The sequence below is a fragment of the Gavia stellata genome, chromosome 7, assembly GCF_030936135.1.
Source record: "Gavia stellata isolate bGavSte3 chromosome 7, bGavSte3.hap2, whole genome shotgun sequence".
Lineage (NCBI taxonomy): Eukaryota > Metazoa > Chordata > Aves > Gaviiformes > Gaviidae > Gavia > Gavia stellata.
In genome coordinates, this window is record NC_082600.1 from 49,349,870 (window position 1) to 49,421,958 (window position 72,089).

A 72,089-nucleotide genomic window follows, 5' to 3' on the forward strand; every position below is an offset into this window, starting at 1 on the left:
AACCTGTGGACGTGGCACTGCGGGACATGGTTTAGTGGGCATGGTGGGGTTGGGTTGATGGTAGGACTTGATGATCTTACAGGTCTTTTCCAACCTTAGTGATTCTGTGATTCTGTGATTCAGAGCACAGACAATATTTGGCTGCTCAGCCAACCTCTCAACCCCCTAGCTCCCTTCTTCCTGCTCGCGGCAGAAAGATATCCACTGGGCAGTTATTTTTTGTACAGTTTGCTTTATTAATGTTCATGAACGGCAAATAAATCTGTGGAATTCAGGAAGTGTTTCGCAACCCGAAACAAAGAGCCTTAAATGGATCACAATTTTGTTGCGGGAAATGCTATTCAGCGAGCTGTCAGTGGTTTTGACAGTCTGGAGCTTGAAATATGTTAGGTAACAGAATCCTTGGTGGGTAGAGGAGCCGAAGTGTAAGCAGCTGACTTAAACAAATGCAATTTGGAATTAAATTTTTATTCAGTAAGCAGGCTGACCAGTATATGTATTTTTCTGATTGTTTGTTTTTGAAAGCTTTGCAAATGCTAAGCTTGTGCATGAAATGCTAACGGTGCTTTGATGTTTCCTGGCCCCGACACCAGCCTTCCATCTTTTTTACTTTAAAATTGTATCCAGCAGGAAAGTAGCTCATCGGATTAATGTAGTGTCTTGTCAAGATTAGGAAAGCTAGTTGCAAATCTGACATAGGAAAGACAAAAACAAAAATAAGGAAAAGAGGATGAAAAAATGCATTTCAACATTTCTCTCTCAAAGAACAAATGTGCAATCTGCAGCAAATGTAAATGGCAGAGTCAACACGTCCAAGTAATCGGTAGAATTTGTCCTCAAGCTAAGTTATTCTGAGGAGCACAAGCAACATGATAAATGACACTTGCCTTTTTCTACGAATTATGCATATCATATTGAGTAGTACAAGGTTTTATAGATACGGACAGAAAAGCAGATGGATTCAAGAAAACTTATTAAATTTAAGGCTTACTTGCTACAAGAACACACCTGCACTCGAGAAACAGTGCCACCAGAGTCCTCAACCACAACGGCCACAAAAGAACAAACTCTGTTGTAAGATATGCTAGAATGAGGCTAAAGCTTTAATTTATGGTGTTAGCACTGCCACAAAAGACACTGAAGAATCCCACACAATTTTTAATGTCATTTTAATGGCTCAAGAGATAACTGCGCTGTAAATCCACATGAATTACAAAATGATTACACTAATTTTTCAGTTGGGCATTCAAAGGTTCTCAAGAATTGTATCAAGTCAACACAGTATTTTAGTATGGTTCGCTCTCCAGAAAAATAGCATTTTCCATTTAATTCTTCTATCTTTAGAGTTCTGTTATAGAATACCATTATATTCCTATGGAGCGCAGTTATTCCCATTGTTACATTCCATAGGTTCTTTTTATATAGGCAGGTCCCTGGATGCTTTTTTTTTTTTTTTTTGTAGTCCAGACGGGTACTAAGAGGTTGTTTAAGATATGTTTAGTTAGAAATTTCTAGAATATCTACTTCCCCAAAGTTTGGGAATATTCAGATCAAAGAAGGCTTTGAATATATAGAGTTTCTACACCCTGAAATGTAGCTTGAAGTTAGATTTAGGGGTTTTGTTCAGATCTATCTTTGCTTCTTATTTTGAAATGTTTATGCGGATAGATGTACTGAACAAGACACCACAGAGCACATAAAATTATAGATAGTTAATCAGGGGAATTTTATTATCTGTCCTTTTTGGAAGTGCTGTAAATGAGACAAATATTTCTGCATTTTCATACGGCATTAAAATTGATTTCCATTTTAACTGTGGGGCACTGCAACTGCAAATAAAGTAGCCTGTCTATAAAAATGACAGTACCTTTTAACACTTGCTTTTCTTCTTGCAAACTTGTCATAAACAAGCACTAAAACTATCGCCAGTCTAACTCTGTGGCATTTCACAGCTTACACACCTGCAACGTTGGCTTACAGCACCTTGCCAGCAAAACGCAAGGTGTCACCTCCAACAGCCAACAATCACAAATCCACCAAACTCATCATCTTTTCAGAGGTTCTACAACTTAATACCATTTCCGAGAACACTGCCTGTCTTGTTTTCCCAAGGGATGGGCAGATATTTAGCACCTGGGACAACTGCTTGTGCCCAAGACCGGCAAAGGCAGCCGCCTTTCAGTGAGAGGGCATCCCTCCAAGAGGAGCCCAGGACACATGTGTCACCTCACACCCACCTGTGCCAACTGACACCTCGCCACAAGAAAGCATACAGCGGTGGGAATGCCCTTCGCTATCAGAAGCGCTCGGCTCTGCGGCGAAGGGAGCTCACCTCCCGCGGCCAGCGAGAGCCCTCGGCACGGGTTTCCTCACTTCACGGGGTGGCTTGAACCCGCCGAGGCTGAACCGCAGCCTGCGAAGGAGGGCAGTAAGCCACCTGTTCAGCACGGCCCCAGTGAGTGAACAAGGTCTGGTGGCACCTCGAATGCTGTGTTCAGTTTTGGGCCCCTCACTCCAAGAAGGACATTGAGGTGCTGGAGCGTGTCCAGAGAAGGGCGACGGAGCTGGTGAGGGGTCTGGAGCACAAGTCTGATGAGGAGCGGCTGAGGGAGCTGGGGTTGTTCAGTCTGGAGAAGAGGAGGCTGAGGGGAGACCTCATCGCTCTCTACAACTACCTGAAAGGGGGTTGTGGTGAGGTGGGTGTTGGTCTCTTCTCCCGTGTAACTAGCAACAGGACAAGAGGAGACGGCCTCAAGTTGCGCCAGGGGAGGTTCAGGCTGGATAGTAGGAACAATGTCTTTCCTGAGAGAGTGGTGAAGGCATTGGAAGAGGCTGCCCAGAGAGGTGGTGGAGTCACCATCACTGGAGGGGTTCAAGGAACGTGTGGACGTGGCACTTTGGGACATGGTTTAGTGGGCATGGTGGGGTTGGGTTGATGGTTGGACTTGATGATCTTACAGGTCTTTTCCAACCTTAGTGATTCTGTGAATCTCTGCCCCGACCTTTGTCAGTCATCACTTTTCCATTGCACGTCTTCAGGAGCATCACATTCATGACGGCTGTAACACAAATCCCTGCTGAACAGAGGTGAATAGCCACACTCAGCTAAATTATTCAACAGATCAGAGCGTGCATGGAGCCCCAGTACAAGACAGCTGGTTCAGCTTCTTTGGCCAGCATAACTGAATTGTCTTGCAATCTCTTTGCAGGGCTGTAAGAATTCATACCCAGGTAGGACCAAGCTACCACTTAGACTCCTGAGTAAAACTGAAGGTAGAGGACAAGTGGATACAAAGCAGCCTGCTAACCAAGTAGACACTCTGATACCAAGTGGCTGTTTAGCCACACCATGACATACATGAAGTTGCTGAATAATAAGGAATTTGGTCCCATTTTTATTTCTGCATTTAGTATTGCATCACTGAGAGAGTTCACCTTTATGAGAAAGTGTATGTTTTTACAAAGAATGTCAGATCTTTCTCCAAGATAAAGCAAAGTCCATTTCCAATCCTTGCCACGATGCAGAGGGAAAAAAAAAACATTAAAGGAGGTGGGAACCTTTAGTAGTTAAGTATGTAATCAACTTTCGTGATTTGAACAGGACTTGAAAATATATGTGATATTTTTGTTAAAGCAAAAAGCAATGTTCTAAGCACACACCACTACAGAAACTCCATAATGACCTGTGTAAAATTAGTAACTGAACAGTTAAAGATATGTTTTTTACATTTCATTTGCATTGGCTCTGCATTTAAATATCTTCCCATAATGATAATGGGTCATATACGTAGCTTTATATTCAGTAAAGTTAAATCAGGAATTGATTTGGCTCTGTATTCTTTCAGCTAAGACTGTAAATACCAGGGTCCTGTCTGCTCTGTATGAATATAAATTGCCTCAGTGGAATTCTGCCAGTTTATAGCGGCAGAAAATCAAGGCCAGAGGATCAAAGGGTCTTTTTCCATAAGAGCAGGGATTTGTTTCCATGCCATCTTCTTCAAAAGATTCTGAATTATCTGGTGAGTACTCTCCATACTAAAATTATTTTCTTTCAGTGGCACTGTGTATACAAGTGTATATAATGATACCTTTGTGCATTAATAGAAATATATTCAGAACCATAATAATGTCTGAGTCAGACAGATTTGTCTGCATCTCTTTTCATTTCTTCCATTTTTATCTTATTCTTTCATAACCATTACCTCAGCAAATAATTACTCTTCCTTTTACACCCACAAGGAGTAACTCTAAGCATTAATAATAACTGAGCTTGCATCACAGCCGGCCAAGGAAACAACCCTTCAGATTCCTGCCCCAGTGGAAAGACTACTATGCTTCCCATAAAACTCAAGGAGTTCCTCCCCATAACTCCAGAACCACCAAGACTGTGGAAAGAAACAGCCAGTATCCTTCTGGTAACACCCAAGTAAGCAACAAGTTTAATACTGGTAAGCTCGCTGACTGCTATGGATGCGTATCTCTGTTGCACTGCAGATGTCAATGAAGTCATGAATACAAAGGGATTAGAGAGATGCATCACACAGCCTTCACTTCCAATGGGTTCACCCAACATCAGAGATTTTGCAGTTCAAAATCCTTGTCAGTGTGGTAGAGAGAAAATCCTGTTCCCTGCTGCAGCAGCCCCTAAGTCGATTCCAAGTAGCATGTGAAGCTTCCTGTTCCATGCGTGAGTTTTGCCTTTAATTCTTTTGGAAAACAGGAAAAATGTTTAGAAAAGACCATAAATAGAAAAGGAGAATGTCCTTCACCAACCCCTGCTGAAAATACTAAATATTAAAGAGAATACAAGCCACAAGGGGAAAATATATATGTTATTCAGACTCCGAACCACCTCGCAAACACTAAAACAATTCCAGGTAACTAAGTCCATGTACATGTATAAAATTTAACATGCACATAAAGCATGTTCTTAAAAATGACAACCTGGTAATGGAGAAGAGGAAAATATGCCTCCTCTGTGAAGGATAATCAAATGAAAGGTGCAAGCCAAAAACAACCACAGAGGCAAGCCAATAAAATGTCATGTTCAGAAAATGTAGCCTACATTGCCTAATCTCCACTGTGATATTAATCTCTGTTAACAAAGAGCAAAAATCTAACTCATGAGTGGTGTAAGTGTGAGTGAATTATCCCCATATCTCTGCATAAGATGGATGTCACTAAAGAGTTCCAATTTTGTTGGGTATTCTGCAGCAAAGTGTTTCTTTATATCAAACGGAACCATATAATGACTATACTGAATGACACTTACGGACCATAATAGGTACTCTGAACATTTGGTAAGAGAATCATCTGCCTATGAGAGAAGGAACTGAACGGCTGGATGTATCCCTAATGTACAAGGAAAAATTGATAATGAAATGAACAGAAAATGCACTTAAGAGATTCCAGAGCTGATTTGGCCTGAGGATCATTATGAAATCCTGGACAAGTTTTCTCGTTGACTCTACTGGCAATAGGATTCCAACAGGACTGATCTAGAGTTTGTGTGTTTCATACCTTTCTAAAAAAGCACACAAAAAAGTGCCAAATTCATCATTCCACAAACCCACAGAAATCCACCTTTCTTTACAGTTGACTCTTTGTCTGCAGGACAGCAAACTCTGTACACAGAGGTCTCTTAGACTGAAGGTTCCTTACTTTATCTTTGCTATACATACCTATGTTAATGAGGTTGTCTCCCTTACTTATCTGTTGAGGCTTTTAAAGGCTAACCTTGCTATCTTTGTACAGAAGTTCTCAATTTCTTCCTCCCAGATTTGCTCGTGGAGCTCTTCCAGAACTTACTTCTTATCCCTCCCATTTGCACACATTATCTGTGTCTTCCAGAAGATGAATTAATAAATAGATCTGCCTAGGAATTTTTAGCTGAATGTTTCGCTGGAAAATTCCAGTTGGATCTGAAGCACTTAATTAAAAATATCTTGGGTTCAACAAAACACTTCATTGAATTAAAATTAATTCACATTTAAAAAAAAAAAAAGTTTACCAAAAACTAGCAGAATCTGCTATACAGGCAATTGCATCAAAAACTGTTTTAACTACAGCACAGGCATCCTTTTGAGTATAGATGTTAAAAATAAATTTCTCATTACCTTCTACGAGCAAGGTCCCATACAGACCAGTTTTTCTATACAACGTACTTGTAGTTTTATATCACTCTCCTTAAACCTCTTGTCTGAGACCACTTTCTTCTCTGTTTTTTGTTAACCTCACTCTTCAGTTATATCCCCCTAATCCAGGTAAATACCATTCCTCAAAACAAACGCTATTCAGATTTCAATGGTGTGTGATTATGGTCTACAAAATTACTGATCCAGAAAATTTCCTTTGGATCATCAAAGCACCTTTCTTTGCTTTTATAAATTGCTGACAACAGAGCAGCTAACCAGCCGCAGGAATTTCATCCAGAGCCTTTAAACAACTTGTGGTTTGGTCTCTCGTCTGTCTGCTCAGGCACCCTTCCCATATTCATCATGTTAATCACCCACTCCAGAAATAATGGAGATAGGCCAAGGACAAAATGCTGGTCAATAAACTTTAGCTAATGCAATTATACCAGAAAAAGACCAGTAATACAATTCAGTGTTGTGATGTTAAACCAAGCCTCAACAGCAAAGCTTCTACAGTAAGCTAAAAAAAATGAATTCTAAACACCTCATAGCAAGAGTACATACATACTACCTTGTTTCAGAGATGCACACTCTTCTCTCCCACCCATACTACCTGACCTTTACTCAACTCCAGAGTCTGCTGTATTTCAGTGATGCTGAGTATAAGCCATAAGCTGGTATTTGGAATCATCTCCTGTAAAAAAAAGTAAAATCTGACAGCCTTTCAATGCCAGTTCCTTTAATGGATGAGATCACTATTTTTATCTGTGTGCGGAAGGCTTTTTGTAGCAGTTCACTTCTTAATTGTTAGGAGTTGCACCACATTCATTTTGATCAACTCAGAAAGTTTATTGGAAACAGGAATATTTATTTCTCTGCAGAACTGAAGTAACTCAAAAGACAGAGAAAAAAACCCAACATTCCCAGATTTATTCACTCATATAACTCTGTGTATTTAAGTCTTATAATGATAGGGAAAGAGTTGATTAGACTGATTTGTCAGCTGGAAAAAGCTCCTATTTGCATTACTGAAAGACCTAGGTAAAAGGCAGCTTTAGGACTAGCTTTGCGCTAGTCAGGAACTGAGTCAGGACCAAATATTAAGCCAGAGTAGCCATAGTGCTTGTTTCGGTCCTATGGAGCAATTACTCCAGCACACCTAGCCTGAGCCAATACAGGATCCACTCCACTCAAGGATTTTTCTACAAAAGGGAATTTATGGCTCTCATTTGAGACATTCTTCCAACTGCCTTCTACCACCTGGAAAACAACAAAGCAGCTGAGCACTGGGGCCTAAAAACATTAAAGGTCACTGATCTATACAAAAATCCTGTTGGGTTTAGGGAGAAATACAGACCTCTTTAGCCAACCTGAATGTCTAAGCAAATCAGTGTATGGAAATACTTCCTCTCTGGCTGAAGGGGTACTAATACACAAGCAACTCTGGGCAAGCACCATCTTCCTAGTCTGTGTTTTCATTAGGATTAGGAGGAGGTACAGGGAAAGGCAACCTCAGGCTCCAAGGCACCTTGGTAGAACAAACAAAAAAATCTCGAGGATGTCATTTACTGGCCACGTAGATAGAAACACTAGATAAGGGTACAATGAAGAGCTAGATTTACCCCCTAAAAATGTTATTTCAACAGCACTGCACAGGATGGCTTTGATTCAGTCTTCAGCTCATGCTGACTTGACATCTGTCCCCATTCTCTTCTCTTCAGACAATTCTATAACGGCCTTCAGCTCAGCTTCAGAGTACTTAGGGGTCAGTGCCACATTGTCATAATCAAATTCTTCATCAAGTGAGAATGGTTGAACATCATCCCCTAGTACCTGTAATGAGGAAAAACAGATACATAAATAACATTGTTGCAAGCGATGATAAGGAAGCTCAAAACATAAACTTCTAATTAATATTTAATTAAACTATTTTTTCTGACTCTAGCATTCTCAGCTGATTAAGCTCTTTTTAAGTAAAAGAATAAATTCAATTATTCAGTTTGACCTAATTTAAACCATTTAATGTGCCCCATTTGGACTGTATCTGAATTAATATTATTAGCTAATTTTGCTCAAGGCAAGGAATCTAAAAACCTCCCTCACACACATCTATTACATTCCTGCCACTTGTAGTGGCATGGCTGTGGGGATATGGACAAGTTATGTACAGCTATGTTAAATTTCAAAGACAGATTCCATATCCTTAAAATTTGGGCTAGTATCACATAAAGCTTCAGCATACATGCACCTGATACTAACGTAACATGCTTCCCAGAACACAGTTTCAGCAAAGGAAATGCCTGGAACGAACAAAATGACACATAATCGATTTTCAGACTCTAATAATTTCTTTTCACCATCTCAGGGATATGCAATTGGCTGGTTTGGATTTCTTGCATGATGAACACAGAGTCTCACTGCATTTGCCAATATTTGCTTTGTTGACATAGTGTATAGCATTTCTGTATTGCTTCTCGTTGAACTATCTTAGAATAAACGCTCTGCCTATAAAATGAAATAATGAAAACAAGTAACTATGGCAGGCTGCATGCTGATAAGGAACTGCAGGGGGCCATGACACAAAAGGTTTATGGTAAGCAGTTACATAAAATTAATTCCAGAGCTACACAGGAGACACATCCTCGCTGCCCAAACTGTACAGGAATGCTCCCTGTCCTTTAAGAAGTTAATATAAAATGTCTAGAAATTTCAACCATGACAAATAGCACAACTCCTCAAGGGCTCTGTGTTTCAGAGATTTAAGTACTTCAGTACCAAATCAGCAAAACATTTAAACACATGCTTATTTTTTCAAATTTCTGATGAATCCTCAATGAAGCCAATGACTGCTGACGTATTTTAAGTTAAGAATACACTTATTTGTTTTGCTGAAAGGGAGGAAGAACATTCAGCATCTCACGGTCACTGCTCAGTTTAGAAGGCACTGTATCCCACACAATTTCTGGTTACGTTTTGTAAGAAGCTGTATTGACACAGTTAATGCCATCTAATAAGTTAGAGAAGTGGTAGCTGGATTCCTCTCCGGTGGCCAGGCACCTGACAGACATGGCAGCGAGTATCTTGCAAGTATCTACATCCTTTATTAACACACTGTAATATTGCCTGATTGATCAGGAAATATTTTTTCTGGTTTTGTATAATTTTATTAATCATCTGTGTCGCTTGATGTTCTAGGGACCTGGCGTACATTGGCTTCAATAGAAGCTGGAGCATATAAATCATCCTAGATGCAGACCTGTAGGCCGTGGGCATTTATAAATGAGACAAACAAACTTTGTAGATAGAGTTGGTCTAGAAAACGGTATTCATTCTGCATGCAAAGATTATCTTGCTTATGTCCATAGACTATCCCAGGTAAACCACCATTAACTTTTATAAATAGCACATCCAAGAAATGAGACAAAGCCTGCACACAAGCTCTCTTTCCCATTAAGGCTAAGGTCAACTCCTTAGACCTTCTCACCATATTCACGTCCACTGTCATCTTTTCCACAGGCAAAGCCTCCTAAAATTCCATGCTAGTAAGGGTACCAGCAACTGGGTAACAACTGGTACCAGCATCGGGGTTCATTACTACCTGTCTTTCCTTTGCAGAAATACAAAACACTCTTCTAAAATATGATACAAGCTGCAAATATTTTTCAGTTAGTTTGATTGTATCAATATTTGTTACCACATCTAAGCTAAGAAGAGTTTAAATTACAGTAAGCCTTCACAGGGATTCTACAAAAACACATCTATTCTTCCTCTGCCAACATAGTTATGGAAAGTATATGCACATTCACTATGCCCTTGTGTTGACCTTCATGATATTCCAGGAACATTTTTATGCATGTCCAGAGAAATATTGGAAAAACTTTTGTTTAAAAAACTCAACCCCAAAATGCTAAGTGACATGAGATGCCCAAGTAGAACATACCCAACTTCACTGTTAACAATTTTTCTGTTACCCACTCATTGCACATTTGAAAAGTTTATTCACATTGCATATTTATCGGTGTGCTTCATCTCTCAAACGAGTACTCAAAGCACTAGGGATTCTTTTTTTGCTTCTTCTCCCAAGAAGCCATTCACTTCAACCTTCCATGCAGACAAGCAATCTAAAATTTTTATACTGCAAACCGCAATTTTGATCTATTTCAAAAGGAAGACATTTTGCAATAGAACACCAAATCCTCTGAGCTGATCAAGTTATTATCTTGTTATTTTTGCCTAAGGAGCTGAGAGAAATATGTGAATTTCAGGTGTCTAATTTAACATCTAATTGAAATCTTTTTGAGAGCTCTCTGGGAATAGAATTCTGCTCTATTAGAAAACTGCCAGTTTGCTTAAGATTGCTCCTGTGATTTACTCTCTGAAGAAAAAATCATTTTCATTTACAGTTCCTGCATGTCCAAATTAAAGGGAAAAAAATGTAATGCTCATATTAATAACTGAAGCATTTTGCTAGAGGCTGTTTTACAAAGTAATGTTGTAAATAAAATACCTTAAAGTTGAGACTTTCAAAAGTCTATTAATAATTGGCAACTCAGTTCTTTTTATTAATCTGTATGGAATTACAGCTAGCTGAACAGCTTGCCTCTGTCCTTCTAAAACCTTTATTTCTGTGTAATTATGGCACTCTATGATTCACTTGTTCAAATTATGCAAAGGATGCGCATACACTCACCAATTATTTCATTGTATACTCAAGGGAAAACTTACTAGTTCAATAATAATAAGTGAAAAAGGCCAGGGGGAAGGCATGTATGCTATTATCTCATATAAGCTTAATATATACTGGGGTACTTGGGAGGAAAAAAACAGTTTGTCTTGAGCTTGGGGCACTGGATTGGGGATCTCGACCAATTTTTCACTTCTGGTTCATCATTCTGGACAAGTCACTCAATCTCTGTGTCTTTACCAGCCTCTGAGAAGATGAAACTCTTCTATCTTCTTTCACGTAGTCAATCCTGTCTAAGTTCTTCCTTGTTCTTGTTGCATTTATGTATAGCACTTAGCAGAAACAAACATCAGTAAAAACCTTAAACCAAAGGAACTCAATGAAAACTGTATCCTAGGTTATAGATGCTGCCATTCCACAGATAAAGCTAAAATGATAGGCATGGTAAATACTTTTTTGAATGCTCAAAGACAAACAATGGAGAACAGAAGGGTAGAATTCACCTTTCCTAACCCCAGCCATATAAACATTAGGCTTCTAGATTAAGGTAGTCAATTAGCCAAAAAAGAGCCAGCCTGAGAGTCAGCCTGTGGATGGAGCTATATTACATCTTAGGACAAATGCCTACAGCAAGAGCGATGAATTACTTTCCGCAGGTGCTTATCTCCCCCTCTTGATGACAGAAGGACTAAATTAGACTAAGTTTAAAGCTGAAGTTAGGTGAGATCAACCCCACTTTGAATGCATGTTTATAGTGAATGGATGAAAAATATGCATTCAACTGCACTCATAAGTATGCAGGGCAGGAAATAAGAACAAATAAAGACCCTAGGAAGCAGACATTAAGACATAATGTTAGTTAAAAAACTATGTTGTCTTTTATGAAAGAAAGTATGAAGTAGAAATAAAGGAGAGAATAAATATCTGGGAAGGTAAATGTTCTATGATAATGTACTTCCACCACGGAGTGAATGCTGTTTCAATTTGCAGCGGCCTGTGGGACATCATGTATGCTGCACTGTCGATATTGAAATCCAGGAATATATTTCTGTCTAAAACCTGGGAAGAAAGACAAAGCAACATTGGTGGACAACACAAATAATTTGCTGTGTCGTTCACTAAGCCTCTTTCCAACAGCTTTTGACAGAAAAACATTTTCAGGGAGACAAGTTGTTCTTTAACAATTAGCCAAGTTGTACACCGGGTCTTAGCAGAGCTTCTTTTTTTAAACTTTCCCTAGCAATACATTCAGAGAAATACACCTTCCCTTAAAGTCCTTCACAAATATGTCCATAGCATAGACATTTGACATCCTACATTGCACTATTAAGCTTCTTTATTTTTCATAGGGAATGGTTTTCCCTATGAAACAAACCAACTAGGCACCCACGTTCTGTTGCCCTTCCCTAACAGACTTGTTTTGATGGACAGAGAGCAGGGATGTCTCCAGGAGAGCTGACTTGGGCCTGTTCAGGAGCCTGGTGGACAGAGTCCCTTGGGAGGCAGTCCTGAAAGGCAAAGGAGTCCGAAGGCTGGACACTCTTCAATAAGGAAGTCTTAAAGGCACAGGAGCAGGCTGTCCCCATGTGCCAAAAGATGAGACCACGGGGAAGAAGACCGCCCTGGCTGAAAAGAGAGCTTTGGATGGAACTCAGGGAAAAAAAGAGAGTTTATGACCTTTGGAAGAAGTGGCAGGCAACTCAGGAGGACTGCAAGGATGTTGTGAGGTTTTGCAGGGAGAAAATTAGAAAGGCCAAAGCCCAACTAGAATTTAACCGGGTGACTGCCATAAAAGACAATAAAAAATGTTTTTCTAAATACATTAACAACAAAATTTTCATCCTTTACTGGATGCAGGGAGAAACACAGTGACAAAGGATGAGGAAAAGGCTGAGGTACTTCATGCCTTCTTTGTCTCCGTCTTTAACAGTAAGACCAGTTCTACTCCGGGTACCCAGCCCCCTGAGCTGGAAGGCAGGGATGGGGAGCAGAATGAAGCCCCCATAATCCAAGGGGAAATGGTTAGCAACCTGCTACACCACTTAGACATATGCAAGTCCATGGGGCCAAGGGTACTGAGGGAGCTGGTGGAAGCACTCACCAAGCCCCTTTCCATCACCTACCAGCAGTCCTGGCTAAGCAGGGAGGTCCCAGCAGACTGCAGGTTAGCAAATGTGACGCCCATCTACAAGAAGGGCCGGAAGGAGGATCCGGGGAACTACAGGCCTGTCAGGCTGACCGTAGTGCCGAGGAAGGTTATGGAGCAGATCATCTTGAGTGCCATCACGCTGCACGTACAGGACAACCAGGTGATCAGGCCCAGTCACCATGGGTTTATGAAAGGCAGGTCATGCCTGACAAACCTCATCTCCTTCTGTGACAAGGTGACCTGCTTAGTGGACAAGAGAAAGGCTGTGGATGTTGTTTCCCCGGAGTTTAGTAAAGCCTTTGACACTGTTTCCCACAGCATTCTGGAGAGACTGGCTGCTCATGGCTTGGAGGGGCATACTCTTCGCTGAGTAAACAACTGGCTGGACGGCTGGGCCCACAGAGTTGTGGTGAATGGAATGGTGACCGGTCACAAGTGGTGCTTGCCACGGCTCAGTTTTGGGGCCAGTTCTGTTTAATATCTTTATTGATGATCTGGATGAGGGGACTGAGTGCACCCTCAGTAAGTTTGCAGACTACACCAAGTTGGGTAGGCATGTTGATCTGCTGGAGGGTTGGAAGGCTCTGCAGAGGGATCTGGACAGGCTGGATCCATGGGTCCAGGCCAATTGTATGAGGTTCAACAAGGCCAAGTGCCGGGTCCTGCACTTGGGTCACAACAACCCCCCCATGCAATGCTACAGGCTTGGGGACGAGTGGCTGGAAAGCTGCCCCGCAGAAAAGGACCTGGGGGTGTTGATCAACAGCCGGCTGAATGTGAGCCAGCAGTGTGCCCAGGTGGCCAAGAAGGCCAACGGCATCCTGGCCTGTATCAGAAACAGTGTGGCCAGCAGGAGTAGGGAGGTGATCGTGCCCCTGTACTCGGCACTGGTGAGGCCGCACCTCGAATGCTGTGTTCAGTTTTGGGCCCCCCACTACAAGAAGGACATTGAGGTGCTGGAGCGTGTCCAGAGAAGGGCGACGGAGCTGGTGAGGGGTCTGGAGCACAAGTCTGATGAGGGGCGGGTGAGGGAGCTGGGGTTGTTCGGTCTGGAGAAGAGGAGGCTGAGGGAAGACCTGAAAGGAGGTTGTAGCAAGGTGGGTGTCCGTCTCTTTTCCCAAGCAACAAGTGATAGGACAAGAGGAAACAGCCTCAAGTTGTGCCAGGGGAGGTTTAGATGGGATGTTAGGAAAAATTTCTTCACTGAAAGGGTTATCAAGCATTCAAACAGGCTGCCCAGGGAGGTGGTTGAGTCACCATCCCTGGAGGTACTTAAAAGACGTGTGGATGAGGTGCTTAGGGACATGGTTTAGTGGTGGACTTGGCAGTGTTAGGTTTACAGTTGGACTCAACAATCTTAAAGGTCTTTTCCAACCAAAATGATTCTATGATTCTATATCAGGGAAAATCTTTTTCTCTTTCTAAACAAGTCCTGCAAGACTTAATTTTCAAGGCAAGGACAATTTGAAGCACTGAGGGAGTTTAAAATGGACCTGTTCGGTCTTGACAGTCCTAAAAATCATGCCACAGCTATATTATCTAAATGAAGGCAAAAATATGTGTATAATTTAGGGGAATGACTGCCTTCATCTTGAGTAGCCTTGCACCAACCAAACAGTTGTGAAAATACTAACTCTTTCTTCTTGAAAAATGAAGCAACCCTTAACCAATGTAATAATACTCAGTTTCTCTTTCATAACCCAACTTTTTCTCAAATGGAAATGAATTTTGCATGCAGTGGGATCTTTCTCTATTTTTCATGAATTATAGTTTAAAGAGTCATATGCAATCCTTTCTGAACACTGCAGACTGCTACAACCCTCCTCCTTCTTTGGTTTTATTCAGAAGTTATCAAATGAGAAAACTATAAAACCTCATTCTAGGGGGATTTTGTGTGCCAGTGGATATTTCTCAAGGCAAAAACCTTGAATTATGTCAATCCATAGGGAAAAGAGTGAGTATTTTTATTCAAAGAATGGTGGGTATTAAAGCTTGAAAGGTCATTTTAGAACATTTACTTTTTCCCAGTGCAGACTTGTTCCTTATAGTAAAGAGTTTATTGCAAAGAACTAAACACAATTGAGCACAGGAAAGGAGGCACCATACGCACTGCTATAACATATATCCTTCACTGGTCACGCGTCATTTATAAACTTGATTTAAGCCTCATGGGACATCAATAGGCATATGAAACTATCAAAACTGGCCCATTTTAGCCAGAAGCTAACTTCAGCTTCTATTACAATGATCAGGCAGGCGAAAAGAGTGGTGAAGAATTCTCTGCAACAGAAACATCCCCGAAAGTTAATGCTCACACTGACTATTTGGATAGGAAGCTTAATGACTTAAAATAAGCCTGTGAGCAATCCACACCTTCTGTTCCAGTTTGAGAAGAACTGAAATTCTGACGGAAAACGGCAATTCTAAATTAAAGCTTGTATTGATTGTGTCTGATTAAAAGACTCAAACTCCATAATGCAAACCCCTCCACACTAGACCTAGACAATGCAGATCCTCAGCAGCATCTTGCTACTACTCATTTATAAGAGGACAAATCCCAATTCTGATCACAATATATTCTAAAACCTTTTTTTCTTTTAAATGTAATGTAAAAGGGATCATTCACTACCTCCTTGTTGCAGAAGATGGTTCCTATATTCAGCCCAATAAGAACTGCAGGATGTTGTAAGATGGTAAGATCACTGGAAAATTAAATAGCCCATCATTCTAAAAAGTCAGGAAGTGCAGAGTTTACTTGAATATTCTGTCAATTACACCAATTAAATATTAAAAAGCCCACGTACAGTATTGAAGTACACATTTTGAAAATGTAGGATTATATAGTAGCAGTGTGCAAGATAAAATAGTACCTTTCTATTAGAGTGTTTATCTCAATTCTTAATGTATTTAAGAATTCATTAATAATTTAAAAATTAATAATGTGGTTTGTTAACTCATAGCAGTTCCACACACTCCATCTACATCCCTCTGTTCTTGTGGAAATAACGTTAGAAGCCAATAGGTTAAAAAACCACCCCAAACCCTCAATGTTTAAATAAATAAATCTGACCTCATACCTCTTGGGCTTTGCTGTCCGATGGCTGTGGAACTGAGAAGGTTCTGAACTTCAGTTGAACAGGCTTATCAAAAAAGGGTGTACAGTAAGTCACTGTCTGTTCCACCTCTCCTGGGAGAACTAATGACCCTGCCGAATAAAAAAAAGTCAACTTTACCCTTCCATTCAATGTATAAATTAGCAAAATCCTGTGTAAAATCCTGTAGTGCTCACACACACGCAGAAGCTCGCTAGTCAAAGTGTGCTGTACTTATTGTTGCATAATATATAATATAGGCAGCTATCTTTAAAACAGATCCGTGCAGTCCTGAGCTAAAATCTAGATAATAAAATCTACTATACTAGGGAAAAATCAAAGTTGGTTGAAATAAAGACAGGTAGCTCTTCTTTCTTGAGGAAACTGGATTAAAAACCTGGATGTAGATGCTCCTAAACTCAGAGAACACCTGGGATTAGATTAATCTCTTTCATAGCAAAGAAGGAAGGTCCTGAGCAGAGATGTCTGCAGTAGGAGTTACAAAATACCAGACTGAATCCTGGCCTTGCCATTGATTAGCTGGGCAGTCCAATTCTCTTTTGCTAGAGTTTCACCACCTGTACATTGGGCATAAAGAATCTTAACATGACGCTCCCAAAACATTAAGTAAAAATACCTGGTAGAAGTACTAATATTCCCCACTCCAGTGCCAGATAACTCTCTTGTCCAAGGACATTTCACGGATGTCTGTTCCTCCCTGAGCTTTTCAAAAAGAGGTACTTGAGCGGACTTCCCTATACCTGGGACACAGGAACATGTAACCTTTCCACATGGGCAGGATTCGGTCCACAGTTCACAAATGCACAGACTTTCTGAATCACTTTTCCTTTACATATTTAAGCAAAACGTTCATACTGGGAACAGTGGGTTTGCTTCCTGTGACAGCTCAGAAGAATATGCCTTAGGTTTAGAAATATCTTTTAACATGAATCAATCTCAGCTCTGGTACAGCACAGATGTGTCCATCTTGTCTCAGTCATGTTTTTATGAAGGAACTTAAGGGGACCATATGTCTTGCAATTTAGTCAAAGGATTATGTAAATCTACCTACTATTTTTTCTAGCTGATACACAAGTTTCTTTACAGCTTCATGACTACATTTTAATAGCTTGAATTCCTCCTGAAATCTCAGAACAAGTTTTCAAAGCGTTGCTTAAATGTTAGTTAATGGAACCAACAAAAGGGTACATAGATCCAGGTTGAAAAGGAAGAAGTGGCGATTTTTGTCTACCTGCACGCTTTTACCACAGTAGTGGAGTTACAGACCTCTCATTCACCTGTAAATCTGAATTTGAAACTCATGATTTCCTAGCTAGGCCTTCATAAAAAAACCATGATAGAATTATTCATTTAGTTTTCTTCTGGTTGTTGTGTACTATTTCAAAGCCAGCAGGGCTTTGGACTTGCAAAGTAGAATGGTCTTTAAAAAAGAGCTGAATTCATTCACTTGGATATCTCATTCCTGGATTTTTGTCTTTTGGTTCATGATTCACGTATAAGTGGTTTCCAGTTTTCACCCCTATTCTCTTGGTTGCTTATATCTATCTCTAGTCATCTATGTGCTTTCAGTACTTGTTCTCAGCATAGTATCTGATCTTATTCTACACCAGTTATATGAGAAAGCTTTCTGAAAAGAACAGTGTAGTCCACAGGTACACACGCCATGTCTTCACATGCTCTGCAACTGCTTTTCTCGATCTTTCATAACCTGGGTCAAAACTATTTGTAGGACAGAAGGAAGATGCGAACGCTCATTTAAAGGCAATGGCATCTTCCGCTAATGTTTAGAACTTGCACCCTAAATATATACCCTCACTGAAGGAAGGAAAGCCTGGCCATCAGGAGGTTTGTACCACCTCCTGATATAAACACTGATTATTTCTGTACTAAGAGCTTCCCCCCAGCCCCCAAGAGACCAATCTGCGGAAAGAAGACGAGGAGGAAGCACTGTTATGCAACAGTCTGGCAATGGTGCAGAAAGACAACTCTTAAAAATTAGGACAACAGAAGGAAATTTATTTTTGCTTTTAGCAAGAAGTGCTTGTCATACTCAGAATGTCAATTCCACTATTTTAAGGCTCGTTAGCAATGCAAACAATGTTTCAAATTCCCTTCAATCACCCCATAAGAATGTGGTAATCAACCTTTGTTTGCCAGTAGACATGCCAGAAACGAGCTTTGTCTCTCTATCCTGGCTGCGTGACAGCACATGAAAGTCTAATCGGTAAATGCTGCTTTCCCTGATAATGTTTAATCAAGAAACTCCTTCAGAGAGAAAAATTAGGGAGTTTTGACAGTCCTCCTCCTCAGTGGGAGCTCCCAAAGGAACTGTAGGCTATTGTAAGTTCTAGCCAGTACCTCACAGCTGGTTTAGGCTGATGCTACAGCACTAGTGGATGATGATCCTAATTAAGCTGCTAATTATGTTCTCTGTGGAGGTGATTAATTAGCAACAGGAAAGCCTTGGATAATGCCAACGGCACCATATATAGAGATAACGGAGCAGGCAGTGATATCGAAAAGCTGAGAAGAGATTTTGAAATGCACTGCTCCTCATATCATGAAGACTCAACTTCCTGGATGATGTAGCAGTGAACTCTGATGACTTTACTCAAGTCCAGCGTACTTTAATGAGGGCGTAGTTGGAAACCGGTTAATTCTCTTCTCTTTAGACCCTATCCGCCACGTGATAGACCCATAGAAAGTGATTACTGAATCTGTGAACTCTGCTGAGTTGGGGGTTTTTGCTCATTGTGTACCGTTGACATTACTTAGAAGTATAGAAAAAAAGCCTATATTGGCACAAACTTAATTTGAACTTTCAAGACCGAAGAAGTTCAAAGTTTTGTCTAAATCTTTAGCTTTCCTGTAGCCAAATGATGCCCAGCTATAGATACACTAGCACAGGTTTTACCACTTTCAGACACTACATTTCAGAAAAATGCTGCTGATGGGGAGCTGAGGAGGGAGGTTGTGAAAACGAAAAAAGCTTAAAAGCTAAATTTTGCTGCCTCCTCTGAGTCTCAGGCTTCAGGCTGTTAGCCCCAAAGAGCTGTCTAGTGTGAATTCATCTCGAGGCAGTGTTAAATGGATTGCAGAGACTTGAGGAGAAAAAAAGAAAGAGAATCACCAGTTGGGGGGCCCCCCATACTTGAAAAAAATCCGCGTAATTTAACTCTGAATCCTCTTCCTCACCGTTACTTTTCTGGACGTAAATATAGGCTCAAAATATAAATGGAAAGGCATAGATTATGGAAAATAACAGATATTGATATAATTTGCCTAAAGAATTATTTAAATAATCAAATAGTTATGCTTGGCCTCAGCTTCAAAGTAACTGAGTCACTTGGGTTCTCCTCAACCTCTGCGGGGTTACGGTGAACTGGGACTTTGAAAAGTCAAGTTTACAGTACCTCAGGGCTCCAAGCGGATTAGGATGCGGCTCTGATGTCCTTGCCTATGCAGCCTCACCCATACATTTAACTAGTCCTATTTTAATTTTCTCTTCTATTTAAAAAATAGCACAGTCAAGGTCTCTAGACATGCTTTTTATATATTTTGTACTTTATACAAATATTACCTATTATTACCTAACCATCCTTCGAGCCCTGCAGCAAGTGATTTGCCACCAGTCCTGGAAGGGAATTCTGTTGCCAATCCATAGGTACTAGGCATTCTCCATCCATCCCTGGAGAAAGCCTGATCACCTCTATTGTTGCCTTAAGCTACTCAGAGTTACAGATTAAATTCAGTGAGAAAGAGCAATTAAACAGTCCACCCTACACATGCTGTCTCTACACGATGCATTAAAGCTATGGTTTAGGGCAGCAATTTTACTTTGCCAATCATGGTTTACTGCGCCAAAGTCTCACAATGCAAAGCATTGCCCTGGTTTCAGGCTTTCAGCCCAGTGCTTTCTAATGAAAACAGCTACAATGAATTTGCATACTGGCCAAATCTATGGGCTGCTTTTTTTTTGTAAGAAGCAGCTGTATTCATTCACACCTTAAAAGACATTGGACTTCAGGAAAATAAGCTGGAAAAAAAAAAAGGAGAGAAAAAACCCCACTAGAATGATTCTTCCAGGACATCTTCCAAAAAGCATTGGCTTAGATGGGATGTTTTAACACCTATTTTCTATCATGCTTTTCACACTGTCACCTTTGAGCCACTTCCCCTTAAGAGTGAATATTTATTGTATTAACATACAGTTGCTGACTCAGCTAACTGATTTGCCCTTTAAAGCTAAATGAAGTACGGAGATGCTGAACTGTTGCCAATAACAAGTAGCGATAAAAGCTTGTTGCAGTTATACTAGCAAGGTACGACATTTTTCACTGGGTGTCCTAGCTTGTTTTGCCAATATGAAGTCTTAAATTTATCATTTGTTCTGACGTACAGGTGGCAGTATTTAAAAAGGCGAGCAACAGAATGTCTTTCAAATGTCTGTCACACTTTGACTCACTTACAAACTAACTGGAATTCTTCAGAATTAATCCTTTATTAAGGTGGTCAATAGGGATATTATATTATATTACTTTATTATTACAAACAATAGACGCGACACCATTTTATATTTTAACTTGCATTTTGTTGCTATGGTTTCTACTGGAGTAAGATTATACCTCTCTTATTACGAAGCCTATCAAGTGGATTTTGACATGTAAGACAACTATCAAACTGCAAGTCCTATTTTCTGCACTTAGGTGTCAAGGGAAAATTTTTCATCTTGACTCAACAACGATCTCCACTGAAGAAGCCCTGGGAAAGACCCAGGCTGTGGGTTTCCTGGATGAATTTAGATGCTGTTCACTTTCCTTACAGAGTTCAGAAGGAATAATTACCTTCTGGATAGGCAGTGTTTCAAAGTTATAAAATACAATCTAAATGCTTAATGTTGTTAGTGAGCACTGTTGATTTCTTTCTGCACTGAGGCAGTCTGTGCATGGAGTTTGTGCAGGGAGTGCTGTCTCATGGGGAGAGCTGAGGAGAGCAGAGATGGAAAGCCAAATCAAATGTCGTGTAAAAAGCGAGTAGTTAGCACACTGATAATCTACAGTAGTGGTGGTATAATGTTATGTTTATTGTTTTTATAATCACCGATAAAAGCACTAACTGAAAGGTTTTCCCAATGTGGCTTGCATAAAGTGCTATTCAGACAGTACAAGCAGATGATCATTTTTGTAATTCTCATCTTATTCAAATGCAGCCTGCTTTACTGGAGCTTTCTAAACGTATGTGATTAACATTTACTCTTGCACGCAAACAAATACACAGAAATGACTGAAAAGCCTGGAAAGAGGCAAGGTCTGGCATGGTCCAGAATGTGGCGAGCTATGCCCAAGCTCTAGCAGAGCTCTTCTTTCCTCACTGCCCTGCTTGGTATTTTAGTGTTGGGCTTATTTCTCATCATCCAGTTTGGGGCCTGTTTTGAACTAGAGATATCTAACAATACTTCCATGAACTAGATATAGACAATTCTCATTTCATTATGACAACAGTGAAATGTGGGTTTAGGCTTCCACCAGTGAGCCCCACGTTTTTTTTGATAGATATTACTAGAATTTAAGACACAAACACAGAACAATGTCCTACAAAGGGAAAAATGGGCACATATGAACACTGCACTCAAAAGAAATCTTTGATGTCTGTACTTGATACAGGAGTGCTATCTCAATCCCTCCTTCCTGGAATGCCCAGGTCGGAGAAAGAATATTTGCTGTGAACCTGACTTATGTTGATTTATTATTTTCTTGTGAGTTACAGCCAAGCTCCAAATATTCATCAACTGGAAGTCTCTAGGCCCTCTGGCTTCATAGGAATTCTGTACATATAGCAAGGAAAGACTAACGAAATCTTTACTGGATCAGACAGACTAATCAAATGGCAATAACCAAGGAACTGAGAACCAAAGTCCTGCTCTGTAACAGCTTCTGTCAGTGACCTTAGGTAAATCCCTTAATCTGTGTGGCTTGGTTTCTTTGTGCAGTCACAGGTATAGATGAGGAAAATATACTTAATCACGAAAAGGTTGTCAATTGTGGTGGTAATAAAGACCACACAAGCACCTATGATAGACAGATAACTATGGACACTAGGTTTCTCTTTACTTTTTAGAGGTGGGAGAGTTAAAATTATTATAGAACAGTTCAACACAACTCAAAATGCTCATAATTGGAATTCTTAAAGAAGTTCACTGTGAAATTCAAAATTAGTCTCATCTATTTTAAGCCCAGGATGAAATAATTTTAATAGGTAGGGACAACATTTTCATTAAATATTTCCACTTTGTAGAACTCTCTTTTAGCACCCACGTTACTTTGTGGAGAAACTTTTGTAATCAAAATAATTTCAATACAAAATAGAAGTGCAGAAAAATTCAGAAACGTTGCTAACAAGAAGTGTTCTGTAATTCTGAAAAATCTTGAAAAAGAATAACTGCTCACCAGGACACAATATAATAAATATTCCTTATAATTTATTATCTCATTACCTCTTAGAGTGAGGAAATGAGTACTTTAATATGGGGAATTTGGTCAATTTGGGGAATTTTCTAGCAATAGAAGAATGGAGGAAGAACATCTTTTTTAGAGGAGAAAAGGTGCTTTAAACAATGTCCATATGCTTGCATCCAAAGACAGAGAATGATAGTGAATATAAAGGGGGGGCAAACCTACCACTGTATGTCTCTTCATCTGTATCTATATCTTCCAAATCTAAGTGCTTGTCCACCTGCCGTAAAAACCCCAAAATGGAGAATAGATTAAAATTTATTAATTCCATTTCTTATAGTACAATCTAGAGCAAAGCAAAAAAGCATTACATTGTCTCCTTCATCTTCTCCATTCTCCCCAGCATTTTTCCAAGAAAGCATATGAATTTTCTTTTAATATACTTTTAAGTATAGGCAAAGAATTGCTGCCAAAATTACTGCATATCAACTACAGTGATGGGAAAGCAGCTCAAGCTGTACAGCAGCTTTTTCAGGAACTTAGTGGGAAGATGGAGCAGTAAAATATTTTCATAGGAAAAAGATACATGAGAAGTTACTCCGCGGTTTTGCAAGCTCACTGCATATGGCACAGAAACAATACATGCTGTAGGCAAAGTAGAGCTTGATCCTTCTGTTTTGATACTAGTGGTGAACTGAATGGGAAATAAAAAAGCTAAGAAGTACTAAATTTTTAGTATTTCATCTGGGACATTGCACTACTGTTTTTTCAGGCTGACGTCCCTTCAAAATGGTGTAAACTATCTAAAACATACCACAAGAAAAGATGTTTCTTATTTCAGGTAGCACTCTGAATAGATGCATAGGGTGAGAGTGAAAGGCCTTTCCCAGCCTATGTACGAATAATTTTAGCATGAAGGATTTACTAAATGCACTGGGTAGTCTTCTGTGTTTCCATGCAGTAATTAGAAATGCTCTTAGATAATTTTGTCCAACCTGATTTGCACCATTCTCATCAACACTTACATAACCTTTACACTTTAAAAGTACATACTCATTAACATTTGTAAAAAATTTTGGATGGTGATGCTGTCATCCTTCTTTTCCACAGATGGGAAAGAAATACATCAACAAATTGCAAGTACTTTGTAAATGAATAAAGCAAAAATCAGTCAGGTTCTACTCATAATCCCCACTTTGAAGAAAATCAAAGGAAACCTCACCTTCACTCTTTCAGACAGGCTGAGATCACTTCCATCAGAGCCACCAGCTTTCCAGCTCTCATTCATCACTGCCTGTAGATAGATAGGCAGAAATACTTATATGCATGAAACAGAACCAAAATCACAGTCAAAGCTCCTACTGATTTACACATACAGATCCTTTAGGGTGTCTTTAAAATTTTTTTAAAACTGAATGCAATGCTCCTGAAAATAGAATGTATGCAGGTAATCCTCTGAAATCCTACACAGGACCAGACTGAATCAATTGGAACAACACTGTAAGCAATCATAACATGCCTAAAAAGCAGCATTTAGAACAGAAGCATTGTTTTCAATAGCGGTTTTTTCCCTCTTTCCTTTCCTCAGGGCAGGCTTAAAGGTTACAGTGGCCAACTCACTGCATTACAGCCTCCTCCTGCTACGACGCTAGCAATTTTTCTGATGCATTCTACTATTACTGTATTTGTTTCTTAAACTGCTAATGTGACAAAAATGTGCAGCCATGCCTGAAACTTTTTTTCTGTAGCAACAAAGACAAGTATTAAGATGTTCCATTAAATAAAGGATAACGGAAATTGCACATTGCTTTATGGGGCAGAAAGCCAATTCAAAGTGGCTGAAGTAAGACACCCAAAGGCAGTCTATCCCAATGAGGCAACCATATTCTTCTTGAGAAAAATGGCAAAAAGATTCTTGTCGTTATTATTATTATACAATCAACTGACAGAATGTTATTGTTTTAAAAGCCTTGCTTGATTCCACCTCAAAGGCATGTGCTAGTAGGGAGGAAAATGACAGCTTGTACTCTTTGACTGAGGCCCGGCAGGCCCATCATTTGAAGGCACTTAAGTGTGTTGCTCTGTGTATTGCACAAAATGACCTGCTACTTCTTTTTTAATAAAAAGGTTAACGAAGGGAATTTTTGAGTACAGGCTAGATCAAAGCTTAGTTACTTGTTATTCAGGCAGGAGGGCAGACATTCTTACCAAGTGGGCTCAGATTTCCATCTCACTCTCTCCAGATGATGTCTGTTGTTTTCCTGTCCCTACACATTAAATCCCTAATGTCATATGTTTCAGAAGATTAAAAATGCCTCTGGCCTGCCTACTGTTTACTTTAGGTAGTTGAAGCAATCTAGCTTCAGTAACGCAGAATTCAGTACTTGCTAATATCCCCACGAAACAAAATAAATCTGTGCATGCTGGCATCCATACTCTCCAGACTTTTTCCTTTTTGCCAACCTCTGCTGTTAACTGCTGTCTCCAGTGAAAGCGTCACAAAGATCCTTGCAGGGCACCTTATTTATTAGTCAGATTATGGCAGCTCTTCGGTAGAGCAAATACCACTGCCAAACATGATCCCTGCAGGTGCCTCTGTAAGCACCACACACTTAGGTAGTATTTTAAATATTTGCCTCAGATGGGATAAATGCCACTAGCCTCTAACATTTGGACAGTATATCTCCCCATATTTTCATCTGTTTGAATGTGGTGCTTGTCCACATGGACAAATGTTAACTCATTACCTCATTCTCATTTGGCATCTGTGGTTGAAGAGACACCCACATTTCTTTGCTTCTTCCAGGTGAGCCATCCTGTTTATTTCTGTTTGATAATTCAGAAGTAGCAAATGTTTTTCTTAGGGAGTCCACTTTACTTCCTTGAATTGTCTTCCCCTCTTCCTCTGCAAGGAGAATCACACCAGATCAGATAACATAATGCACTATCCAAGAAAAAGAAAAACGTGAATTTCATTAGATCTAATATTGACTTATTTTACACGTTCACTTTTCCTCTCATGCTCAGAGCTTCCATGTGTATCATATGCATGTATTTTTCAATCTTTATCATAAAACTGAATACGCAGTTTGAACTTCAAGTGCACAGAGCACCAGCTATTCCTCAATACTGAAGAATTCATTGTCTCAAAAGCTTATGCAATATACAGAAAACTTGATAAAATAACCCGAGAGCTGAAAATACCCAAAAAAGCAAGACAGTAAGTAAGGTTACTCCTTAGTTTTTATTTTAAAACTTTGCTTAAATGTCCTTTGAATGCTGCACAAAATGGCACATAACATTTGTGCCCATGCCTTCATCTGGCACTGCAAACACCAGCACGTACGAAGAAAGTCTCTTCTTTGCGACACCGCTATAAACCCCATAGCAACTGCACGCACTTGGTAGAGCTATTTTAGATGTACATTTTTAGAATTAAAACCAGGAACCTTCCCTCATTCCCCAGCACCAACACACACCCCCAGCACTTACAGGTCTAGTTTTAAAAGTCCAGATTATGTGAGATCTGTGCTCACAAAATCACCTGATATCTTAAGCAGCTCAACTGCACGTATTCTTTCACGTATCTAACCGATGGTGTGCCTTCTTACCAAGCACAGGAAACGACTCCGATTTTGATCATAGTACAGCGATGATCTGGTCCAAAAATGGAGTAGTTGTTGTATTTTCTACCTCAGTAACTTGTATCTCCCTGTTTATACTGACTATCAGCCCAAACGCGTGCCCCGTGTGTGAACCTCACAACCATTAGAGCAAATGCCCATGTTGTCTAGTATAGAAGCGAGCCTTGGCAGTTCTTGCCAGAGCTGATACTAACACTGGCTGTGCGTCTGCTGAGACCCAGCACCCACAGAGCTCTTGGGTGTCCATGGGCACCACTGCCAGAACCTCCACCAGCCCAGGTCCATGCAATGGGATGTACCGACAGGTCCTATAACCTAGCCCCTGTATCTTTAGTTAGTAAAGCACCTCATCTGAGCTGATTTCTTCAGGCCCTGCTGCTTTCAGTGTTTAACAACTACCATATACTCTTGACTTAGCTTATTACCTATTTGATTTCCTCCCTATATTAGCAGTCTGACTGGCTGGGAAAATTCTGCAAGTAAATATTTTTTTATTGGGATCAGACTAACAAAGAGCAGTACGCCAGTGATAGTTAACTGCAAGAAGTTTAGGTCCTGAGATTAAAGATTAAATACAGATGTTCAAGCAGGGTTTGTTACCGTAAGGGATTCCTTTGGTCTTGAAAGACAGACTGGAAAAATGTTTTGCCAGTGCATTGACAGAACATTGGAATAACTTCTCTCATGTTTATTTTATACATCAAGAGTGGCTAATGGGGCCCTCACTGAAAATAGGGAATTATTCAGAAACAGAACTGAGTCTTTCAATGACAGCTTGTGACATCTTTCCGACCTTTAACAACTCCTTGGACAACAAGAGCCAAGTTAAGACAACTATTAGTGCTTCTGACTGTCCTACCAGCCAAGTCCATGGGGCAAGGAGCAGCCAGCAGAATTAGGATACAGCTAGGCGATCATCAGATGAAATCTCAACAGTACAGACCGGATCTAAGAGATTATTAGAGATCAGGACAAGCATGTGCATGGAAGTATGGATTTCTGAACCCATGCTGAATAGGTTTTTTCCTGCAACGTGGCAAAAAATACACTAATCATGGCCAAAATAAAAATGGAGGACTTTTTATTTTAAAAGTCCCATTAATAAATATGGAGCAGCTACAGGACAATCAATTCAATTGAACTTCACACCACATGTTCTTAATGAAAAATAAATGTTCATTTAACAGAGTTTCTTGGGTTTAGTTTGAAAAATCTATTTTGTAACAATAAGAAACACTGCAGTGCATTCCTAAAGCATAATTAAATGTTACAAGCATTGAAGTAATTCTTGTGGAGAGTTTTAATGATGCCCTTGGGGTTACTACATTGAGCCATCCACCAAAGTTATTAATGCCCCAGGACAGCTCTGTGCTACAGTTACTATGACACATAGAAAGGGCTGGCAGTCTGGGCATACCTGAAGTCCACACTCATAAGAGTCAAGGTTCATAGAAAGTAAATTACACCAGACCAGAGCAACCTAGCGAACAGATTTTAATGCTCAGACCACAGATGGATCCTCTAAATAATTCCTAAATCCCAGGTCTCTTGATATGACATCTGGCGTCTCCCTGCTTTTTTAGCAAGTACTTTCCTAAAACAGTATTTGGAAACAGCAGTACATATGGGCAATCTCTTCCTCCTACATACTCTCTTTTTCAAACCATGGAAATGAAGCAGTATTACACAGGAAACCCTCTTTTAAATTCTTGACAGGTAAAATGGTCACCCACTATTTGAAGATATTTTTCCTGTCACCCTACTTTATAGGAAGAACTAGATGACTAGCTCAAAAAGCTTCAATCTTTTGTTATTGTAGTGGTAAAACAGGATGGACTTCCTGTTTTATACTAAGAACTGACAAGTTTTATATTAAAGACTGACAAGCCACAAAAGGATGTTCATGTATTTTAGGGTATGTGTGTATTAGCAAATTATGCAGCCAAACATGTGCAGACCTATGGAGTACCAACAGGGACTGAGGACCCAGCATCCTCCCGGTGCACATCAGGAGCCTTTACGTATGAGAAGTGAGAAGCAGCTTCTGGAAGCCATACACTTTTCTCAGCCAGATCAACAGAGAGACAAAAGGCATCATCAACTGGAATTATCAGCAACATAATTCATACAGCTGAAAGGCTCTGAATAAACATGATATTCCTGCACAAGCCCATGCCTATCTTGGATACCACTGTGGTCATCCTTCTGGGATATAAATCAGATCATCCTTCTCCAAAATATAAGTTCTGAATTCTCCAAATAAAATAATACCACTTTCAGCATCAAAAGACCTATGACACATAATTGGACAGTTATAATTAGGCAGTACACATGAGCTGATAAACTTATTTTATTAGGTTATATTTTTTCTGCACAGCTGAGCTATTGTCACAGTTAAAAAGCTAGATAGATTAAATGAGCTAATAAGAAATCAAGCGCATTCATAGCATTTACATGCCATTTACCAACCCCAGACTACAGCTAGAAGCACTATCCCTTTTCCTAAGAGAGCCATCATAAACTGCTGTCAGAAAATTTTTTCTGGTTAGGACCATTGCAGAGTTATTGGGTTACAGAATATTAAACATTACATTTGATGACACATTCACAACTGCAATGTGATACTAGATTCATGACTGCAAGTGAAGAAAAATACAGAAGGAAAAGAAAATAGTCTAAGCAACCCAAAGCAGTTGTGAACGCATGGTGAGGACAGAATATCAGCTATGCAACCATGGGCATAATGAGACTAAGCCACATAAATTGGAGAGAGGAAGTGACTCAAACATTATGTTGCTTGCCTCAAGCACAGTCCCTCAGGTTCAGTAAGATCCACCTTCAGATGTCCAAATTAACTACCGATACCTATAGTTTCTCAATGTATGCATCATATAACTGGCTCTTTTGAAGCAGTAACAGTCATAACCTTAAAAAAATATTATTAAAAACATCATGCATAAATTGTTCTAAACTTCAAGAAACTACAATCTGCCGAGAAATATCACAGCTGTATTCCTTTGACAGTGTTCTGAATTTCAACCATTTCTGTCCTTATTTTTGAAAGAGAAGGGGAAGGAGGAAGGATCACATTCAAGCCAGCAAGAGGATCCCTCTTCCTTCCCCCTGACCAAGTGATAATTGACTCATTATCCACAGCCACAGTTCTCAACCTGCCAAGACCCAGACATACAACGCTGGCTTTTACAACATGTGACAAAAGTCCAAAATAAGGGATACAAAGACAACAAAAAATAGCAGAAGACGGCGGCTGAAATGATGGAAAGATTCACATATTCACTCTGCAGAGAGTTTTTCAGTCTTACTTTTTAGAAATTCCACTGTCAGTACCTTAACAATGAAATAATAAGCCAGCTTAGGTCTCTAGAAAAGTAAATCTGAGTGAGTCTCTCAAGAGTAGTATCCATCATAATTGCATGTCACTGAAAAGTGTGTTGCAGACTTCAGAAACATATTTCTATCAGAAACTATATCCAGCTTGATAATTTTTTTTCTCTCCCGCTATCTATCCTCTATATTGCTTAAAATTCTCTTTGTCTTTCAATTTGGAAGGGAATCTTTTGAAAATGTCCACTGATCACCCACATATTTCAAAGAATAATGGAGTCACTTATCACAAAGCCAGAGAAGAGAGCTACCAGGATTATCAGGAAAAACTTCCTGTCAGTGAAATCTGTTAGATGAAATAGTAGCCCAAGAAGAATGATAAAAGTCTCGTGGTTTGAAACATTTCAAAGCCAGACCAGACACAGCAATCAATAACATACACTGGATAAAACAATACAAACTACCAGGTATTTCCTGCCTTTTTTCAATGAATTCATTCCAAGAACAAAAATTGGGTGAGAATGAGAAACAGACCCCTTTAACCATAAAAAAAAATACAGCAAAGCTACTATTGCAAGTTCCAATTTACTACTTTGTCCTCAAAATGCTGGACTGAGGGCCAGCAGAAGGCCTGTGAATCCCTTAAATCCCTTCCAAGTTATGCTTTGATGGCAAACCTGGGATTCAAGTAACACAGTGACTTTGTGCAGGACTCCTGAACAAAAAATAATTTTACTTACAGTAGCATGATAACTGTCTTGCACAGAGGTCACAAGTACAAATTTCATGTTCATTCACTATCTCCATTCTTCAAACACATCATCAGCAAACAGCTGCATTTTAAAACAAGGACAAACCCTGTCACTGAAACGTTTCCATAAAATATCACTTTGAAATGTTCAAAAGACCATAACATACTGTAGGAGAAGTACCTGTATTTACCAATTTGCAACTATATAAATTGTCATACGGTGCTGAGTTCATTTACCCTAAATGCCAAGCTGTAAGAGGAAAAAATAAATTTCAAAGCCAAAAAACCAATTTGTTGGGAAGATAATTTTTAAAGCCTTCTATTTCTTTCTGATAATTCAATCAAACCAGCTCCCAGATTTTCTGCAGTAATCCAATCAAAACTTGCAGCCTCCCTCTGCTTGTATATTGTCCAGCTGAGAATAGAACGTAGTGTTTTATTTTACAGTTACTTAGCCTAGAAGACCTGCTCTGATTTACATTCTCGAGCTATCTTCCTGTTTCCACGTATTTAAATGCATAAATCTCTGTAAATCAATGCAGTTTGTCCAACTTTTCATGAAATAAAGCCCAAGTATCCCATACAGTAAGTACCTGGAGGATTTCATTATTAGGGTCCTGTATGCGTGTCCATAAGTAAGAGCAATCCAGGTGCGATTCAGGCACCTAAACTTTGCTATATAGTGCTGTTTTAAAAGCCTTAGGGCATCCTGCCCAGCCTCCTGCTGCCACCCAAAGAGGCAGTGGATGTTCCATAGATACTATATGGTATCTGCCAACCCTCAGCATCTGAATTGTCTATCCCCTAGCTATCTGAATTCCTGAAGTCCCATTCCAATCTTCCTCAACCAAAACCCTCACTAATTTCGATGGCAGTGATCTTGCAGTAGCACTGAGCAAACAGAACTCTTCTGTCAAAGTAACTTGGTCTATACAGCAGAAAAAATAACAACTTACTTGCCTAAGTGTGCAAATTAATATCTGTAACACATCTTGAAAGTCCAGCATGTCAAACATTGTGGTCTTCTGTTTCTACACTTCATCTCCAATTAACAAGGGCATTTTTGCTGCTGAATCCCCTTTCCTTCTCTGCAGTGTTCCCCCAGTGTAACTCATTCATGCCTATGGAATTCTTTCCTGTTTACATCAGAACAGGGAGCCAGCTAGTGCAGCCTTTTCCTCTCATGTCTTTGATCTTATCCTGATTAAATGACAAATGATCAGAAAAAAGTATTGTTTACCTTTTTTCTTTCATAAAAGGTGAACTTTTAGTACAATCAGTAATACGGGCTTGATTCATTTCTCAGTAATGCCAATTTCCTAAGGAAATTTCACTATACCATGTCCTCAGCTAGGATAAGTACATATTCCATGGACTAGGACAAGTATCACAGAATCACAGAATCACTAAGGTTGGAAAAGACCTGTAAGATCATCAAGCCCAACCACCAACCCAACACCACCATGCCCACTAAACCATGTCCCACAATGCCACGTCCACACGTTCCTTGAACCCCTCCAGGGATGGTGACTCCACCACCTCCCTGGGCAGCCTCTTCCAGTGCTTCACCACTCTCTCAGGAAAGACATTGTTCCTCATATCCAGCCTGAACCTCCCCTGGCGCAACTTGAGGCCATCTCCTCTTGTCCTATCACTTGCCACTTGGGAGAAGAGACCAACACCCACCTCTCTGCAACCCCCTTTCAGGTAGTTGTAGAGAGCTATGAGGTCTCCCCTCAGCCCCCTCTTCTCCAGACTGAACAACCCCAGCTCCCTCAGCCGCTCCTCATCAGACTTGGGCTCCAGACCCCTCACCAGCTCCGTTGCCCTTCTCTGGACACACTCCAGCACCTCAATGTCCTTCTTGGAGTGAGGGGCCCAACACTGAACACAGTATTCGAGGTGTGGCCTCACCAGCACCAAGTACAGGGGCACGATCACCTCCCTACTCCTGCTGGCCACACCATTTCTGATACAGGCCAGGATGCCGTTGGCCTTCTTGGCCACCTGGGCACACTGCTGGCTCATATTCAGCCAGCTGTCGATCAACACCCCCAGGTCCTTTTCCGTCGGGCAGCTTTCCAGCCACTCTTCCCCAAGCCTGGAGCGTTGCATGGGGTTGTTGTGACCCAAGTGCAGGACCCGGCACTTGGCCTTGTTGAACCTCATACAATTGGCCTCGGCCCATCGATCCAGCCTGTCCAGATCCCTCTGCAGAGCCTTCCTGCCCTCCAGCAGATCCGAAGTCCCACAGAAGTAACTTCAGGGGGACTATTTCTGACTTAAAAGGGTAAACTCTTAAGTCCCAATTATTACTTTTGACTGCCATTTTTGGATACTTCCCTTACTGTAGAATGTTTAAAAACCAGACAGGAAAGGACTTTTTTTTGTATGTGCTCCTTCAGGGGAAAGATGAATGACTGTCACTGTCAAGTATATTTCAGCCACCCTCACATATCTGCTTTAGCTTCATGTACAGCAATACTTTTTCAAAACTAACTCAGCCCTTAATTTTCAAAAGTTTAACTGTTCTTTTACTGTATCAGTCTCTCTCCCTTTTTCCTTAATGGAACCTATATGTTCTGGTTTTATGTAGCGTTTATCTGTATCAGTATCTATGTCTCTGTTGTGCTTTAGATAGTGTCAGTGTTAGAAAAGGGGCAGTATTTCCTGTTTATACCACACTCACCCCAGCTGATCATTTAAAAATATGTATTATTCTTCTACGGTTCAACAGTGCTGTTGCTGGTTACCTTCTCCATTTGAATATTATAATGCAGTCAGTTAAATAACAAGGCAAATGTGCACTTGACCATTTCAGCAGCCTGCCTGAGCAAAATCCTGCTTCTTCCAAGAGATGATGATGAAAAATAATCTTTAAAAAATTCAGAAAACCATGACAGAAATCTTAGAGCAGATCCTCAGCTGATATTAACCAGCAGAGTCCTATTAAGGGAGCTACGCCTCCTCATATCTACCAGGGATCAAGTGGTATCTATCACTACCAAGCAATGCCAACATACTAGATCAGATTTCTAGTTCTAACAATAAAGAGTGTTTACGTGGTGGGGGGAAAAAAACAGCTTCATAAAGGCACAGGCTGTACAACTGATAGTAATTTGCAATTATAAGTTGACAGTGTATCAGGATATAAAAGCCGGAAGACTTTTTCCCGAAGTTGGTGAAGGTGGGCCTGCTTCCGATGGCTTCAGAACATCTACACTGGCCTTTGCAGAATGCAAATACTGTTAGATTTCAGAGGGATAGTTTAGGAAGAGCTTTAAACTAGACAGTAACTAATTGCACTAGTTCAGTGTACAGGAGGTCCACACTTCTTTCTGAGTCTTGGCTACACTGAGCCATACTTCGAACCGTAGCTAAAAGAAACAGAATGTATTTGAGTTTATTACTTAAATAAGCACTGCGCTTGTTACACTTGCTTTTTTTTTTTTCTTTTTTACAGTCAAAGCAACCACAAATGTGCTTAAATTCATCCTCAGCACAAGGAAACTACATTAAATACATATGTTGGGAGCACTTTAAAAGAACAGGTGAAATACTAATAAATCAGGACAGAATTGATTTTTAAAACCTTCTGCATACTTGCATTCTAGAATTCAGCACTAGCAGGGAAGTAGATAAGCACTGTAGGAAACTAGTGAATTGTATATCATTAAAAGCATCTAACATCTCCAAACAAAGTATTCCTTTCTTAACAAATAATATCATAAAAAGATTGCAGCAGGTGGGAACAAAGTAATGTCAGGGAGCCCTAGAGTTTCAAAAAGTCTCCATTTTGGATATTACAATTAAAACATGAAGGCCTCTTCAAAAAGGCCTGATGCTTTTTTTAAAAGCAAACACCTATTTTCTTGAAATTAGGCATTTCTATGAGATTTTATACTGGACACAGAAAAGCACACAATTCCATAAAGAGTCCAGCATAAAACTGGAAGTGAGGTCACTTCATTTCTGTTTCTGATTGTCCTGTTGAGCCACTATATGGCCCCGATCTCTGACATTATTTGCTTTGTGCCATTTCCACATCTGGAAAAGAGGGCTAACAGTGCTTCCTCACCTCATTGCAATGGCATGAAACTTAGCCAACAGCTGCATTTAGCACACTTCAGTGCCCTTCGAGGCAAGGTGATGAGCTAGAGCAAGAGTTCATTCTGTCTTACTGCTTTTTATAGTACTACAGAATTCAACCATAGCTAATATGCCACTCTAGGATGGAATATGTATCAAAGTATCAACAGAAAATCTAAGTTATGCAACAGAGTGAAAATACATTTTTTTCCATCTGAAACAATCTTCAGAAATTATTTAGTAATAAAGGCATCACAGAAAAGAGCAAAGAATTGCTATTAGGGAAGCACTATCGTTCAAGGGCTGTCAAAGTTTCCGGGAGTCCGAGTGCCTCTGTCCTTATCTGGTGCTGGCAGCGAGCTACTGTGCAAACGAACACTAGTCATTTCCCCTCTTTACGCCTGATTTTTTTGTCTATACAATGGAGATGAAGTACTTTGCATAGCAAATACCACTGAGATCTAAGGACAACAAATATCCATAAAACAGATCAGCTACTATTATTTCAAAAATAATCTATTATGTTTGCATCCCTATGTCTGGTTTTATTCTACATTTAGGGGCTCTGTATGATATTTGATGTTATACTATATTGAATGAAGGTTACACAGAGATAGCTACTGAATTTACGATCAATAGAAAATTGCAAATTTTTTCTCCTAACCAATTCTTTCCAATGATCCAGCACAACACATCAATAAAAAGCTCTGAATTGATGCTCTTTCCCTATTTCGTGCCCTGGTTAAATTCCCTGGGGATGACAGATTAATTTAATTAGTTTTATTGAACTGCCTTGTTGCTTTTATTGGCAAATCCACTCATAGGAAGAAGGCTGCAATTTTCTCTTGGGGTTAGCACTGTCCTACCGGTCCATTTTTAAAATTAAAGTGAATTTACTGTCATTTCTTATATAGTTTTCTGCTGTGCTTTCTGCTGTTAAGACTCACACTTGTAAAGTGCCTCCACTGACACTTCTGTAGGAAGTTTAAAGTTGTTTTTCCTAAACATGGTTAACGAAAAAAGGAAGCAGACAGCTACCGTCAAATGGACTGTGAACTAAACACATCGCTCAGCTTTCACTGGGGAATTAAATTAATCTGATCACAACACAGAACACAGCTCCTGCATGACACCTGGAAGCAGAGAAGTGGTCAGCCACTTTCCAGCTTCCTCCACTTGACAGCTTGCTCAGCATAGAAGCATCAAAACAACAGCACTGAAGCTATGAAGTATATATCCAAGGTTCAGTTTGCTTAGAGATGGGTCTGATCAAAGTCCTCAGACTTCAGTGCACTGCCAGGCAGTGTGAAGTATATGAAATCGAGCAAAATTAACAGCAGGAACGGACTGAATGTAATCCCAGTGGTCTAATGCCCAGGATTACGGAACAAACATGAATCTAAACTTGGGTTTGGATAAGAATTTTATTCATAGCAGCATTTTTCTATGCAACTGACTGATCCAGGATCCCATATTTTAGGAAGTGGGAGAGGAGTAATTTAAAATCTAAATGAAAAATTTGAAGCTTGGACCATCTTTTTTGGTTTTTCTGTATTTTTTTTAGAACGTCAAAGGAGGTATTTTATGCTCCAGTGAATTTCCCAATCTTCCTCCGAGTTTAGAAACATGAGCAGATGCTGCCTTCTAATTTTGGACATCATAGTTCTCTCCACTAGATTTCAAACACTCTTCCTAAGATTTGAAAGAGCCTCTTGCCCTGTGTGGCACTTTTTTTAAAAAGCGGAGATTGGGTCTATTTCCACGAGATTTTGTCCAAAGTTCTTCTAGGAAGGGTTTAGTTCTGAAGAGACCACTCATTGACGACAGCTACAGAAATCTGTGTCATGAATTCCTTTGCAAATCCAACTCTTCTGAGGCTTCATCAACTGCAGTCAAGAAATCACTCTTAAGATTTTATTTTGGACTTAAAAAATATAGTGGAGTTGTACAACCTCAAAGCAAATGCCAGTTAGCTGTTTTATTATCAGATTGTTTTTATGCTCAAAGCTAAAAGAACAAACTAACAAAGCTAAGTATGTAACTTGGCATAAGCATAAGGGGGTTCAGTGATTCTAAGAGCAGCAAAAATGAATGTATTAAAATAAATTACTAATAAAATGATTCTTCTTAACAATATCTTTGCTTTGGATTTGCACAAGAGGTGGTAATTTTTTTCCAGATGCTGAAAACTTCTGCAAGGCTTTACAGCAAGCATGAAAAATTCACCTTTCTGGCCCTGTGCTCTAATTACTAAGTCATATTCCCACGAGTTCACCAGCCCTTTCACCTATCTATTCGTTTTGTTAATATTACGCTTTTGACAAAAACCACACTTTGGATGCTCTACATAGGAAAATGAAGAGACTTACTAGAATCTTAACCTACCCCTCAAGTGTCCATCCATTACAGAATCAATAAAAAGGGTTAAAAAATTTTCCAGTTGTGGAGGGAGCGCTCCCATACTTTTTAAATATTATGCATTTAAGATATATAGATCATGTTCTGTTGGAGTATATATGTTTTAAATGCTGAGCTCAGAGTTTTAAAATGACATTTAAGTATGTTTCTCCGTGTCCCATCAGATCTGGTAGAAGTGAGGTAAAAGCCCTACTATAGGATTTACTTGTCAGTTAGTCTATGAACTCTCATTCTTGTTACAGCACCAAGCACACTTTAAAAAACAGAATCATTGTTTTTTTAGGAATACTAAAATCAGGAAGATTAAATTCCTAGATCAAAGCTATAATTTTATGGTCCAACTGAGTTATAACGTATCTGTGTGCTATTTAAACCATACACATATGAATTACACAGAATTTAGGAGGACCTTCTTTTGACTCCAAATCTTGTTCGACTTGAACTAAGAGAATATCTTTTCAAATAACACAAGGAAGAATAGAAACCCTATTCTTACTCTACAGAGTAGCCAAAGGTAGTATCACACATGCAGACACAAAAAGACAACATCCTAAAAATGTGATTTTCTTGATTAGGAATCCTTAGCAATCCTTAAAAAGTCAATGAAAGTCAGGAATGCAAAAATTCATTAATACTGTTTCCCATATTTACAAGAACAGAACTATTCTGCCAGCAGAAGACCCTGATGGGCTCAGAGGGCTACTGCAGGCTGACCTTTATAGCCTCAAAGGGTTCTTCTTTAGATAGGCCAGAACAGTCAAGGACGCTTGGCTTTTTGTACTCAAGGTATATTGTTTTCAGTTTCACTGTGTGTAAATTTAACTAATGAAGAAAAATTAAACATTTGTTAGGAAATTAGATTCTTATGAGATGCTTTCAGGAACAACGTAGAAACTCGTGGTGAAAATATCCTTGCAATCCCAACTAGAGAGCGAGTACAAATTCATGCACAAGTGAAAATCACCTTATATAAATATGGCACCCTGTGAAATCAGTGCGATCCAATTAGTTATATGTGTATCTTCTGTTTCCAATGTTATGACAGTCAAAAATCTATCCGATGGTGATGTTTTTCACAGAATTTTTTTAAAGAGCTCATATATATTTACACACACAACTGAATGGGCTTAGTTATTTGTGTATACAAATAGCTATCTCCATATCTAATTACGCAGGACTGCAAATTCTGACATTAACGCTCATTGTACAAAGATTTTGTGTGTGGATCAACACCATGATCAGGCCAAATTCGGAAAGGTAATCTGAAAATGGTCAGATTTTACCTGACAGTAACCACAAATATACCCCCACTGTAAATATCTGGATTCACATATAAAAGTGAAAATTTCTGGAGCCTCTTAGCAGATAGTCTTATTAACCTATCACAGTTGCTTCTTTAAAAAAAATTTAAAGCCAAATGGCTATTTTCCAAATGCAAAATTAAGAAACTAAGCACGTGATATTTTATAAAGTATTTTGCACAGTTCTGATGCTAAAATGCCTTGTGCTTTAAGTGGAATTTTTGTAGGTCATTAGTTTATAATGCAAACCAGCACCTTTGGGTATTTTTAAAGGAAAATGAAGGTGGGAGGAAAACAAGCTGAGCTGTTTTGTTTACACCAGCATAGGGAACTGCATTTCTAAGTATGTGATTCAGCTAAAGCTCTATCTTTTATACAGTTTTAGTGGCAGATGCTATAGTGACAATAAAAGTGACTGAAATACACGCTGAGGCTTTTTGCAAGTAGCACCATGATATGCAGCACGCTTCTAAGATAGGAGCTATCCCCAGTGTATCAATCATACATAAAGAAGACCAGAACCTAATTTTCAATCCTCTTATCTCATCCCCCAGTGTCTCCTTTCTCTTCTATTTTTTATTGGGAGGAGACAGAAGGTTACCACAAGATTATTTCTATGGCAGCTTCGACTCCCCCACTGGTTTTCTGCTCAGTGCCTGTGACTGACACTTAGTTCTGCCTGAAGGACAAGGACAGGACAGACTTCTGAGTGCCAATCAATGGAGCATGCCACATGCCGTAATTGAAAAATACAGTGCTTCTGCAATAAGATGAGGACATCATTTTTAGTGGAAAGCTGTGGCAAAGAGAATTGTAAGTGAGTAATATGTAGCTCGCATTTATTTTTATGGCACCTGACTTAACATGGCCAAAAGAAATGAACCTGAGCTGCAGAATTTGGATCCAGATCTGAACTGCCTGTAATTCAGCAATGTTCAGATCAAGGTTAAGCCCCACCTTTTATGCCATCTGCAGAGCATGAGACCTTTTCAGCCTAATCATCCTAATCTGATGTCCTGATGTGCCTTCATCCAAGCAATGTTAGCTTGGCGCGCACAACAGCGTAGCTCAGCAAGCCGGTGTTAGTATATCTGTGAAAGTATCCAAATTGCACACCCCTAATCTTAGGCCATCTCATACTATTAAGCACTCTCCTTAGGCTCTTCTTCTTTTATGGAAACTTCTCCAGCAAAACAATGCAGGACGTACTTAGGAAAAGCCTATCCTTCCAAATAGTGCACGCTCCCCCACCTCCCTCGAGCGAGCAAAACATGGTTAAACACCTGCAGAGACCTACCTTAGCAGTCTGTGAAGCAAGCTAAGGAAAGCTGTCCTGAGACAACTCCTGGTAGGAGAAACAAAAGCATCACAAAGATTTGCCTCAGGTCACAAAGCAAGTAAGCAGCAGAATGACACCAAATACTACTGCTTCTCTTTTTACCTGCCCTTCTGGATGCGATTTCTAATGGGAGATTTGGGAAGCTACATACCTTTCGAAAGATAAGTGAATGTACTCAGAAATTCTTCATATGACTGCTCATGGCTATTAATAAATTGATCAAGGATGCTGTTGTTTAACAGTTGTTCTCCCATGATCCACACCTTGCCAGGCAAACAGGTATATCTGCTTTAGTAGGCTGCTTCTGCAATAGAAAGAAAAGAGCCGTATGGATCTGTAGGCAGAAAACAAACTAACTGAGGAGTCCCTAATTCACATAGATGAGCACCAGAATGTCAAATTTTTCTTCTGTCCTTGTGAAGTTCTGATCTTGTCAGTGGGACTTCACACAACGTTTTCCTGAAAATTCAAGTGGACATAGTAATTTTAAGTGCAAAGGGAGAGACTGTGAACATCTATGCCTGAAATTTATGTCCTCGGGTAATATGGGCCACCGAAGTGCCGGCCTCCCTCAGCGGTGTTCATTTCCCCTCATTTTAAGTTGTTCAGTCTTACAACCCCTGCCTTCTTTGCAGAAACAGTGACACCACTCACTAGCGTGTTGGATTTAACAACAGGGACACCTGTACATTCAAAACTTGGACTGAATCCATCATTCCGCAGGTGCACTGCTCACTGTACCATCAAAGCCACTAAACCCAGATTTTGGAGGGCGTGTTAAATCATGATGAGAAGCACATGTATGCTGAGACAGCACACAGGACGGGGAGGGTATGATGGAACCGGGCAGCCACGTAGGAAGGCGAGGACCACCACTCTCGAAAAGGGAACAAATGCTGAGAGCTGAAGGATCCCCACAGAGGCTTTTCTGGACTTGAAAGCTCCACGCTTTAGTCACACAGCAACAGCTTTCCAGCCCATCTTCATCACTTTACCGGACCCTAAGGGAAGTAATGGCCCTGAAACAGCTCTCAGTGAAGTACGCTGAGGTTAACCTTCCCCCTCACTTATAAAAGCTGTGTAAACGCATTTTAACAGCTGTATGATGCTAAACAGTTAATAATGTCTCTAACTTCTTATACACATAGGGCCGGACTACTAGAAGCAGAAAAACACAGATGAGGATTGTGGACACGCGTAACTCACACATTGTCTCACACGGTGGCAACTTAACTAAAAAATGTAAATGACCATTTTGCATACATAAATGTGATAAAAATGCAAGAATGCATTATACATTAAGTGCTTGATTTTCATGTGTTCCCATGTTTCTTCTCTTGACTTACCACAGTATTAAGAAGTGTCTTTTGGGAATGAAAGCTTAATTCTTCAGCAAAACTTCAAACCAACTACACTAAGGAAAGGCTGCCAATCTGATTTTAAAGTTAAATAAGATCGAACGAGAATTGTTCAGAGCGCAGCAGGAAAACAAAGCATGACTTCTAATGTCAAACTCTAATTTTGTTGGATTGCCAGCTTGTAAAGAAGACTAATGTTCTGAAGATATAAAAACGCACGCACACCCACATGACCTAAAGTTTAAGTTTTCTAATGTTCTACAAAAAACAAACCAGTATTAATCTCTCTGTGGACTGACCAAGCAGAATATAATTTACCAGACTCTCAGAGTGGTTTATGCAAATTACAGTGGTTTCAGAGGGAAGCAATGCCTTCTATTGCTCATTATTGTTCGGTTATTACAGTCATTATTTGAGGTAAATTTCATTATATGAAAGACTGCAGTGATTTGTAAGGCTAGTGTCAAAGAAAAAAAACCCAACTTACATTTAATCAAGAAAATGGTAATAACAATCTTTTGTTTTCCTTTGGCATCTGGCGTCTAGGATCTCCAAGTCCTTTATAAACACTAATGAAATAAACTTCACAATAGTCCCATGAGGAAGAGCAAACAAATATTATTCCAAATAACAGATGAAAAAACTGAGTCACCAAGACTTTAAATGACTTATAAACAAATCAGAGGAGGGCTGGCAATAAAGCTTAGATTCCTCTACTCTAAAATGCTCTAGGAAGCTAGAAAATTGATAGGCAATTTGGGGGAACAGTTGTATCCTTAACCAAGCTGAACGGCAGCTTTCTCAGTGAATGCCACGTCCTACAGCCACCGGGTCATCGGCCTAAGATTAAGCATCCAGACCAGGTGTTAGCAAAATGCTATAGCTCAATTGTTACTCTTGCTGCACAGCCTCTACTTCCTCCGGAACTTGGGAAACTTCACTTCAGATTTTAACATCCTCTCCTGGTTAAGCTGTAGAGGAGCAATAGTGCAACAAGACTTTGGATAAACACCAGGTTTTGACTCATTACAGTCAGCTCAGAAATGCAGTGCTGAATTCAACTTGACAGTTTTAGCCAAACTACGATTGCAAAATCCTAAACATGCAAGCACTGGATGCTGTTAGCATATAATCTAACATTTAATACCTGAAAGCTCCTGATGTATGGAGATTAGGAAGTTATCCCTGAAGGTTTTAAATGTGTATTTCACTATATATTGTCATCCAGCATGCACTTCAATACGTATGCATTGGGAGAAGCATCATCAAAACAGTATTACTTTAAAAAAAATAGCAGAGAAAATTCCCTGGATATTCCAAGCATGGGAAAAGATTACTTTCTTAAGACTAACAGCTTTTTTTACCACAAAACGGGACAAAATTTTTACTCAAGTCAAAGCAGTAATTGCAGAGCAGCTCTCCTATAGCCAATATAGTTATTACAGGCATTAGTATATGAGATCTGCTATCAACTATGTCAAAGGCATTCATCTTGGGTTAAGAAAATAAAATAACTTGTAAGTCATAGGCCACATTTCCTTATTTTTTCTTCTGGCAAAAAAACCCAAAGAATACATTTTGGAACGTGAATTCACTAAATTATTCCTATTTTAATAAACCCTAAATTGGAAAAGAGGCATTTTGGCATCCATCCTCCACTGCTTTTTATAAGAACTTCACAGTTTTGCTTCAAAAATCTAAAGCAAGAAATAAAATGCAAAATGGACTACAGAGGTGATAGCCCAACACAGACCTAATCTTCCCTTGCACAGCTGTTATTTACATCTACAGAATCATCTCCTCATGGAGAGGAAAAACCAGCTAGGTCCTAGTAAAAGCCTAGGTTCTGTCAGAAGAACAGCCATGCACTCAAACAATAGAGAGGAGAGACTGGCAGCTAGAACTACCGGTCCCCTGTTTTCAATTATTTTGAAGAACTGCAGGGTGCTATTGCATCACCCTAAATGAACGCGAGCACAGAGGATGGTATTTGGAGAACATCTACTCTCTCTGAAACTGAACGTATGGTTAGGACGGATGGTACAATGGAGGTATTCAGAAACATATCTCAACCTATCAAGTTTTTTATATTTTTCATTTTCATTCCACTTTGGTTTTCTGCTGCTTCCCACCTACTTTATTCCCAAGTCTCTCTTAAATGAACACCATACTGTGTCAGCTGCAGAGGAGTTTCGTGATGCGAACAACTGAAACCAGGCTGACCAGAAGACTCTCACCTTCGCTAAGGAGCTAACTGGTAGATTCTACCTAAGTAAAAGGCTTCAGCAATCATCCAAGTCACAGCCTCAAGGCAATGACTTCTTTGAACTGTCATGAAAAAAGAAAAAAAAGTACAATAATGGATTGGAATCACCCACAATGTATGAACTGGATACAAACACACCTCTACAAATGAAATGAGTGCATTGTTCTGCTAGAGAGCAACTACTACTAAAGTCAAAAACCTATCTTCTTTTTCCCAAAAGGCATCAAACTAACTTGGAGGTTTCAAGGAAAGTAAGGCAAGGATATCTGATCCTTTCCCCATGGGGCTCTGGGTAGTTTTAGAGTCAAGTATCAGTGAGTGATGCATTCAAGCAGCAACTATACTTTCTTCTTTTTGCATATCACTCCTGCTCATCCATCCAGATTACTGTAATGAGGTTTCTTGAGGCAATCATTCATTAAGCCTCGCTGATCATCAGCAGATTGTTCAAAATCAATTTTGTTTCTCAAAATGCTGCCTTCTTCCCAGCAGTTTAAACCAAACCAGAAATCTCTGCATTGAATCACAGAGGCAGGTCAAGTGAGTATTAGCATGATTTCAATTGCACAGTTATCAGTTCTATTAAACAACAAAAAATGTGGTGGAATATAGGCTTCCTCGTTTATGCTGCATTTTTGAGTGCTTTATTATGTTTCTTTTAAATATAATAAAGGCAATGAAAGAAAAATCAAGATTCTGAATTTTTAAATTGAGAGAGAAATAAGCTAATCCTCTCTACAAACTCACTAAAAACTTACATAATTTTATTTTCTGGGAAAAAAAAAACCTTCCCTAGTGTTTCTGGCATAGGTTAAAGTCAGGTTTCCACACTGTGAATTTGCTCTCCCAAAAGTCATTCTCAATAAAACCAGGGATATTCGGAAATGTTTATTTATAGATCACTCGTAGGTTCATGGAAAATATCACTAGATACACCTGTTCTTGAGATTTTATAACCTATGCCGGCACAGATCAGACTGAACACAAATACATTATTTTTACATCCTATACTCTGTTACCACTGGACAATGCCTGATCTTTTTTCCCTACAGAGCTAGCACAGTAACTACGCCTGTCACAACTAACTTTTTTCAAAGGAGTCTTTCATACCTCAGATCTAACTAACCTCTCATAAAAGCAATCCTACTCTCTTACAACCCACAATTCAGAGCTAAGCAACAAGCATTTCTGTAACACCTCTCATCCACAAAGGTTTTTCATGTCAGCCTGCACTGAAGACCTTGATTCTGGGGACTCTCTTGGCCTGGCTAGTTCAGCAAGATAAAAGCTGTCACTAGTGATGGGGCAGGTTGGTAAAGGCAATGCAGAAATGATCTCTGCGGGTTGACCACTCATGTAGTTAGGCAATACTGCAGGCGTATAGGCAAGTCTTAAGGGTGCAGTTAGTTGTCAAGGGACCAAGATCAGAACCAGAGCTGGTTACTGCCGCCTAAGGATGATGAGAAAGCGCACTGTGATTCAGGACATTAGTCTCCTCTCCAACCTGTTCCAGGAGCTACGTCACAGCATGCTGTCTCTTACAAAAAACCGTAACATCCCAGTCTGCCCTCTAGACAGCAGTACCGTAGAAGTCACCCCAAGTAATGTATGTACCCATATATTTGTGTAAAGCTTGCTCAAGGATGCAGGTTTAATTACACACAAAATGAGTGACTTAGGTCCTATATTGCTATCAACTAAAGTAAACTCAATCTGAAGAGCAGGGATTAGTACTTTTGGAGGAAAAGCATCTGCTTTCCACTCCTTGCTGTCTTACTACCATTTACTGCATTAGTGAGTCAAGGAGACTCTAGAGGAGTATGTATTTGCTACAATATTATTACAGCAATAAAGAATGAGGTAGCACCTTTGCAAAAGGAATAAGCCTGTATCAGACGACTGCAGCCAGAATCAATTTAAACCTATCTAAGTGCTGGCTGCTCCCAAAAAGGCCACCACTACCCTCTTTCCCTCTTCACCCCTCGGCTTTTCATTCCAGCCCACCTCTTGGCCAGACAAAATAAACTACCAACATAAAACCTGAAACTAAACTGAGCAAATACCTATGTCCTGTTTTAAACACACGTTTTCTGATCTGCCTTGCAGCCATACGATTGTGAGTGCCTGCACAAGGGGACAGCAGGAACAGGCAGTGGGAGCAAGGGAAGGATTGCCCCTTTTGGCAGCCTGTCATAGCTATTTATGCAACCGTGAAAGCACAGCCTCATCAGAATCACCACTCACAAATGGCCCAGAAAGTTGCGCTTCCTCTACGCTAGCAAAAGCAGTTGTTAGCAGGGGACTCATACCCGCACCAGCCCTAGAGCAGGAGCCTGGAGCGCAGATCATCAGCCCCCATGGTGCAGAGAGGCATGCAAAGCTGGAACTCAAGCCTGTCCTTAATAAATGTTTGTTCTTAGCTACGGACTGGGGTCCCTACCTTAACAAACCTCCCAGGATGGCACGTGGAAAGCGGGCCAAGTGAAAGGAGTGATTCTGGGAATTCCTGCCCCGAGAAAGATGTAAAACTCTTTCAGTGGGGCAGCACAGGAAGGTTACGCACTTTCCAGAAGGCAGTCAACTGTTTCCTTCTTGTCTAGACATCTGCAAAGCTACAGTTGCAAAAGCAAGCCCTCCCTGCTCTGCTGTCCTGCCCTACTTTTCTCCCTCTTCCTCCTCCCCGCTACCCACCACCTGCGGGCAGGCACAGCTCCCGGAGCGAACCCGACAGCAGCAAGCTCTGGCCTCGAGCAGGTGCGGATCAACCGAACTATGGGAACAAACTAAAAGAAAAAGTTTCAATTACAAAGGACAAAAACTTTCAGATGAGGTTCCTTGCAGCATCTCTCAGTTCAACATGATCTGCAACAGCTAATCCTGTTTAAATCAACTGGATGTCTGCCACTGCCTTCAGCAGGAGGCCGTAAGGGCACTCACTTAATGCATCAGCAGTTTGAATGGATGGGAGCTGCATCTGCTTGCATAAGTGCATTACTGAGCCTCAGAGCCGACCTTTGCGATGGTCAAAAACATGTGCCTCTCGCGCCCAGCTCATATAAGCTTTTAAGGGATACATCTAAGGGCTTTAATTGCAAGCCAGCATATTGATCCTGTTTGATTTCAGTGCTATTATGTCAGTCCCGTACACGATCAGAAGGGTTTTTTAATGAATTTCCAATGGATTCAAGAGCGCTGCTCCCTTTAAAGAGCACCTGGAGGCCTACGATGAGGGTAGCGTTTCCTCTGCATCAAGCACTCCTCCAAAACGCGGTAGCCACTGTCCCCTGGAGTGGATCATCCCGGATTTGACAGTCAAAGCGCAGCTGTATTCAATCAGCTTTTTTAGATGAGGCCTCCGAATAAAGCCCTGTCCCTCACGTGTTAAATATTGTTTCCTGATGTTTTTAGATGAGACAGAAAATTGAAGACTGTAGGACGCTGGACTCCCTGTGCCATTTTTTCACAGGTTTCGGCCCGTGGGTCCTGGTTAAATATCCAGAATATTTGCATTCTGGCTGGCTAACCCTACACAAACAAGTCAGGCGGCCTTCCCCTTCCCTGCTGAGCTGGAGTGCATTACTGCAACCCATGGGGAGCCAGCTACGTTCCAGCTCAGAGATGACTGTGTTTTACTGGCAGAAAATATGCTGAAAAGCCTGGAAATATCTCAGTGCAATTTGGAATGATTTGGGATGAAGAAGATGTAAACCACAGATTATTTTAAGTAATTAATTGTAGAAGAACATCAAGTGAAACAAACCGTTTCCATAACAGTGAGCAATCTGCTGAAAACATACTACCTATGTCAATGTTATTAAAATAGCAGTTGTGAAGGAAAAGTCTATTTATTCATTTTCGCATGGGTTCTCTGCCAAATAAATTCAGGATGCAAATCCTAGATGTTTGTGCTATGACCTGGACAGTTCTGAACATGATTTTCCTGCCTTGTAGATACATTATTCTGAAGCCATTTGCTGCAGCTCCTCCAAAGCAGTTTGTCGCTGACAGTTACAGAAGACCAGCTTGGACAGACCATGTTCTCATCCAAAACTGACATGCTGTTGCCAACAAACTTTAATTTCTCCGTCTTCTCAGCCACAGTAATTGGTAAAAGAATTTCTAAAGATAAGGCATGTCAACTGGCAGAAGGAGAATAACATGAATGTAAAATATTAAATGAGACACAACTGGGGGTTGGATTTGTCGCTTAAACATTTGTATCTCTTTTGCCAGTAGATCTTTGATCACAGACCCAAACAAGGGTCAGACTATGTCAAGGACTTGGATAAGAAGCTGTCAAATATCATCTAGGTGCTACTGAAAATAGAAATAAATGTGATCTGCATGCCCTTAAATTTGGGGGAAGTTAAGTTCTTCAGCATTCAAGTCTGTAGTACCGTCTACTTTTACCTTTGTTTCAGAAGTAATAGGCCCATATGGATGCTACAGGGCACGGTGCCTTACAGCTGCTGTATTTCAGATGAGAAACGTCACCACATCCTATCTGCATTACAGTTATTCAATGTCTCAAGACGATTTTTGCAAACATTCGGTATGGTTGCTTTGCCATACTAATCAAATTCCATTTCAAGCTCTTTCTACTTCTATTCTCACAGCAGTTTCAAATGGGAGATGAGTTATTTCTAAAATACTGTGCAGCAGATGTTGTAACTCAGGAGAGGGTGAAGTAGGGCCAGGAAAACAAAAGCAGGGAGCTATGAAGAGTGAATTGTTTTCCAGGTTTTTCTGTTTATTTGGTGCGCTATGTTATGCAAGTGGCTTATCCTCTGTGCCCCAGCACTGCTAGCTGTGGAAAGGATATGTTCCCAGAGTCTAATTATCTTTTGTTGGAGAAAAGCGCTGTGAAACTAATGAAAAATGCCACAGAAGGGTGCAAAGTTTTATTAGTCTTTTAAGGTCTGATCAGAAGGCCACTGAAGTAGAAAAAAGACATCCCTAATGACTTCAGTGGACTTCGAATTGGACTTTTAGTCAGGCCTCAGTCACTGGGGCTGCACACATTTGTCATTTCCTTTGCTCTGTTTCAATGTCACTACCTACTTGCAGCAGAGCTTTCCCAGGGAAAGTAGTAGTACACCAATCAGCTGGAGTTGTTTTCTTTTACTAGCTATTGAAATTCTTTTTTCCTTTTAACTCAAAAATTACTTTACATTATTTTTATATCCCAATAGCACTGAGAAATTCCAAAAAAGATCATGAGCTTGACAGGTTTAGCAGTGTAAAAAATTAAAACTACAAAGGAGCATATGCTGCAGATATTTACAACCTACCTAACAGACATCTACTGTCACTCTGGTCTGGTTCTACTGCAAAGAGTTAAAGCTTCTGGAGGCTGGTGGGTTTCTTGTTGTGCCATCTGAAGACAAGAGAGGAAAGAAAAAAAAAACGGTCACAGCCAGTTAGCCACAGTAGAGCAAGTTCTCAGGAGCACATCTGCAAATTAAGCAGACAGATTCCCCTCCATCAGGCTGTCTCTCCATGCCACAAGCCCCCTGTGCTGTCAGAGAAGATTCCTCAAAGTGCTCACATTTGAATCCCAATTACATAGAAAGATTTCGGAGGACGCAAAAAACCCCTATCAGCCAGGTACGTCTAACTTATTGTTTTGCCCAAAGCAAACTTGATTGATACACTCAGCAAATGTTTTGAGAAATACTGTATAGAGATCTCCTTCCTTCAGCCTGTTTTTGGAGGACCTCAAAGCTCTGTGGGTGTCTGGATATGATTTTGATTGTGAAGAATTTGGGAACAGCACTTGCTTTTCAGGGGTATGCTTTTTCATTTTGTAAAGGGAAAGCCTGCAGATCAGTCAGAGAAAAAAAACCAATATACAATAATGCAAAATAAATTTAATTCTACTGTACATATCTGTGTTCATGCCAAGTTAAAAATAATTGCAAACTGATGACAGAATTTAATGGTCAGCAATGAGCATTTACCAACTAAGACTCCACACTATCCTGCAATCCCTTCTCTCAGTGTCCACTCAGTGCTGTTCAAATGCCTTATCTTTGTGTAAACGAAAGGTGCTTTAGGTTTGCTACAGTTCATAAGATCAAATCATTCATTATTTGGTAGTGTTCAAATCACTGTGAAATTATTATGAATATGGTATTTTTTAATGTTGACAAATATTAATATGAAACGTCACGCTAAACAACAGTACTGATTATTCATTGTTCTGCTGTTTAAAATGTTTTTGTTGCCTCATTGGGTAACAGGCACAGCACATAGATAAACAAACAATTACCACATATGGTCAAAGAGAACAGTAAGTAGTAACACAGTTTGGGAGTGACTCGGTGCCTCAACATAGTAATCTAGTGACATTTTATACACCCGAGATTTACTAGGACCTAGGACACAGGACCTACTGGAGACTTGCCACCTTCCATAGCAGTAGCTAGAAGACAAGAAGAATATCCAAAGGCATATGAAATGTCACTTGATGCTTAGGCGCCTGAATCCTACCCCTTGTTTCTAAAACACATTCACCCTGCACTTCTTAGTGAATGCTTAATATAGTTTCTAAAATAATACCCCACATACAAAATTGTAACTCTGTCCATCTATTTCAAATTACATTAGCTAGGTGCTTTTAAAAAGCACCTTATCTCTTCATTTGATCCTTCTGTAAATAAATCTCCCAATGAATCTGTCTAAATCTGAATTCCTTGTAATCTCTTCTTGCCATACAAACAACTATTAGCTGAAAAAAAACAGCTCAAATTCGTAAGTTTTATTTTAAAATAAAATAGGGCAGAATGTTAGTTGTCTTCTTTCTGTTAGCTTAGCTTCTAGCTCAGAACTCTGCAGTTCACTTCTCAAATACAGGGGTTATAAAAGCAATGCTGAGATTCTCACTTATCTGTATAATCCTTGGAGCTTGATATTTATAAAAAAAACCCAAATATGATGAAGCACGACCCAAGTCACCATAACTGGTAATTGTTTATGTAACTCCACCCTTCTCTATTTATCCATCTTTACCTCTCGTAGCGTCGTTTCCCCTCTACCTTGCGCTGCACCACAACAAAGGCATTTGTCTGTTTCTGATTTCTACCGGCACTAATGCTAATCCGACTCCACAGTGACACGGTTATGAGCATACAGCCACAAAAAAACTTTAAACTTTTTGGTTATAAGGTTAGATTTCTACCTTTTGGGCTCCCTGAAGCTGCTTGGGGTCAGATGAGCGTTTGCCCAAAGGAATCAGTGGTGTTGGAAGGTTAGAGGTGGAGGTCAGCATAGGCAAAGATCAACCACACTGTATTAACACACCATAATTAGCATGAAACAACCTGGAAAGCCAAAGCAATTCCAGCAAGCACCTAAGGAGCTACTTCTGTCAGAGAATCTAGGATAAATATTCTCTCCGTTACCTACTGAACTGCTTGCTTATGTAAAGTTCAAGAAATACTAAGGGATGTGTGAAGTACAAGGAGGATGTGTGCTTAAGTGTGTTTATTTAACCAGTAAGTTCTGTGTGTCTATCCATCTCACTTTTAATAATTTTCATTGGTCTTTTCTCCACTCTTCAGATAGTACACTCTTCAGAACTGAGTACTGCTCAATATTTGGGAAATAGTTTGTGACATTGTAGACACTCACAATTGTCATATTTCAAGATTCTTAAAGCATATCTAAGAATATAAGATTAACGCCAACATTACAGTTAAATTGTTTGCCATTTTTAATACTCTTTTTAGACTTCAAATATAAACCAGCAGTCAAATGTAGAAAGCTAGTGTTACAAAATATGGACTGCTAACTTAGAGATGTGCTCGTGGCATCTTCAGTATGGAAGACGTACTACTTTTCTAAAGATCCTATAAAAACAAAGAAGCTAAGTAACTGCACAATATGAAAGAAGAGAGAAAGGAAATCTAAGCCAGTAAACCCAACTTAGTTCAAGCTCCTCTAACAACACCGTTTTTGAATGGCTGTAAGAAACAAGCAGCAGAGATTCCTGTTTAGCCTATTACCTGAAGGTAAATAACTTGGCAAATCTTTCTTCGTGCAAATAGTAAGAACAAAACGTGCTGTGTATACTGACATGCTCAGAACAGGGTTCACTAATTTAATTAACTCGTAACTGAACTTCACCTACAGTGCAGTACTTCTGGAAAGGAATCTAAATGTAGAAAAAACTACCACCTTCAGGGCAGAGGCATTAGGACTGGCTACACAGTGAACAGAACTTGACCATGATCTGTGGATGATTCCACAACATGCAAAAAAATAAGGCAGCTATGCCATGGATTATTTTTACAGTAGCGGCTATGCCTGCTCCATCTGTGTGCTCTGGCCTAAGCACATCTGACCAGCCTCACCCACCTTTGAAAGCTTTTAATGGCCGATCCATATTTTAGCCCAGCGGTTTGCGTACCAGAAAGCAGAGCAGGCAGGCAGTACAGGAATGTGGTACAACGGTTCCTACTGTGCACAAGAACATGCACTGATGGCAATTTGATGTAGTCAGTGTCATCAGTTCCCATGATTTTACAGTGACTCTCACGGTCTACTATGTTGTTCCGGAGTCCCCAGGTTTTGATGTCACATAACTAGAAGATACTGGACCTTCCTTAAAAAAGAAACCCTGTGTGTCTTGTTGTTACAGCAAAATGCAAAGTAGGAGCAAGGAAAATATGAATCCTAAAGATTTCAAAACGAAGAATTACATTTTAAAATGTAGACGGTTGTTGGTTTTTTTCAAATACTGTATTTGAAAGCTAGTTCACACCTTTAAATTCTGGGGATTTGGCAAAGTCTGGGACAGAGAACTTGGATGTTTACTAAAAGGCACAACCCTGCTGTCACCAAAGGACAGTGCCATGGAGCCGGGCAGGTGTTTCCCTCTCTGGTGCCTGTGCTCTCCACAGCTCTTTCAGTGTTATTATCCAGGCTGACTATATAAACTTTTAGATTTCTTAACAAACAGGTAAACCAAGGAAAAGATACCCCTTAAAACCCACTCACGAAAGCACGAGCGAACAGCAGACATCGAAGATAAAGAATGCGATGACACTATGGGAACAGCAAGACTCCCGGGCCACAGTTACCCCGAGCAGGCCGCTCCCCTATGCGGGGTTCACCCCGGCACTGACAGCTTCCACCTCTGCCACTTCGGCGATACCTACGGGGTTAGAAATACACCTGGCGTCAACTGCTCCTAAATGCCTTCAACAAATCTTCGTGTTTGCCTTGTAAACCTGCGAACTGTTCAACTGAAGTCCGCACTCGGCTGTGTACCGCTTACTTCAGCTCACTGACGACACGGCCCCGGCCAGAGGCCGGGCTCAGGGGCCTGGAGGGGAGGGGAGCTCCCCACCCGGCCCACAAGCGGGGTGCCGGGCTCCGGGGGGGGGGGGGGGGCAGACGAGCCCCTCAGCCGCGCGGCCCCAGGGAGGGAGCGAGGCGCAGGCCGTGGCCGCCCCCCCGCAGGCCCCCGGGGCCCCTCAGGGCCGTGCGACCCGCGCCCCTTCTCTGCAGGTCCCGCGCTGCCTGCTGAGGCGGCCTGCGGCACCCGGCACCCCCGGCAGCCTCGGGGCGGGAAACGGGCAGGAACCAGCCCGCCTTCCGTCATGCCCGGCGCTGGTCCCTCCGCCCCCGGGCAGCCCCGGCCCCGCGGCCCCACTCACCCGCCGCCTGCCCGCTAACCCCTCCAGTCCCGCTTCCTCACTCCCGGGGCCGAGCCGAGCGGCGGCCAGGCAGCCCCGCGCCGCGCCGGGCCGAGGAGCCGAGCGGGAACTACAGGCCCCAGCAGGCCGCGGGGCCGCCGTTTCCATGGGAGCGGCCGGGCCCGGGGCGGGGAGGCGGCCCCAGCGCAGCGCTGCGGGGGGCGGCCCGGGGTGGGGGGGGTGCAGCCGCCCGGTGGTCGGGCCGTGCGTGCGGCCGGGCCGCAGTTGGTACAAAATCGCGCGGAACTAGCGCACAGCGCTTGCTTGGTTCGTGTCCTGAGTTGCAGAAAAGGGTCTCTTTTTGGGTCTGGGAGTGTGAACTGAAATGCAGCTTTAATAAATACGGTTTATCCGAGTACTGTTAAACAACTCTCATAGGGTCTAAAGCATGTTTCCTCTGTTTCTTCTGTGTTTTTTTCTCAGTGACCACAGCATGGCCCAGTCGGCAGACGAAATGTCACTGCAAGTGGTATCAGCCGTCAGTAATTCATCCTTGCTTCAGCCGGGCTTCTCTCTCCTGAATTTTGATGGGCATGTTTTCTTTTTTGGGCAGAAAGGATGGCCAAAGAGATCCTGTCCCACTGGTGTTTTCCTCCTCGATATAAAGCAGAATGAGCTCAAAATGAAACCTGCCTTCTTCTCTAAAGACTCCTGCTACCTCCCCCCTCTCCGCTACCCTGCTCTTTGCACGCTCAGAGGCAGTGCGGAGTCTGATGAGTACCAGTATATCATCCATGGTGGGAAAACACCTAACAATGACCTTTCTGATAAGATTTACATTATGAGTCTGGTAAGCAAAAATAGCAAGAAAACCACCTTCCAATGCGTTGAGAAAGACCTGGGTGGAGATGTCCCCGAAGCTAGATATGGGCACACGATTAACGTAGTTCATAGCCGGGGAAAAAGCATGAGCGTTATATTTGGAGGGAGATCATATACTCCTCTTGCACAAAGGACCACTGAAAAATGGAACAGTGTAGTTGACTGTTTGCCATCTGTGTTTCTCGTTGATCTTGAGTTTGGATGCTGTACGTCATACGTACTTCCCGAGCTTCAAGATGGACTTTCTTTCCACGTTTCAGTTGCCAGAAATGATACAATCTACATTTTGGGAGGCCATTCGCTTCAAAATAACACCAGGTCCCCCAGCTTGTACAAGCTAAAAGTTGATCTCCCACTGGGCAGCCCAGCCGTGACCTGCACCGTCTTGCCGGGGGGAATATCTGTGTCAAGTGCTATAGTGACTCAAACCGGTGATACCGAATTTGTCCTTGTCGGGGGCTACCAGTCTGACAACCAGAAACGGTTGGTGTGTAACACCATAGTTCTGGAAGATAATAAGATAGAGATTGTTGAAAGGGTGAGTCCGGACTGGACACCAGATATTAAACACTGCAGGATGTGGTTTGGCTGTGATATGGGCAAAGGGTCTGTATTGCTGGGCATTCCAGGGGCCAACAAACAGTTAATCTCAGATGCAAACTACTTCTACATTTTGAGATGCAAAGGAGCAGAAGAGGACAGGGAGGAAGAACTGACAGCACAGATTTGCAGTCAGACATCGACCGAAGACCCTGGAGACTCCACTCCATTTGAAGATTCGGAAGAGTTTTGTTTTAGTGCTGAAGCCAATAGCTTTGATGTTGATGATGCTGACACTTACAATGAAGATGATGAAGAAGATGAATCAGAAACGGGCTACTGGATCACCTGCTCTGCCAGTTGCAACATTGACATTAATACCTGGGTCCCTTTCTATTCGACAGAACTCAACAAGCCTGCAATGATCCTCTGTTCCAGCGGGGCTGGCCACTGGGTCCATGCGCAATGTATGGACCTCTCAGAAAGCATGCTCCTACGTCTCTCAGAAGCAAATGTCAAGTATTTCTGCAACGAGCATGTTGACCTTAATAAAGGGCTACAAACTCCCCAAAAAGTGGTACACCTGAAAAAGCAACCCATGAAACCATTGCGCAAAAAGACGACCATGAAGTTAACAACGCCCGCGAAAAAGTCCTTTCTTCGGAGACTGTTTGAATAGATTTATACTGCTGATTTGTATTCACCTGGGAGGAAATCACAGTCAAAGACAGCTCATAATGGTTGAAGCAGAATGGGTTATTGGAGCTTGAAGAGATCTTTTTATTTAATTGATTTCAGTTAACTCAATCTTTCGGTCACATTTCAAAGCTCAAGAATTTATTTTGTTTCTTACATGTATTTTTGTAAAACCCGGATAGGAAGCCCATCATAGAGGGCATCGTGCAAACACACAGCCAGATACCGGTAACTTTGTGCTGTATTTTATGCTGTAACCTACTCCCCGGTTATCCCCAGTGAGTTTAATGGAACTGCTGGTAGTATAAGACATTATCCCATGTACTCAGTGGTGTTAGCATCTGTCCATAAAGAACATTATATTACCCATTTTAATTTTTTGTTTTAGTGAGTAGTTCTAGACATATTTGGCCTAATTTATACCTGCATTACTCCAATTTTATGTTGGTGTAATGAAATAAAATTAGACTAATTACTCTGGTTTTAAACTAAAGTGGTGGCTTAAGTCCCTTGTGTCAGAAATAATGAAATACTCAGACACTGAAGGTCAGTTTTCTTCAGGGACTTCCATTATGGAAAGCTTACATACGGAGCATTTAATTCTGGATAATTAATTTTTGATTTTGAGAGGTACTGAATGATTATATGTCAGTTTTGGCTACAGTTGTGGAATATCATCTCATAGTAAAAATGAAATTGCTCTTTTAAACCACTGTGCTCAACAACTGCTTTGTGTTTGTATTTTTAAAAATCTAGTAAGCTAATAAAGCTTATAATAAAAATGACTGCATTTTTTTTCACCTACTTATAGGGTAAATCAAACACTGTAAATCCCAAAGTCTACGAAACGACAGCATGTGCGCTTGGGAGGTCCATCCGAAGTCTGAAAAGGGGTCTAGCTTCACAGCCGCCCCATGCTGTGAGCTCCCATTGACTTCAGAAGAGGCTTCTACTGATGAACAGGACTTTTATCATTTACTCCAGGTCCTCCACTACGCATTTCTTTCTCTGCTCTCCCAGGGTGACTGTGTAGAGTGTGAAAGCTTAAAAGTGCGAGCTGTAGCTCGGAGTGACTCACTGAGCCAGTGGTGCATTGTGATGGTGGAAACAAATGCAGCTGGCTGCTCAAAGCACGAGGAGAAGATTGGATTCAGATTGAAAAGGACATTGACAAGGTTGAATAGCCCAAGAGTTTACTAACTTTTTTGTAGATTCTTTTATTGGCTATTTGTAAAGCCTCATCATTCTTGACTTTATTTTTTATTTTTATTACTGCTCCAAACATCTTTTCAAAAAATCAATACCATCAGCTCAACATTTGTGAGCCAACAATAATAGCTCAGTACTCATAGTCCAACTCTCATGCTGGACCCCTGAATAAAAAAGAAAAACAGGAGCAGCTGTCAGCCATTTGATCGCTCTGTGCAGACCCTGAGCAGCCACTCCTTTACAAAACAGCACGCGTAGCACAGCATTCCTATCAACCCGGACGTGTATGCACAGTACTCCCCTTAAAAACCTCCAAACTCAAGTCAACAGCAGAGGAAAGTAGAGGGCAACCATACAAAGTTTCTGTTCCAACCTTTTCATGTGCTGAGGGAGGTTATAGTTTGGGTAGAGCTTGTAACTGGGAAGTATATCACCCTGACTCCCCTCTCACCAGTTTGATATTGGTACAAATTCATAGATTTCAATGCCAGCTTCCCATGTCCTTTGTCATGCCACTTTATCTAAGCTCAGAGTATATAGTGCTATATGTTTTCCCAAGGAATAAATGAGTATCATGCCCATGTAAAGTCCCTTCAGACTGGTGAAATTCAATAGTCAAGACCCCCTTTTGTAGGTTAGTCGTAGGTCTTACTCAGCTGAATTGTCATGAAAATATACATTCATCATGCAGTCTTGATCGACTTCTTTTACATCAACCAAGAAAAATCCACACCAAAATTAAAGGCACATCGTAACACCACCAACAAAGGGGGACAGTATACTCACACAACAAAACCCACCCCTCGTCCCTTCACCATTTTACAACAACAAAACACTCCCCACAGTTATTGAACTCCCTGGCAATCTCCGGTCCGAGTTTTTGCCTGTTACCTCTCCCAATTACTGTCATTATCTCAAATTCCTCAGACCCCACATTGTGTGACAAATTTATCGGCTAGTGCAGACAAAAGGATGGAAACATTTTCTGAAGGGACAGCTCGACACCGGCCTAGCAGAAGTGACGTTCAGCCTGAGATAAAGGCTGGTGCCTCAGGCACTGGTGGTGCGGTTGCAGTATGTTGGGAGGATCTCCTGAGTTTCCAGAGCTGACTCCTGCAGCTGCAGCGACTCCCTGAGCCCCCGGGAGCCCAGAGCAGGTACGCTTAGCGTGTGGCAAGCACAAGCACGCATCGCGGCCCCTTCCAACTCTTACCTCAATTGTGGTTTTTACTTTAAGGCCGTGGCTATGAAAAGAACAATTCACAGTCAGACTTTATGATATTCCTCTTCAGGCCCATAATGTTAGTGTATTGCATGTTTGAGCTGGGCTTTCTTCAAATGTGTGGTTTATTTGAGTAGGAGGGAGAAATCGCTTGGTCAAACCATGTCCCAGCCTCACAGTGAAGGGCAGTAAGAGCAGCGCTAAATCACAGCTCAGAGACTATAGTCACTGCAGGAAGAGGAAGTCAAAGTAAAATATAGTATTCCAAAGGACTCAAATGTGAAGAGATATATGAACATCAGCCTGTAAAGAAGACACTTGACATAGCATTCAAGCCTGCAGAAAGTACTTAATTCCCTGATAATTCTGATGACACTTTTGAGTCATGTACTTGTTAGAGCATTGATTGTCTTCAAAACCAGCTAATCAATACAAGATGTTTCTTCCTCAGGCAGGTTAGAATTAAACGATAAAATGCAGTAGGTTTGAGTGCAGAAGTAAATCTCTATTGTATCTGCATCCAGCTGACCTATGTGTTTTGTAACCACAACAAGCAGCATCATAGTTCCCAGCCACATTTTAGTAACACTATGTTGTTATATCAGCTTTTACGAGAATAATATATGGATTTTACTGCTATTGAAAGGTGCTTGGACCCTGAAGTACCTGATTAATCTACAGGAAAGGCACAGCACAAAGTTTAGTGGTAGCACTAAAGCATGTGTCGTAGTTCAGAGTGACTCATTGCACCAACAGACCATTGAAAGGTGTGGAAATAATGCAGCTGCAAGCCCAAAGCAAAAGGAAAAAATTGAATTCAGATTGAAAAGGAACCCGTAAAGTTATTTACTGCTAGACTCAATGTATTAACGACAGGAGGACTGGCTTACTTCTTTTTTTTTTTACGAGTGGTGGCTATAGCTCCCTCCATCTTTGATTTCCTACCCTAACCCTTTTCAAACAAGACTGACTTCTGGGAAGGGCTTGAGCAACAGCCTCTGCAAATCAAACTCCAATTTGGTGTCTCTACTTGACCTTTGAAAATTGTGACACTGAAGCCCGCTTTTTCTTTAAAAAAAGCAAGACTAAATAACCTTAGAAACCTTCTGATTTCTCAATGCATACACATATACAGGAAGAACAGGACACTGGCCACTATCACAAGCGTGCAGGACCTCCTTCGGGTGGTAGTTATTGCGTATTCCCTTGTCCACTGGCTCAGAATGCCCTTCTTCAGACAAGAGCTGGGCATTGAAAATACACCTCTTGACCTCTCTCCTGATGCTGCTAGAAAAGGTGCTAATTAAATCCTTTCTAATGTGTCTTTTTGTGTTATGGACAATATTAAGCTTGATGCAGAAGGTAGGAAAGCTCCTACACTTAGGAGTTGCAGCTGGTCGACTGAAAATTATGCCATATTCAGTCACTTAAACCAGTACTCTGAAGAAGAGTGGTGACAGGCCTCATTATCCTTCACCTGATCCCGATTCTAATAGGAATACATGGAAAGTAAAATTCAGTCAGTCATTACGGATTTAGGAATAAAGGAGTTAAATCATCCTAATTTACCAGGAAACTCTCTGAGTCTTGGTTTTTTGTTTTATATGGGTTCTGTTATTTCCATCCAACATTTTTTATTCAAGGTCAGATGAAAGAACTAAGTTGGCGATATAAAGTCCAGCAATTAGATGTCTAATTACCTGATTGCACAAGGAAGTCAAGTAGCTTCATTTGCTCATCATTAATTCCATCCAAACCAGTTGGTTTACATAAGTCTTTTGACCCTGAGATATCATTGCAGGGAAGAACAAAAGATTTTCTGAAGTGGAATAAAGGGAAGCTTCAAATCATGAACTGAAAGGTAGATTGGAACTAATCTTTGCAGCTCAGTCTATGACAAGGAGCCAAAATTCGATGCAAAGGATGCACAGAAGCCAGTAAAGAGGCTTAGCATATTAGCATGGACATAACAGTGCAAGGCTGATTTTAAACAAACACTGGGATGGTATTTGTAAATGAAGCAAAAACCATTTACAGACTAAATAAAACTGGTTTTAAATTAGTTTAGCTTTCTGTCCAACAGCCGCCTGTGAGAAAGGTGCTGAAAGGACTGCTGAGACTCACAGAGTAATCTTCATTTCTGTTAATTTAGTGACTTCCAGAACAGGGCTGGAATCACAGCTGTCTCTGGGTGTTAGAACAGCCTGAATATGGAAAGCATCCACAATTGGAATGAAAAGTAAGACTGCCACCATGAAATTATGTGCATAGTTGAAAAAATGGTAAGAAATACAAAGCTGGAAACGTAAATATTTATAAGACCTTTATTTTAAACAGGTTTCATGAATTAAGAAACCGTAATACAATAAGAAAAAGTAAAATTACAAAGCTGTGCAGTGAGACAAAGCACGGAACTCAGCGTAGTCAGAAATTAGGATGCTGTAAATATCTAGAATTTGTTTCTGAACTACCTGACTAAAAGTCAAAGCTGATTTGCTTAAAGTCAATAGAATTGTTGCTGCAAGGAAAAAAATATGTGAGACCAGAATCATGGCTTCTAACATAGTTCACATCGTTTCATAACATGGCAATTCACAATACGAAGCCCTTGAATAAAGCCAAACAAAACAAGATACATAATGTGATTGTATAAAAACTACAGTCAATACAATTTCAGAACAGGAAAATTATTTCCCATGAATTACTGAAGGGTTTGTACCAAGTATTAACATAAAAAATAAAACATGAAGTTTAAAAGAGTACCACGAATAAAAGTGTCTCCATTTTTCTAAAGCCTCTTCAAAATCAAAAAGCATAACAACAGACCGCATCACCAAATGATGCAACTGTCTGCAGTCAGAATTTGTTCGCTTTCTGATGCATGGCTGTGTGCGTGCAGCAGTGTTATCCCTGTTCACAAAAGCTTCACTGGCAGGTACCTACCCTTTCAGTGCTGTTTGTTCTAATGAGTTCAAAACTCTCAGAGAGAGTCTCGATTTACAGAAGATGTCAGCAATAGGGAAAAAGAAGATTCAACTAGATTCAATTCTAAAGAAAAGAAAAGAAGAAAAAAATAGTAGTAGTTCTCTGTGTCAGCTATCCTGCCCAGAGCTGGTAGAATGTGAAATGTGTCTTGATGGCTTAATAATATTTCACAAAAGAATACTTTCATGTGCCACTGCATTCCTCTGTCCCCACGTTCTGTTCAGTCTGACGAGTCACTCCAGGACATAAGACTCGTCTTGAGAAATCATATGGCTAAAACTCGCCCAACCCTTTGGAAGGCAGTGAGACGAATCACTTGCTGTTACTTCAGCAGCTTGTTAAAGCGAATTTGGAATTTGAAAATGTCAGCGGAGTCACTGAAATTACATGTGCAAAATGAACAAAGTCTGGTCTGTCACGCCAGTGGCACGTAGGCATTGCGGTGAACGGGTCCAGATTACTTGGGGGTGAAATTCCCTCCTGTGCAAAAGGCAGCAAAACCTGTGTATGCCACTTCAATGGAGTGAAAATCGCCATGAGGTGAGTCAAGATTGTTAAACTGGGCCCTGTGTTATTCAAGCAGAGTCCAGGATAAAACGTAAGATAATACAGTTGTTCCAAATATACATACAGAGAAAAAAGAAAAGTGTGCAACTGTTTGCAGAATGAAATATACGCTGACCAAAAATGCAACCTGTGTCTGCATTAACTGCTAAAGGATGCTCTTCATACCTGATATTTATACTCCCTGGAAAACTTGTTGTCTGCATTTATTGGTAAAGAATGATACTTACGTAAACCTGGTTTTTATGCTCTATGGGAAATACTTGTTTTATTCAAAGAACTGAAAAAAATAAATTGATCTAGAAATGAACACTCAGTAAGTGTAAACGTACATGGTGCAGCATGCAAAAGATGCTGTAGTCCTTATGACTGCTTAGAAAAGTAAATGTTTTAAGTAAAAAGCATTATTACCAACTGCAGATTTTGACATAATGTTAAACTATGTTTAAAGAAACCATATTAAACCAAAATTCTAAATTACAAAATACTTTAAAAAATACTATTTTAATTAGTAAAATCAAAAGAAAGACATAATGAGAATAACACTAATATTCATACTAATTACTAACACTTAACTCTATTTTTTCATTGTCCATAAATGGTAAATACCAGACCCTCAAAGACATAGTAAATAACACGAACAAGATACTACTAAACGAATCTCAGCCTATTAATTCTTTAAGTTTGTTGTTCACTTACATCACAAACCAACTTCTGCCACATCAAAATAAAACCAAAAAGCGGATTCTTTTTGATCCGTGCTTTGATTGTTTCTGCCTTTAATCTTGTTTCAGAAATATGACTCCAAACACATATGACTCCTAGCTACGGGTGCAAATCTGAAAGGCTAGATGACTTTGGGGCATCTCAGGTACTTTTGAGTATATTTCATGAATATGTCATTGAATGAAATTCATGTAATTTTAGAATATGAATATATTAAATACCACTTCAGAAAGGCAAATACCACCAACAAAATGGTTCATCTAATATAGTACGGAGGAATGCCAACTAAACATTGCTGTAATAATGTAAAATACAGTATGCGGTAATTTCCAGAGAGTTCATTGCTTTTTAACTAATCTTATATGCCAACTATCTTTGAGGTTAATAAATACCATTCCTCTTTTACAGATTTGGAAAATGCGACCATGAGTGTCGTATATCCCAGGCGTGAAAAAGCTCGGCATCAAGTACAGTTGGAGCACATCAGCAGCGGTCAATGAAATATCCTAATAGAGAAGATCAGAACACTGGCATGTATCTGATCAAGGTAAAATCCATCTCCCGAGAAACGGGTCTGCTGTAACTAAAGTCACTTGATGAAACTGTGGGCCTGCTGGTATCAACGACGATTTACTGGTGACTTCAGTGAGGACAGGAATTCACCCAATAAAACTCTACTAATACAAATTAGTTACCCCAGAAATCTGAAATGCTCATGAAGCAACAAGCTATACGGCAGGGCTTGAATGTACTTTGTACAGTGAGATAACCACAAGGCCCTGTAAATCCTGATTTAGAAGCACCTGTGCAAGTTTGCATTTTAGAGTAAACAGACTACGATAAAAAATTCTTTAAAAAATTCCAGCTACCTTTCCTATATCTTCGCATAGCAAATTAGCATGGTGATACCACCATTTGCTCCTAAGCAGCACTACAATATAAATCTTAAATAATAATATTTTTTAAAGTTTGTGAGATTAAAGTTTGCATCTTTAGTCAGTATTTTATATAAAAATAACTTAACTTTATCCCAAACCAATTACCCAAGTGTCTCACTGATGAATCTTTACTTATAAAGACAAAAGACCATCAATAAAATAATCATTTCCTCTTAAAAAGTAAATAGCAAAATAGTTTTAAAAATGCAAACAGAACAAATAGCCACGCTCCCTTTTTCAGCAACTGTCGTAACTCTCCAGAATCCTGTTCATTCCAAAATACTACTTTATATAAAACCTTGTTTATTTTGGCTTTCTCACTTATAAACAACACTCTAAGACCAAAATAAACTGAAGACCCTTCTTTGCAATTTGTTTGTGCTTTCATCTCGCATAACGACTGGTAAATGGACCACTGCATTGCCTCTTGGAAACTCCCAACACACATGGTGTTTATTAAACTCCACTCAGCACCTTTAACAAGGAGTATAAAAATGATCGTTTCAGACTCCCCTGTACGTCTACAGGCCTGAAAAAGAAGCTGCCTCCTTGCAGGAAGACACCATCACAAACCCAACACCAAATGCGCTTTACATTTAGAGTTCCGCTGAATCATTGCTTTCCAAGACCTCCGGTGGCAAGGAGTCACCTAAACTATCCTCTGGATCAACGGTGAAGCCCTGACTTTTTAATGCTTTATGAGCATTCATGAACTTCTGGAGGTACTTAGAGGTATATAGCCAGTGATGCTTCAAGACATCCTCCATCTCATAGCATTTGGACTGCCTGGCATTCATTTTTCGGAACCTCCTAAAGAGTTTGTTTCCAGACTCATTTCCTTCACTCGCCCAGGCCCCAATGGACCCGTCTCTTTCAATGATTTCAGGAACATGAGCAAGGGTTTTGTGGAAATAATTTGTAATCTTGCCTTCATATCTGTACTTGAACTTTGTAGATAGGAGCTCAGCAAAACGCTGTGAATTATAGCTATACTGGCACAGCAATTCTGGACACTCCTTGGCAGGGCATGAAGATCGCCACACTGGTTTCATCTTCAGATAGAGGTCCATTAGTTCTTTTAGGGCTTCATGCCTTTCCTCACACTTTATTAATTCACATACTGCCTCTACTGTCTCTTTGGACATGAGCTTTCTAGCAAAATTTCCACTCATCCTCATCATAGGCTTCAAGTTCATCTTCTTCCTAAGGTGTTTGTCAAGAGACAACTGCCACCTCTTCCTCTCCTCTTTAGACACATCAGGATTCTTGTAAACTTCACCTATCTCCATCTGGAAAATCCTGTAGAATTCTGTTGCATTCCCAATGTCACAGTGCAACGCATCTATGGAAGGGACGGTCTCAATAAAAGGTTTGGCTGAAACACCCTTCACTCTGTCACGGAGCTCATCAACAGATTCGTGATATGGGTTTGACCTCCATATTTCATATCGCTCCAGATTTTCAGCATGGCTCCTGGTTATGGAGTGGAAGACCAAATTCTGGGACGCCTCCAGGCGGGTTGCGTCACACAGGGTACAAATGTAAGTGGAACCTGAGGCCTCCAGCCCTTCCACTTCCCGCACAAGTTTCTCATCATAGCCTGTACCCCTAAAGATGAACTTGAATATTCTCAGGATGCCTCCCATTTCAAGGAGCAGTTCACTGTTTTTCATAGCCTCTCTTTCTGCTATGAGAGGGCTCAGGATTGCCGTCAGAGTTTCATGATCCGATTCGTCAGCCAGCATAAGGCACAAGGGCTTGCAACACAACTCTGAATTGGGCTTTACTTCTTCAAAAATCCTCTTGCTTTCATTCCCCTGCGCTATAGCAATGTTCATGATTGTGAAAGAAAAGCGAACAGCCTTCTCTGGGACAGCAGGCCCACTTCCATGCTTCTCGCTGACATCTCCCATTCCATCACAGGACTCTTTTACTACCACAGTGAAAGGACCGTTCAAATAGTCATCCAGGTTTTTTGCTTTCATGCCTTCCAAGATCTCCTCCTCCATGTCCTTTAAGGCAGAAACCAAGGCTGCATCATATCGAAATCTCTTTGCAATTGTGTCTACTGGGTAGTCATCAATTGAGAGTGGCAATCCTGATAGTCCATCTATAATTCCCACTTCTGTGTTAGTGGATACATTTTTCAAGGGAGGTTTCCACTCGAATGGATGATAACCTGGCAGGAGGGCTTTCTCAGCAGTGCGAAGAGCATGCAAAGGCTGGAAGATCTGCCTCCCAGTGACAGCTTTTACCGTTCTATACATTTTATGATATTGGCTACAGCTGAGAAACGTGTTGACTCGGATTGCCAGGCAGACAGCAGGGTGAAGTCCAGACCCCCTCCCTTGCATTATAGCCTCCAATTCATCTGCTTGTCTGTGTTCATTTTTTGCTCTTAGGGCTAACAGGAACAAAGTCATGCATACAGCCTTTATATCGCCACCCTCTTCTTTCTCAGCAAAAGCCTTGACTTGACGTTTCAGTTCTCTCAAACGATGTTTCTGAGCTCTCCTGGTCAAAGACAGGAGATGCTGCCTCGGTCGGCCACCTTTATTTATGTGGCTGTAGAGCTCTCTATCTTTCATCTCCTTGTGGCCGGAGAGGTGTTGGCCATATTTTCCATGCAAGATCTCTTCATCACATTCCTTTACAGGGCATCTTAGCCCCAGGCTATCAAGGATGTTCAGGAAGGATTTCACTGGCGTTACCAGATCAGTAGGGAAGCAAGGATACCAGCAGGAGGGGCAATAGCTGCCCATAACCTTGATACATTTAAGGATGCAAGTTCTGCAAAACAAGTGTCTACATGTTGTTTCCACTGGATCTGCCAAAATATGCTCACAGATCTGGCAAGAGATGGATTTAATGAAATCTGCTGGGTAATCAACGGCAAGCAGCTTGGTGCTGAGATGTATGTTCTTGCAATTTACAATCTCTTTCATTAAATTTTTGTTGTTTATTTGTGCTTGGTTCTTTACACTTCTGTTTATTCGAGCACGTTCTGCAATGGTCTTCACACGTTTGCCGTGTTGCACACTGGGTGGCTGGCTTTTTCTCTTGACTCCCCGACTGGTAGCGTGGCACACGTCACAGTTTGGGGAGTGGGGTTGCCACTCCATCGTGCTGTTCCTCGGAAAATATACTTCACATGGAGTATTACTGAATTTTCTATGGATAATACTCCAGCAGTTGTGACAAAATCGAGTGGGATGGATAGTATCAACATCCCCTCGCACATCAATCTTAAAAACCTTAGCGATAAGATCTGGCCAAGAGGTTGCTTTTTTCTCTTTCTTTCTCAGAAGCCACAGAGTTTCATCATCCACCGGCCCATGCACTGGATGAGTTCTCTTGTAACAGTCAGTTTTAAATGAAACTCCACAGATGCGGCAAAGTTGCTTCAGATTGTTCTGATGAGCTTTATTGTCTTGTGTTTTCACGTCATTGGCATCTTTCTCCAGTGCCTGCCTATTGCCCATTAAGTCCATCTTTTCTCCTCTTGGCACTGCTTCATCTTTACGCAGTACGATTTCTTTGTTTGAAGAAGTGACCTCTTCTGCCTGATCTTTGCTTACATGCTCACTGTCATCAGAAGGTGTTTTTTCAAATGTTCTCACTTTAAACAGCTTGAATTTCCATTCAGAAAATTTTGTATACGGATGCTGAATTTCTTCAGGCAGGTCCATTTGTGATGCTACTGACATCTGCAATCTCGCAGAAACCAGATCACCTGAGAAAGAGACAGAAGCTGTAAGTTAGCTTATCTTCCAGAATTAATAATAATGCCATGGTTTTTAACAGAACAGTTCTAATCACTTTAACTGAGAAGTGCTTTGAAAGTGAGTTACTCGTCCCAGACACCTACTGAATTGAGAGGCCCAGACATGGCTGTCCACTCAGTATCTCAGATAAGTATCCGAATGTGTTTTGAGGCACCCACATGTCTATTAGATCACCGAGGCACCTTACATAAAGCCATTAGTCATCCAGTATGAATATCCAAATCTGCCCATTCCTTCTTATACCTGACTGAGCTTACCGTAAGTAAAGCTACTATAGACAACAGAATTACATTCTGAAAGTTTGGTGACTTTTTTATACAAAACTGAACTCCATTGGTGTCTGATAGGTAGAATTTTGTCTGCCTTATGCTATATTATCTAAATCAGCAAGACCACTGCTCTCACACCACTTGTTAGTCCTTGATCTGATCTTAAGTGTCTAATACACACCATTCTACATGGGAAGAGCAGCACATACTACTCGATCCCAGTGTAGACTTTATTCAAGCCCCAGTTTTATAAGGTACTTTACCATGTGCTTAATGAATGTGTGTAGCTCCATTAAAGCAGGAGGAGCATATCCTCCGTTGATTTAAAGCGCTATAGTTCCCTGGACTCTAAAGGAGATACGGCAATTTACACTGGCTGCAGATTTGCTCTGGAGAGAATATTTATACATTGTAAGTGAGTCGCCTGTTTAAGTACCCTGCTGAGAACTCTCTCGGTGAGGATTACTGGTGCTGGAAAGCTGAAACTGTCTGTTCAAATTCGACCCCAATTTTAGCTTTCATAGAGATGCAGCCAAAAGTAATATCAATGTGGTTGCCATGGAAATACGGTATTGTATAAAAATAAATACAAGACTTTCATTCAAACACTGAAACTTTTTGCTACTGCATCAGACTTAGAAAACAACATTGTGTAGAAACAACAATAAAAGCGACTAACTGATTTTTCATTACCTGGCTATGAGAAGTGCACAAAGTAAACAAACAGTATAGAGAGGATTCAGTTATGTTTTCTGTTTTATTTTGGGTTTACTGATCTGGTTGGTGTGAGTAATAAAAATGAGGAAAACCATATATTAAGACTATATGCTAGAACTAGAAATGACATGGGTATGGCTGTGGTTTCTTTAACTGATTATATCACCACTTAGCAATCCACATAACTTGCTAGAAATCTCAGTTCAGTGTCTATTCGGAAGGTGTCCTTCATAAGAAATACATCCAAGTCATGATGTAAAGTGATGATGCCCAGGGTGTTTCTGAGATTATTTCATTTATAACCTTTCAATAAAGCATCATTTCAGTACAGGCTTTCAGAGTCTGTTGGGAAAGGACTGCATGCTTTGATTAAGCTCTGGATCCAGAATGACATATCAGCCTGCTCAGCTCTTTCCTTAAGAGCTGTGTTTAACTTCAAAATCGGTCATTAGGCCTTGGCAACTAAAATTTAGGTTTGTTTTCTTCCCAGCTTCTCTTCATTTCATCCCATTGAGAACAAGCTGCCCATACCCCTGTCCCCATCTGCATGCATTGCTCCGTCCAGCCGCATGTACTGCTAAATATCCCTGTCTCCACTGCGGTCCCCTGCTTTCCATCACCGATCCAGCCTGGCGACATGCTTGCTTGTATTCTGCTGTTCACCGATCTGTGATGTGCAGCTGTGCCCAGATGTATTCAGAGCATTACTACCGCCTCACTTTCTTGGCTACATCCTGTGGCAGACTTGGTAAAATCTATCCACGGAGCAATAACCTGTTTGCCCCTGAATAGTCCTGTGTTCCTAGTACCTGCAGGGTAATTGAATAGCTAGTTGCCCTAAGCTGTCTGCAGATCCTTTTCTTCAGCATAACACCCCATGCAATTTTGTGTAATTTCACCATCTCCAGCAGCACCTTCAGAATCTCTTAAACCATGAGCAATGCCTCCTCAGGGCGGTATCTAAGTCATTGTAAAAAAACAGCCAGCACCGAGTACATTTAGAGCAAAATGTTAAATACTTTCTCTACTCTTCTAACCCTCTGACTAAGTGCCACCATAGTGCCATACTCATCTCCAAAACCATGACCTAACTCTTGCTATTAATCGCCAACTCCAATGAATCAGACAGGGTTTACCGCTGCTAAAGAAAAGTTCAAGCGTTCTTTTCTTTTTTTCTCTTTCATTGAACACGCCCTGGAAGAAATGAATGACAAAGGAGCACTCTCAGGTCACCAGACCTTTGCCTTCTGCAGTAGATAATTGTTGCCAACAGGCTACTCATCAAACGCTTTGAATTGCTGAGCTCCCAGGCAGTGGAGATTTCAGCAGCTCTCTTGGGAGAGCTAGAAATATTCCCGGTGCTAGGAATATTTCCTGCTACTCATGCCAAATTTGCCTGTGTTCTGTTATTCTAGTTGGGAGTCACACTGAACAATGTCTCTTCTCCCTGCCTACCCCACTCAGATTTTTACAGAGTGAACCCCAGGCATGACCCCCCAGCCATGGTTATTTAATCGACTCTGACAGCTGTGTTCAGTATCACCTCTTTTCATCTTGAAGAGGGAAAAGAAATCCCTCTTCTTCCTAGATCACAATATTTCATACATTCCTGAAGACAAGCAAGATTGCAATACTTTTACTCACATCAAGGAAGACCTTGCTTTATAGATCAGCTCACCAAAATGAACAGAACAACCTCTGCGGTCAGGAAGCACATATAAAATAAAATCATTGACCTGCACATTAGACCAGGAAAAGGAACCAACACCCGGACGTCCTACAAGCATCTGGGATGCTGTCATTAGTACTGCCAGCCTACCTTTAGCTCACTGTCAGTTTGTAGAGCTGCTGCCCAGTTGTAGAGCTGCTGCCCAGTTTGCTCCAAATGTCAAGCTTGCTTGCTCTCTCTCCTGCGTGCTCTCGCTCTTTCTGTGTTCCCTCTGCTTTTTAAAGACACTGCAGCACTGTTTATCTCACTTATCCCCGTCCCTCTGAGCTCCCAGTACCACCCTGGTGCTAACCACAGGTTACTTCAACTAAACACAATACAGAACTCGCAAATCCAGGTGGCACCTGGCAATTTATGAGGCTTAACCACAAAATTCATATAAACAAGGTCTTCTTGTGTGAGACTCCTGGGCTCTGAGATAAGTATGCAGACTCTCTCTGAGGAGCACCTGCACTGTTTTTTAACACAAAGTTTTGCATTTGGCTTTCTCCTTTATAGTTTCAGAGCTGGTTTCTTCACCGTTAACTCTCACAGAGGAGAACCTGGTGTCTGGTCACACCGCTATCCCACATCAAAGCTATTTCATTGAAGGCCGATGGCCCGCTTCTTCAAGTCAACAGCAGCCAAGCTTCTGGGGTTTGGCTGAACTGACAACAGGGATCACAAAATGTCCTTTCTTCTGATATCAGTATTTAATTTTCAAGGATATTACCTCTTTGGTGATGTACGTCCAGGGTCTCGAAGGTCAACAATATTGAGGTATAGGCCACAGGTGGCCACGAAGAGTGGGCAGTAGAGTCTCTTTTCTGGAGAAGCCCAGTCGAACACCCATGCTTAGTTTCTACAGAGCAACTGTCTCAAAAACTGACTCAAAGTGGAAAGAAACCTAATTCTGTCACACAACAGCACCCTGGAAGTTTTCAGTCTCCACATATAACATCATGCAAAAATTCTAGCGATCCATCAAGTCCTTCCAAATGTGAACATAAGTTCACGCTCCAGAAGTAGGAATTTGCAAAAGCAGCATAACTACATAAACACCTGCCCAAGCATTGCCCTTTCTCAGGAGACTTTGTGATCCTACAGGACTCAAATCCATTTCTGACTTGCACACTCTTCCCTGACAAGGCAGCTATGAGGGAGGCCACTGTGCTTTCACTGCGGCTCAGGATTTCCCAGTTAATGTAGCTCCTACCTGACAGCATCTTACACAACACTGATGGCAGCCAGAGGGAAAATCAGCAAAAGTTGTAAAATTTGGCATTTGTTATAGCTAAAAGAGGTGAGAGGATTCCCTCTCTGTTATCCACTCTGATCTTACAATGCTTCCAATTATTAGAATCATAGAATCATTTAGGTTGGAAAAGACCCTTAAGATCATCAAGTCCAACCGTAAACCTAACACTGCCAAGTCCAACACTAAACCATGTCCCGAAGTGCCTCATCCACATGTATTTTAAATACCTCCAGGGATGGTGACTCAACCACCTCCCTGGGCAGCCTGTTTGAATGCTTGACAACCCTTTCGTTGAAGAAACTTTTCCTAATATCCAGCCTGAACCTCCCCTGGCACAACTTGAGGCCATTTCCTCTTGTCCTATCGCTAGTTACATGGGAGAAGAGACCAGCACCCACCTCACCACAACCCCCTTTCAGGTAGTTGTAGAGAGCGATGAGGTCTCCCCTCAGCCTCCTCTTCTCCAGACTGAACAACCCCAGTTCCCTCAGCCGCCCCTCATCAGACTTGTGCTCCAGACCCCTCACCAGCTCCGTCGCCCTTCTCTAGACACGCTCCAGCACCTCAATGTCCTTCTTGGAGTGAGGGGCCCAAAACTGAACACAGCATTCGAGGTGCGGCCTCACCAGCGCCGAGTACAGGGGCACGATCCCCTCCCTACTCCTGCTGGCCACACCATTTCTGATACAGGCCAGGATGCCGTTGGCCTTCTTGGCCACCTGGGCACACTGCCGGCTCATATTCAGCCGGTTGTCGATCAACACCCCCAGGTCCTTTTCCGCCGGGCAGCTTTCCAGCCACTCGTCCCCAAGCCATTCTTGTAAGATGATGTCTTGGAGAAGTGCTTAGTCCTGAGTCTATGTGCCACACAAGAGGCCAACAGTTCCTCAGTAACCAAGTGTAATGATTCATGTCAAAGCAAGTAATGGATGGAGAAAGTAAACAAAGTCTGGGGCCAAACCCTGATATCCTTGCTCAGATTCTGACTCACGCAAAACCCTAAGGTGAAATAAACCCCAATCAGAAACAACGGAATGGGAGTGTCAAGATAAGGTGGAACAGAAATCACAGAGCTTATTCCAGGCCAAGGCAGTGTGGGACAAGGATGTCATGGCTGAGGCATTTATAGACCTCTGAGAACACTGGGTGGCTAGGTCATGAGCCCAGCTCTTCCGCTGTCCCTGGACTTCCTAACAACCTGCCTATTTTTACTATTCACTCCCCAGCATTTGGAGAGACCTTTTCAAAAACATATCAGATTGGGCTGTAATACCAGATATCAATCAAAATCACTCTCTGCAGTCACATACTAGTTTCCTCCCTTATCTTGAAACAGCAGATGCAACTCCCTGACAATATGCGTTGTTAGTATTGAGGGATTTGGGGCTCTTTGAGAAGTAGTTTAGCAAATCTCTCCCTATGGGGTGCTTATTCAAAACTTCATCCAGGTGGCTGGCTACCTGCCCCGTTCCCGTGGGAGCCCGAGCTCCCGTGCAAACGGCACTGTACAGGCTGGGTTATCAAAGGAGCCGCATGAGCACATGTAAGCCTAGTCAAGTGCTTTACTTCCGAAATACCCGAGAAATCACCTTGAAAAAAATATTGTCTTGTAAGGATACTGCAGGCAACTAAAGGTTTTAATTGATCTCGAATTGCTACAGCTTTGGGTGTGTGTTTTTGCCGTATGAGCATAATTGCTCAACAGTTTGAGCTGCACAGAGCCAGTGCTGGAAAATGTTTTCCCTGTGCAACTGGCACCACCGAGTGGAGAAAAGCATTTTTGCATTGGTTTCTGTTACAGCACGGGCATTAATACATGGCCATGCGCCTGAGCTTCCCATAAACCACACAGACTCGGAAACTGCTCTGAATAAAGGCATTTCATTTACACTTGGAATAAAAACTC

General features: G+C 41.0%; 3 protein-coding genes across 3 annotated transcripts; 1 reads left to right on the top strand and 2 right to left on the bottom strand.

Moving 5' to 3' along the window:
• Nucleotides 1–6,962: 6,962 nt before the first annotated feature.
• IFTAP (intraflagellar transport associated protein) lies at nt 6,963–39,693 on the bottom strand. The gene is given in 7 exon segments (XM_059819802.1): nt 6,963–7,837; nt 7,839–7,967; nt 16,045–16,172; nt 22,758–22,812; nt 23,755–23,826; nt 25,280–25,437; nt 39,571–39,693. Coding segments are annotated over 7 exon segments (714 nt in total). The 5' UTR covers nt 39,674–39,693; the 3' UTR covers nt 6,963–7,768.
• A 13,484-nt stretch (nt 39,694–53,177) lies between these two features.
• Nucleotides 53,178–54,785, top strand: RAG2 (recombination activating 2). Its single transcript, XM_009808152.2, has one exon. It carries the CDS (start codon nt 53,178–53,180, stop codon nt 54,783–54,785), a length of 1,608 nt encoding a protein of 535 aa, XP_009806454.2.
• An 8,257-nt stretch (nt 54,786–63,042) lies between these two features.
• RAG1 (recombination activating 1) lies at nt 63,043–66,153 on the bottom strand. Its single transcript, XM_009808154.2, has one exon. The coding sequence runs from the start codon at nt 66,151–66,153 to the stop codon at nt 63,043–63,045; it is 3,111 nt and encodes a 1,036-aa protein (XP_009806456.2).
• Nucleotides 66,154–72,089: the final 5,936 nt, after the last annotated feature.

Excerpts from the sequence above, each read along its gene's own strand:
- RAG1 (XM_009808154.2), bottom strand. The coding sequence starts at position 66,153 with ATGTCAGTAGCATCACAAATGGACCTGCCTGAAGAAATTCAGCATCCG.
- RAG2 (XM_009808152.2), top strand. The coding sequence starts at position 53,178 with ATGGCCCAGTCGGCAGACGAAATGTCACTGCAAGTGGTATCAGCCGTC.